A 72,089-nucleotide genomic window follows, 5' to 3' on the forward strand; every position below is an offset into this window, starting at 1 on the left:
CCCCCCAGTATGACACACTGCCTGCCAAGGCTTCCTCCTGGCCTGCTGGCACCAGCTCGCAAACCGGCAGTCACTGTTCTGGCAACAGGCCAGCCAGAGAGAGGCCCCACCTACAACAGCTAGAGACGCTGAGCACAGAGGCTTTCAACTGTGTGCTCAGCCCACTGGTTCTGACCCAGGAGAGAGGCAAGGCAAACAGGAAGCAGGAAACAGATATTTCCACACACAACCAGCACCAGATTGGCTCCCATATGACCCTAAACCTCACTCTAGGGGTTGAGTAGCTCCAGAGACTGGAGCTTCTGGGCAATAGCAGGCACCACAGAGAAATACAAAACATCAAAAGAACATGATTCAGACCAAAATCTCACAAACCCCAGAAAAAGGGCCAAATGAAATGAAACTCACCAATCTTCTTGAAAGAGAGTTCAAAATAAAAATCATAAACACGCTCATGGATATACAGAAAATTATTCAAGAACTCAGGAAGGAATTTAAGATGGAGATTCAATCATTAAGAAATTCCATATCTGAAATGAAATATACAAAGGAGGGATTTAAAAGCAGATTTGATGTAGTAGAAGAGACAGTAAATGGAATAGAAATTAGAGAAGAGGAGTACAAAGAAGCTGAGGCACAGAGATAAAAAAGAATCTATTAGAATGAAAGAATATTGAGAGAACTGTGTGACCAATCCAAAAGGAACAATATTCACATAATAGGGGTACCAGAAGAAGAAGAGAGAGAAAAAGAGATAGCAAGTGTCATTGAGGAGGTAATTTCTGAAAACTCCCCCATTCTGGAGAAGGAGATAGTCTCTCAAGCCATTGAGATGCACAGATCTCCCAACACAAGGGACCCAAGGAGGCAACATCAAGACATATAAATAAAATGACAAAGATCGAGGATAAAGACCGACACTTAAAAGCAGATAGAGAGAGAAAAAAAGATCACATACAAAGGAAAATCCATCAGGCTATCATCAGATTTCTCAACAGAAAACTTACAGGCCAGAAGGGTGTGGCAAGATATATTTAATGCGATGAAGCAGAAGGGCCTTGAACCAAGAATACTCTGCGCAGCAAGGATATCATTTAAATTTGAAGGAGGGATTAAACAATTTTCAGATAAGCAAAGTCTGAGAGAATTTACCTCCCACAAACCACCTCTACAGTGCATTTTGGAGGGACTCCTATAGATGGAACTATTCCTAAGACTAAATAGATGTCACCCAAGGGATAGACAAAGAGTACAGAATATGATACGTAACACAGAGAGAAGAAAAAGGAGGAGAAAAAGAATCTGTATCTAGTGTTTGTAATAGCATATGAGGTGAATTAAATTAGACTCTTAGATACTAAGTGAATTACCCTTGAACCTTTGGTAGCCACAAATCTAAAGCCTGCAATGACAAAAGTACATACCTGTCGATAATCATCCTAAATGTAAATGGTCTGAGTGCACCAATCAAAAGATGCAGTGTCGGGGGCGGACCCAAGATGGCAGCGTGAGTAGAGCAGCAGAAATCTCCTCCCAAAACCACAGATATCTATGAAAATATAACAAAGACAACTCTTCCTAGAATAAAGACCAGAGGACACAGGGCAACATCCAGACCACATCCACACCTGCGAGAACCCAGCGCCTTGCAAAGGGGGTAAGATACAAGCCAGAGAATAAAGAAAAATGAGCAGCCACTTATTTTTTTTTTTTGTGTGTGTGTGTGTGTGTGTGTGTGGTCGTTGTTTTGTTTTGGTGGGTGTCTTTTGGAAGTCTTAAAGGGGCAGGGAGGGACACTTAGTCCAGAGGTAGGAATCCGGGGATCTCTGGGAAATCTAAGCCCCTGGGCTGCAGGGAGCAGGGAGGCCCCTTAATGAGATAAATAACCTACTGGCCGCTCCCCCTCCAATGCAACTACACCACTTTGAAGCAGCAGCCTGAGCCAGGCCATGCCCACAGCAACAGCAGAGATAAACTGCATAGCAGCCAGGCAGGAAGCAGAAGCCCTGTCTGTGCACAGCTACCCAGCAAAAGCCACTAGAAGTCGCTATTCTCCCAGGACAGGAAGGCCACAAACCAACAAGAAGGGAAGTTCTTCCAGCCGTCACTTGTCCCAGTTCTGCAAACTATTCCTATCACCATGAAAAGACAAAATTACAGGCAAACAAAGATCACAGAGACGCCAGAGAAGGAGACAGACCTAACCAGTCTTCCTGACAAATAATTCAAAATAAAAATCATAGACATGCTGACAGAGATACAGAGAAATACACAAGAGAAATGGGATGAAGTCCGGAGACAGATCACAGATATCAGAAAAGAGGTTACAGAAATGAAACAAACTCTGGAAGGACTTATAAGCAGAATGGATAAGTTGCAAGAGGCCATTCATGGAATTGAAACCAGAGAACAGGAACGCATAGAAGCTGACATAGAGAGAGATAAATGATCTCCAGGAATGAAACAATACTAAGAGAACTGTGTGACAAATCCAAAAGGAACAATATCCGTATTATAGGGGTACCAGAAGAAGAAGAGAGAGGAAAAGCAATGGAAAGTATCTTGGAAGAAATAATTGCTGAATACTTCCCCAAACTGGGGGAGGAAATAATCGAACAGACCATGGAAATACACAGAACCCCCAACAGAAAGGATCCAAGGAGGACGACACCAAGACACATAATAATTAAAATGGCAAAGATCAAGGACAAGGAAGAGTTTTAAAGGCAGCTAGAGAGGGAAAGGTCACCTATAAAGGAAAACCCATCAGGCTAACATCAGACTTCTCAACAGAAACCCTACAGAAAAGAAGAGAATGGCATGATATATTTAATGCAATGAACCAGAAGGGCCTTGAACCAAGGATACTGTACCCAGCACGACTATCATTTAAATATGATGGCAGGATTAAACAATTCCCAGACAAGCAAAAACTTAGGGAATTTGTCTCCCACAAACCACTTTTACAGAACATCTCACAGGGACTGCTGTAGATGGGAGCAGTCCTACAAAGAGCACAGAACAAAACACCCAACATATGAAGAATCGAGGAGGAGGAATAAGAAGGGAGAGAAAAAAAGAATCTCAAGACAGTGGATATAACAGCTCAATAAGTGAGCTAATTTAGGTGGTAAGATACTAAAGAGGCTAACCTTGAACCTTTGGTAACCACGAATTTAAAGCCTGCAACGGCAATAATTACATAACTTTCAAAAGTAAACCTAAATGTAAATGGACTGAATGCACCAATCAAAAGACGCAGAGTAATAGAATGGATAAAAAAGCAAGACCCATCTATATGCTGCTCACAAGAAACTCACTTCAAACCCACAGACATGTACAGACTAAAAGTCAAGGGATGGAAAAACGTATTTCAGGCAAACAACAGCGAGAAGAATGCAGGGGTTGCAGTACTAATATCAGAAAAAAATAGACTTCAAAACAAAGAAAGTAACAAGAGATAAAGAAGGACACGACATAATGATAAAGGGCTCAGTCAAACAAGAGGATATAACCATTCTAAATATATATGCACCCAACACAGGAGCACCAGCATATGTGAAACAAATACTAACAGAACTAAAGGGGGAAATGGACCGCAATGTATTCATTTTAGGAGACTTCAACACGCCACTCACCCCAAAGGATAGATCCACCGGGCAGAAAATAAGTAAGGACATGGAAGCACTGAACAACACAGTAGAGCAGATGGACCTAATAGACATCTATAGAACTCTACATCCAAAAGCAACAGGATATACATTCTTCTCAAGTGCACATGGAACATTCTCCAGAATAGACAACATATTAGCCCACAAAAAGAGCCTCAGCAAAATCCAAAATATTGAAATTCTACCAACCAATTTTTCAGCACACAAAGGTATAAAAGTAGAAATAAATTCTACAAAGAAAACAAAAAGGATCACAAACACAAGGAGGCTAAACAACATGCTCCTAAATAATGAATGGATCAACGAAAAAATTAAAATGGAGATCAAGGAATATATAGAAACAAATGACAACAACAACACAAAGCCCCAACTTCTGTGGGACGCAGCGAAAGCAGTCTTAAGAGGAAAGTATATAGCGATCCAGGCACACTTGAAGAAGGAAGAACAATCCCAAATGAATAGTCTAACATCCCAATTATTGAAATTGGAAAAAGAAGAACAAATGAGGCCTAAAGTCAGCAGAAGGAGGGACATAATAAAGATCAGAGAAGAAATAAACAAAATTCAGAAGAATAAAACAATAGCAAAAATCAATAAAACCAAGAGCTGGTTCTTTGAGAAAATAAACAAAACAGATAAGCCTCTAGCTAAACTTATTAAGAGAAAAAGAGAATCAACACACATAAACAGAATCAGAAATGAGAATGGAAAAATCATGACAGAATCCACAGAAATAGAAAGAATTATTAAAGACTACTCTGAAAACCTATATGCCAACAAGCTGGAAAACCTAGAAGAAAAGGACAACTACCTAGAAAAATACAACCTTCCAAGACTGACCAAGGAAGAAACACAAAAGTAAAACAAACCAATTACGAGCAAGCAAATTGAAACAGTAATCAAAAAACTACCCAAGAACAAAACCCCCGGGATGGACGGATTTACCTCGGAATTTTATCAGACACACAGAGAAGACATAATACTCATTCTCCTTAAAGTTCTCCAACAAATAGAGGAGGAGGGATACTCCCAAACTCATTCTATGAAGCCAACATCACTCTAATACCCAAACCAGGCACAGACACCACCAAAAAAGAAAATTACAGACCAATATCCCTGATGAATGAAGATGCAAAAATAATTAATAAAATATTAGAAAACCGAATTCAAAAGTATATCAAAAGGATCATACACCATGACCAAGTGGGATTCATCCCAGGGATGCAAGGATGGTACAACATTCGAAAATCCATCAACACCATTCAACACATCAACAAAAAGAAAGACAAAAACCACATGATCATCTCCATAGATGCTGAAAAAGCAGTTGAAAATTCAACATCCATTCATGTTAAAATCTCTCAGCAAAATGGGAATAGAGGATAAGTACCTCAACATAATAAAGGCCATATATCATAAACCCACGGCCAACATTATATTGAACAGCGAGAAGCTGAAAGCTTTTCCTCTGAGATCGGGAACTAGACAGGGATGCCCACTCTCCCCACTGCTATTTAACATACTACTGGAGGTCCTAGCCATGACAATCAAACAAAACAAAGAAAAACAAGGAATCCAGATTGGTAAAGAAGAAGTTAAACTGTCACTATTTGCAGATGATATGACATTGTACATAAAAAACCCTAAAGACTCCACCCCAAAACTACTAGAACTGATATTGGAATACAGCAAAGTTGCAGGATACAAAACTAACACACAGAAATCTGTAGCTTTCCCATACACTAACAATGAACCAATAGAAAGAGAAATCAGGAAAACAATTCCATTCACAATTGCATCAAAAAGAATAAAATACCAAGGAATAAATCTAACCAAAGAAGTGAATGACCTATACTCTGAAAACTACAAGTCATTCTTAAAATAAATTAAAGGGCACACTAACAAATGGAAACTCATCCCATGCTCATGGCTAGGAAGAATCAATATCATCAAAATAGCCATCCTGCCCAAAGCAATATACAGATTTGATGCACTCCCTATCAAATTACCAGCAACATTCTTCAATGAACTGGAACAAATAATTCAAAAATTCATATAGAAACACCACCAAATACCCCTGAGAGCCAAAGCAATCCTGAGAAAGAAGAAAAAAGTAGGGGAGATCTCACTCCCCAACTTCAAGCTCTACTATATAGCCATAGTAATCAAGACAATTTTTACTGACACAGGAACAGAGCCACAGACCATTGAAACAGACTGGAGACTCCAGACACTAACCCAAACATATATGGTCAATTAATATTTGATGAAGGAGCCATGGACATACAATTGTGAAATGACAGTCTCTTCAACAGATGGTGCTGGCAAAACTGGACAGCTACATGTAGGAGAATGAAACTGGACCACTGTCTAACCCCATATACAAAAGAAAATTCAAAATGGATCAAAGACCTGACTGTAAGTCACGAAACCATTAAACTCTTGGAAGAAAACATAGGAAAAAACCTCTCAGACATAAACATGTGTGGCCTCTTCTTGAAAATATCTCCCCGGGCAAGGAAAACAACAGAAAAAATGAACAAGTGGGACTATATTAAGCTGAAAAGCTTATGTACAGCAAAAGACACCATCAATAGAACAAAAAGGAGCACTACAGTATGGGAGAATATATTTGTAAATGACAGATCCGATAAAGGCTTGACGTCCAGAATATATAAAGAGCTCACACTCCTCAACAAACAAAAATCAAATAATCCAATTAAAAAATGGGCAGAGGAACTGAACAGACAGTTCTCCAAAAAAGAAATACAGATGGCCAACAGACACATGAAAAGATGCTCCACATCGCTAATTATCAGAGAAATGCAAATTAAAACTACAATGAGGTATCACCTCACACCAGTAAGGATGGCTGCCATCCAAAAGACAAACAACAACAAATGTTGGCGAGGCTGTGGAGAAAGGGGAACCCTCCTACACTGCTGGTGGGAATGTAAACTAGTTCAACCATTGTGGAAAGCAGTATGGAGGTTCATCAAAATGCTCAAAACAGACACCATTTGACCCAGGAATTCCACTTCTAGGAATTTACCCTAAGAACGCAGCAATCAAGTTTGAGAAAGACAGATGCACCCCTATGTTTATCACAGCACTATTTACAATAGCCAAGAATTGGAAGCAACCTAAATGTCCATCAGTAGATGAATCGATAAAGAAGATGTGGTACATATACACAATCGAATACAACTCACCCATAAGAAGAGGGCAAATCCTATCATTTGCCGCAACATGGATGGACCTGGAGAATATTATGCTCACTGAAATAAGCCAAGCAGAGAAAGAGAAATACCAAATGATTTCACTCATCTATGGAGTATAAGAACAAAGGAAAAACTGAAGGAATGAAACAGAGGTGGAATCACAGAACCCAAGAATGGACTAACAGTTACCAAAGGGAAATGGACTGGAGAGGATGGGTGGGTAGGGAGGGATAAGTAGGGGGGAAGAAGAAGGGGGTATTAAGAATAGCATGCATAGGGGGGGTTGGAGAAAGGGAGGGCTGTACAACACACAGAAGACAAGTAGTGATTCTACAACATTTTGCTATGCTGATGGACAGTGACTGTAAAGGGGTTTATAGGGGGGACCTGATATAAGGGAGAGCCTACTAAACATAATATTCTTCATGTAATTGTAGATTAATGATAACAAAAAAAAAGAAAGAAGGAAAAGGGGGATTACTCCCTGATAGGATAAAAGTAACTGTAAATCAACAATTAATACATGCTTTAAGTATCCTTAGTTTTGATCACTTAAAGGGTGTCAGATGATTGACTGTATAGGTACACTTTTCTGATAATATTCCTTTCTCTTAAAAAGATAAATAAATAAACAGTTCCTGTGTAGTGACCTCCAATGAGTTCTACACAATGGTATAAAGGGCATATCAAAGTGTGGGCAAAGGGTCTGTTTGTGTTTATAAAGAGGATCAAAGCCTAATTTGGCTACCCAGAAAATGAACTAAGATATGATATGAAGAAGAACTTCCAACATCAGCACTCTCTGGAAGAGTCATACCAGAGGATGATCATCAAAAACCCTCAACAAAAATCCAGGTGATGCTGCAGTTGTAGCTGCAGTCATCCCACCCATTCCTGGACTTCCTATAGGAATGAGGAAAGAGATATCTAAGCTGGCCTGTGCATACAGTAAAAAAACAAGTTTGACTGGATCTATACTGTTGGAACTCAACCAAGAATTAGGAGAAGTGCAAGTTGCAGCGCTCCAAAATCTTACAACTACAGACAATCTACTGTTAAAAGAACATATGGGATGTGAACAGTTCCCAGGAATGTGTTTTTTTTATTTGTCTGATTTCTCTCAGACTGTTCAAGTACAGTTTGACAATATCCATTATATCATAGACAAATTTTCACAAATGCCTAGGGTGCCTAACTGGTTTTCTTGGTTTCACTGGAGATGGCTGGTAATTATAGATCTCCTTCAGTTATGTAACTGTACTTCTACTATGTTAATGTGTGTGTACAATTTAATTAGTAGCTTAAAACTTATACATGCTTAAGTTACTCTACAAGAAGATATGTCAAAGAAATAATCAATCTTCAAAAGGTTTCTTCCATCTGCTACCTCTATAGCTTTTCTACTTCTTTCCTAATTACAACCCTTAAATAGAATTCGTGCCTCATATCGAATTTACTGAGTATCATAATTCCTAAAAGTGGTAAAGATACCTGAAGACAAATGCTTTGCATAGAAGCCACAGGGCATAAATCTGCAAAGAAGTAAAAAGCTAACCTTTTCAAACAATATGGATTCTCTCTCACTTACCAACTTTACATTTCCCTGTATGGCCCCATAAGATGACTGGATAGCCATAGACGGGTAAGATTCCTCAAGGGAGGAACAACCTAAGACAGGCACAGTCGCAGGGGGGCCATCAGGTGAGAAATTGGGGATCAACAGAGGTGAGGCTTAGAACCTAACACCCCCCCCACCTTTTTGAGAGAAATCTTCTGCATCCATGGATGTTTTATTGCCCTTGTGTAGCTTGGATTAACACATAGTCTACAGGCACACACCTGATCATCTACATTTGCTCTCTTACAACACTAAACTATGTTTTCTACCTTTATCTTGCATCTACCTACCACTTCAGCATTTTATTTGAAATAATAATAATAATAAAGGGAGAATTGTGGGATCCACATATAAATCAAGTATAAAAATCAAAAAAATATTCATATTTGACCTGATTGTTTATAGTTCATAATGCGTTATCAAAACTGAAAGTTTTTGTGATGACTGCACTTGTACTGTTCACCATGTAAGAACTTTTTCACTATGTAAGAATTTGTTCACCTTGTAAGAACTTGTTCATTATGCTTCAGAAGATTGGAGACTGAAGAGTATTAGGCTTGAGGTGGATTAATGATTGTGCATTGAGCATTGACTCCCCTATACAGAATTTTATTGTTGTTAACAACCATTTGATCAATAAATATGAGAGATGCCCTCTCAAGAAAAAAAAAAAAAGATGTAGAGTCACTGAATGGATGAAAAAACAAGACCCACCTATATGCTGCCTACAAGAGACTGACTTCAAACCCAAAGACATACACAGACTGAAAGAAAGGGATGGAGAAAGATATTTCATGCAAGTAATATGGAGAAAAATGGAGAAATTGCAGTACTTGTATCAGACAAAGTAAACTTCAAAACAAAGAGAGTCACAAGAGTCAAAGACGGACATTACATAAAGACAAACGGGTCAGTCCAACAAGAGGACATAACCAATATAAATATCTATGCACCCAACACAGGAACACCTACATATGTGAAACAAATAATAACAGAATTCTAAGGGGATAGAGAATGCAATGTATTCATTTGAGAAGACTTCAACACACCACTGACTCCAAAGGACATATCAACCAGACAGAAAATAAGTAAGGAGACAGAGGCACTGAACTATGTATCAGAACAGAAGGACCTAACAAACTTCTTGAGAACACTCCATCCAAAATCAACAAGATACACATTCTTCTCACCTGCACATGGAACATTTTCAAGAATAGATCACACACTAACACAAAAAAAGAGCCTCACTAAATTCGAAAAGATTGAAATGGTATCAACCAGCATCTCAGATCACAAAGTTATGAAACTAGAAATAAATTACTCAAAGAAAATGAAAAGCTCACAAACACATGGAGGCTTAATAACATGCTCCTAAAGAATCAATGGATAAATGAACACTAAAAACAGAGATCAAGCAATATATGGAGACAAATGACAACAATAATTCAACACTGTAAAATCTGTGAGATGCGGCAAAGGCCATGCTAAGAGGGAAATATATTGCAATATAGACATACGCACGAAAGAACAATCCCAAATGAACAGTCTAAACTCACAATTAATGAAACTAGAAAAGGAAGAAAAAATGAGCCCCAAAGTCAGTAGAAGGAGGGACATAATAAACATTAAAGCAGAAATAAATAAAATTGAGAAGAATAAAACAATAGAATCAATGAAAGTAGTAGCTGGTTCTTCAAGAAAATTAACAAAATAGATAAACCCATAGCTAGACTTATCAAGAAAAAAAGACAGTCTACACACATAAACAGAATCAGAAATGAGAAAGGAAAAATCACTACGGACACCACAGAAATATTAGATAATACTATGAAAAATTATATGCAAACAAATTGGATAACCTAGAAGAAATAGACAACTTTCCAAAAAAATACAACATAACAAGCTTGACACAGAAAGAAAAAGAAAATCTTAATAGACCAATTATCAGCAAAGAAACTGATTTGGTAATCAAAAACTACCTAAGAACAAAACCCCCATACCAGATGGTTTCAATGCTGAATTTTATCAAACATTTAGCAAAGACCTAATACTCATCCACCTTAAAGTTTTCCAAAAGTAGAAGAGGAGGCAATACTCCCAAACTCATTCTATGAGGCCAACTCACTCTAATACCAAGAAAAGGAAAAGGCACCTCAAGAAAAGAAAATTACAGACCAATATCCCTGATGAACATAAATGAAAAATACACAACAAAATCTTAGGAAACCAAATTCGAAAATATATCAAAAAGATCATCCATCATGATCAAGTGGGATTCATCCCAGGGATGCAAGGATGGTACAACATTAGAAAATTCACCAACATCATTGACTACATCAACAAAAAGTAGGACAAAAACTACATGATCATCTTCATAATTGCTGAAAAAACATTCAACAAAATTCAACATCCATTCATGATAAAAACTCTCAACAAAATGAATATAGAGGGCAAGTACCTCAACTTAATAAAGGCCATATATGGGAAACCCACAGTCAACATTATACTTAACAACGAGAAGCTGAAAGCTTTTCCTTTAAGATCAGAACAAGACAAGGATGCCCTCTCTCCACACTTTTGTTCAACACAGTTCTAGAAGTCCTAGCCCTGGCAATCAGACAAGTCAAAGAAATAAAAGGCATCCAGATTAGTAAGGAAGAAGTCAAACCGTCCCTGTTTGCAGATGACATGATATTGCACATAAAATACCCTAAATAATCTACTCCAAAACTACTATATGTAATATTTGAATTCAGTAAAGTTGGAGGATACAAAATTAATACACAGAAATCTGTTGCATTCCCATACAATAACAATAAACAAGCAGAAAGAGAAATCAGGAAAACAATTCCATTCATAATTGCATCAAAAAGAATAAAATACCTAGGAATAAACCTAACCAAGGAAGTGAAAGACTTACACTCTGAAAACTACAAGACACTCATGATGGAAATTAAAAAGATATCAGTAAATGGAAACATCCTATGCTCATAGATAGGAAGAATTATTATTGTCAAAATAGCCATCCTGCCTAAAGCAATCTACAGATTCAATGCAATCCCTACCAAAATATTAATAGCATTCTTCAATGAACTAGAGCAAATAGTCCTAAAATTCATATGGAACTGCAAAAGACCCCAAATAGCCAAAGAAATCCTGAGAAGGAAGAATAAACAGGGGGGGGATTACACTCCCTGACTTCAAGCTCTGCTACAAAGCCCAGGGATCAAGACAATTTGGTACTGCCACATGAACAGGCCCATAGATCAATGGAACAGACTAGAGAGCCCAGATTTAAAAACAACCATATATGGTCAGTTAATATACAACAAAGGAGCCAGGAATATACAATGGGGAAATGACAGCTTCTTCAATAGATAGTGTTGGTAAAACTGCACAGCTACATGTAAAAGAATGAAAATGGATTATTGTCTAACCCCCTACACAAAAATAAACTCAAAATGGGTCAAATACCTGAATGTAAGTCATGAAACCACAAAACTCTTAGAAAAAAACATAGGCAAAATCATTGGAATTAAATATGAACAACTTGATGAACATGTGTGAATATATCAAACTAAAAAGCTTCTGTAGAGCAAAGGACAGCATCAATAGAACAAAAAGACATCCTACCGTATGGCAGAATATATTCATATATGTCAGGTCCGAAAAGGGGTTGACATCCAAATTATATAAAGAGCTCACGCACCTCAACAAACAAAAGGCAAATAAGAGAATTAAAAAATGGGAAGAGCTGCTGAACAGACACTTCTTCAAAGAAGAAATTCAGGTGGCCAATAGGCACATGAAAAGATGCTCCATGTTGCTAATCATCAGAGAAATGCAAATTAAAATCACAATGAGATATCACCTCACAACAGTTGGGATGGCCGCCATCTAAACGACAAACAACAACAAATTTAGTGAGGATGTGGAGAAAGGAGAACCTTCCTACACTGCTGGTGGGGTTGTAAATTAGTTCAACCATTGTGGAAAGCAGTATGGAGGTTCCTCAAAAAACTCATTATGGAAATACCATTTGACCCAGGAATTCCACTCCTAGGAATTTACCCTAAGAATGAAGCATCCCAGTTTGAAAAAGACAGATGCACCCCTATGTTTATCGCAGCACTATTTACAATAGCCAAGAAATGGAATCAACCTAAGTGTCCATCAGTAGATGAATGGATAAAGAAGATGTATTTAGTATACACAATGGAATATTATTCAGCCATAAGAAGAAAACAAATCCTACTATTTGTAACAACATGGATGGAACTAGAGGGCATTATGCTCACTGAAATGAGCCAGGTGGAAAAAGAGAAGTATCAAATGATTTCACGCCTCTGTGGAGTATATGAACAAAGAAAAACCTGAAGGAACAAAACAGCAGCAAACTCACAGAACTCAAGAATGGACTAACAGTTACCAAAGGGAAAGGAACTGGGGAAGATGTGTATGAAGGGAGGGATAAGGGGGAATAAGGGGTATTACGATTAGAATACATAATGTGTAATGGTGGGGGTGGGGGAATATGGGGCAGGCAATATTACACAGAGAAGACAAGTAATGATTCTATAGATCTTACTATGCTGATGTACAGTGACTGTAATGGCGTATGTGGTGGGGACTTGATAATAGAGGGAGTCTGGTAACTATCATATTGTCCATGTAATTGCACATTAACAATAGTAAAATTTTAAAAAAACATTTTTCTTTAAGGACTTCAGCTCTTTGTTTTGTTCTTCAGTTTGCTTTACACTTTATCTATTTCTATATGAGCTTTCTTAATCTCTATTTTTCCAGATATATTACTGGAAGTAAATTTTTGGCAAAATGGTGTGGTTATGTCATACTTTCCCATCTTAATACCATTCACTTCAAATCCATGACTAATAGATAAAAAAGGCAAAGATATAACCAAACTATATGTAAAAAGTTTCCATGAACAAGTAAAAGAAATATAAGAACAAGTAAAAGAAAAAAAAGAACAAGTAAAAGAGCCACGGAGCTCTACAGATTTACTTATATCTCTAGGAAGACACCCTTTCAGCTAATGAGAATGAAATACCCTTTAAAAAGACTATATGCCTGATGTCGAAGACAGAAGTGGAAGTTCCTTATTTGTGAGAAAAAGGATGAACACACAATTATGGGAATGAGTAGAACCATGACTATGGACCAATATCCAATATTAAAAAAAAACTTCAGATAAAACTGAACTAATCTAACAGCTGGATCTGTGGTATTCTCAATGTCACTGAGAAAACAAGTGTCAGTAAACTGAATTCAGGAGTAGAGAACTAGGAATTGGTGAGTGTAATTGTGAACTTGGAAGACTAGGAAGCATGAGAACATCAATAGAAAAAGGAAGAGAGGAGAAAACTTGTTCATTCATGTAAAATCTGTTAATCAAAAGGTTAACAGCTAGTAAGAGAAAGAATCCTGAAACAGAAAACCAACAAGGGAATAATCAGAACATAAGAGGACCAGCATGGGCTGAAACAGATAAGAGGGAAAAAAATGTTAAAGAGGATATCAAAGAACTAATGTCAGACAGATTATATCGGCAACATCCTACTGATGACAAAGCACATAAGGGTAGCCCAGGTGAGGTGGCTTTTGAACAATTCTGAATTTCTAGTGGCTTCAATCAAGGTGTGAATAGTGGAGATATAAGATTCAGCTGTATTTGGATATATTTTGACATATAAACAACAGGGTTATCTGGAAGATTTGGCTCAGTTTATAAGAGAAAGAAGGGATCAAGGTTGGTGCCAGTGAGAGGAAAGTACTCAGCAGAAGAAGAATTAGAGTTGCCATCAATGATGATGGGAAAAACTGTGAGCATATTCTATTTGTAGATTAATATCAGGATTTGGGTTCAAAATGCCTGTGAGGCATCTATGTGGGGATGTCAGTGGACAGATGAATATATACTTCTGGAAATCAAGGTAGAGGAGCTTTATGGAGACATAAGTTTGGGGGCCTTTAGTGGATTGATGACCTACATGACATGAGTCTGGATGCTATTGTAAAGAAGTGATGTTAGCTACAGAGAGGGACTGAATGCTGATCCAAATGTCCCTCCTGTGGTGCAGGCAGGGGAGATGAGGATGATGATTATAGGAGACAGAGAAATACTAGCCAGTGACAGAAGAATAAGTCCAAAATAATGTGATGTTTAAAGAAGATAAGGAAAAGTATCTTAGTAAGAAATGAACTGAATCAGACGTATTTCCAAAGCAGAAATATTAATGGCCCACAAGCATATGAATATGTGCTCCAAATCACTAATCATTAGAAAATGCAAATAAATACCCCAGTCAATATCCCTCACACCAGTCAGAATTGCCACTCTCCAAAAGATGACAAATAAAAACGTTTGGTGAGGATGTAGAATAATGTGAAACCTCCTGCACTATTGGTGGAAATGTAAACTGGTAGAGCCCCTGTGAAAAGCAGAGTGATCCTTCCTAAAAGAGTTAAAAACAGAAGTTCCATATGACCCAGTATTTCCACCTCTATAAAATTACCTGAAGAAAACAAAATCCATGATTTAAAGATATATGCAACCCCATGTTTACTGCCATATTATTTACAATAGTGAAGGTATGGAAGCAATCAAAGTGTCCATAAATAGATGAATGGATAAAGAGGATAGGGTACATATACAAAATGGAATATTAAGCAGCCATAAAGAAGAAAGAAATCCTGTAATTTGCAAAAATATGAGTGGATCTAGAAGGTATTATGATAAGTGTAATAAACGAGGTGGAGAAAGACAAATACCATATGAAATCACTTATTTTTGGAATCTAAAAATAAAATAAAATAAAAAGAACATAACAGCAGCAGATACAGGTGAAAGTAACAATGGTTACCATAGGGGAGACGGGATGAGTGGAGAGAGTGAAGGGGATAAAGGGGCACAAAAATTCTTAATCAAAATATAAGTTGGTCACAGGGATGGTAGCATAGCATGGGTAGTATAGCTAAACATTCTGAAACATCTTTCTATGTTGACAGCTGGTAAGTCTTCTAGTTGGTGTGAGTATTTAATAATATGCGTAACTGTTAAACCACTGTGTTTTCTATTTGAAACCAATATAAGAGTCTATATCAGCTATACTTCAATAAAAATAATAAACTGAATCCATTCTGCTGATAACTCTATTAGGGAAGGATTGAGAACTAAACAATGAGAACTTTGCAAGGTAGAGAAGCTTTTTGACTCTTTAAGAGTCCATGGTGGCCCAATTATTGTTACTATGGGGAGGTAAGAGAAAGGGCCTACTGTCCTACCACATTGATGAGTATCACTCTCTGAGCAGATTCTAATATATGCTCTTTAATCAGTATGGACTAATATGAACAGTTATTTCACTCCCTTTTAGAATTCCATTACTGATGTTTCTCAATTTCATACTACTAGCTTCAAACTATATATCAATATTTTAAATCTTATGGGTTATAAATAAAAATTACAGGGTTTGTAGTCAATAATGTTGCAATTATTATAAAAGTGGGCAACCTGTGGAGCAATGTGCCGTTGTGATTATGACCAAAAATAAAAACCGGACTTGTTAATGCAATAAATTTAGTTTTAGCTGACTGATGTGATACAATAATTAAGACATAGCATATTGGTGCAGAGAAGCTGGCCTATTGTTCTGGAACAGTATCTAGAAAATTATAAATGCATACAGGAGGGGTGTACTTATTACTAACTGGCATAATAGTGAATGGATGGGCGGTTCAATAAAAAGCTCTCAAATGTAAAAACAAATTTGGATTCCTATCTCACATCAAACATAAAAATTAATTTGACCTTCATGCCTCAAATGGAAAAGGCCAAGTACCAGTCCTTTAGACTGAAGTAAGTAGGGATTTCAACATCAAGACCTACTGAACACCAGTCATCATGGAAAATGTAGACATATAAAACTATTTCAAAATTCATCACAATAATGCATTGCAAACATTGTACATAAAGGACATGGAAAATGAGCCACTCACCTAAAGAATAGATTTGCACTGTATAAACTCATAAAGGATGGCTAAGCAATTGAATAAAGAACACATGAATTAATAAGAGAAAGATAAACAACTCCGTGGAAATATCATAGATATGGATTTCAATGGAAATATCATAGGCATGGCTTTCACAGAAGGGGGAAAATAAATGGCCCATAAGTTATGAAAATGCTTACTCTAATAATAACGGAAATATAAATTAATTAAATGATATTTTACAGCCCTTTAACAGAGTGAATAAAAATGTTCTGGTGATTATGTAGAATAGAAGGACCATATAATGTGAGGGTAACTTGGTCCAAATGCTTAGCAACTCTCTTTGAAACTACAAAAGGAGGAAAGATGCATCCCAATAGCCAATAATTCCATTCCAACTATAAAACCATCTCTGATTTATGCCAGGAAATATAGAAGAGACTATTCAAACAACTTTATTCATAAGAGGTAAAACTATTTGCCAAATATTCATCAACAGCATAAAACCTGTCTTTTTTATTGTAACTATATATAATGTTAATAGAGAGCATTGAAAATGAACAAGTATCTACTAAACCCAGCAACATGATTGAATTCTCAGAACTTCAATGAGGAGCATGACACCCAAGAAGAGATATTCATTCATTAAGTTGAAACTTTAATAAGATCAAAAAGAAGTAAACCTTTGTAACACATTGTGTATATATATACATATATATATATATATATATGTATATATACACATGCAAAAGCAATAAAATAAGTAAAAAGCTATAAAAATGACATTATTGTAGGGCAAAACTCTACAATACTAGCAATTAAATGTTGATTGCATCAACCCAGTTTCTCTGCATGGTTACATTGTTCCTGGCTTTTCTCTGTGTCTGGCTGCCTTTCTGTCTATTTTATAAGGATATGTGTGATTACATTTACTGTCTGTACCTCCTGAAAATCCAGCTGAATGTCTTCCACTGAAATGACTCATTTTTCTAAATAAGTACCATTCACCCTAGTGATACAAATTAATATTTATATAATATTAATATTAAATCATATTAAGGAGAATTAGGATGTGGCCTTATATTTTGAAGACCACCATCCAACCCATGACACATATGTCTTCTGTTGACTCTGTGGACAGGTCTAGTATCAACTGACCGAGGGAAGGACAATCAGGTTTCTGCCTCTGGGCATTATGTCCACGAATGACACCTGTATCTGCTTCCCACTGATGAATCTCAAATACCACACAATCATTTCAAACGACTAGGAAAATCTAATTAAATCAACTTTATAGTTAATGAAAATTAGTATAGTGGAAGCTAAAGTAGCCTTGGGAGGGTATGTTTTACAAACGACTACTCTGAGTACTAAATTGGGGTTAGAAAGGCTAGCTGCCTTGCCCCACTGCACGCCTAAATCTGGGATTCAAATGGCGTGGTTGTAACCACAGATCAGACAAAAGCTACTCTCCAGAAATGAACAGAGCCTTGCTTCAAAGCTTTCCCTATACTATCCACCTTCTACAGTGCTCCTTGTTTGGGGGATAATCTACAAAAAAGTCACTAAAATTAGAACCCCTGATTCAGCTTTGCTCCTATGGACCGTGAGCAAAGAAACTGAGTTTAGAAAACTCAAGTCATTCTCAAACATCCTGGAGCTGGACAAAAAGTATCATCACATTTCAAGCCCATGTTGGCACGCATGTGGCCATCATGTGATCTGATCATCTTAGAGCCTCATGGTGGTGGAAAAACAGGCATGTTGCTCACTAAAAATCCTGTCACGTTGAATCATTCAAGAAAAACAAGCCGAAAGCAGGTGACCCCATTAAAGACAGATGTATCCTAGTAATTATTTTCCTTAAGGCCCCTTTCATGTCCCTGTTCCTCAGGCTGTAGATGAAGGGGTTCATCATCTGGGGAACCATGACATACATCATTGAGGCCACTGCAGCCTTCCTGGAAGAGTCAGTAACTGCATAACTAATGTACACCCCAAAACCTGTCCCATAGAACAAGGAGACAACTGAGAGGTGAGACCCACAGGTGAAAAAAGCTTTACACTTACCCTCCACTTAGGGCATTCTCAAAATGGAAGAGAGAATTTGAGTATAAGAAAAAATGATCCCAGATACAGGAACACCCCCAAATAGGCTGCCTACAGAATATATCAGGAAATTATTGATGAGAGTGTCAGAGCAGGCCAGCTTGATGACCTGAACAAGTTCTCAGAAGAAGTGGGGAATTTCCCCATTTGTGCAGAAGGACAGCCTCATTGCCATCAGGTTGTGGAGCAGGGCATCCGCGATGCTGAGGAGCACAGAGAGCAGAATAAGCATAGCACAAAGTTGGGGAGTCATGATGACCGAGTACCTCAGTGGATGGCAAATGGCCACATAGCAGTCATAGGCCATTGCTGCAAGGAGACAGTTTTCAAAACCAAAAAAAAATAGGACAAAACCAATCTGGGCAATGCAGCCAATGCAGAGAATGTGCTGATTCTGTGCTTGGATGTTCACCAGCAACTTGGGGATGGTGGTTGTGCTTATGCAGATGTCATCCAGGGACAGGATGCGGAGGAAGGAGTACATGGGGGTGTGAAGGTTGGGGTCAGAGCCGATGGCCAGGATGATGAGTGGGTTCCCCAGGATGGTGACAAGGTACACAGACAGGAACAGCCCAAGGAGGAAGGGTTGTAGTTCTGGATCATCTGTCAATCCCAGGAGGAGGAATTCTGGAACATCTGTGTGATTCATGTTCTTGATGAATCTGATATAAAAGGGACAGCGAAAAAAAATAGTTCCTGTTCTAACAGCAACAACATCAACTGGGAACTTGTTAGAAATGAAAATTCTTTGTACGACTAAAGCCTTACTGTGGATAAACTCAGGGGTGAGGACCAGAAATGTATGTTTCAACAAGCACTCCAGATGAATTTGAAACATGCTAATATTTGAAAATCAGTGCTTAAATAAAAATAAACAGTACCCTCTATGTATATTGTGAACCAAGATGAATATTCAGATCTGTCCCTCTGCTAATTTCTCCCTACATCACCATCTCTCACACTATTTCTTTCCTGTCTTCCTATTACACACCCAAATATTTACTGATCACCAAAACCATTTTGCACAATGTGCCAAGTGCTGAGACTGACACCAAGAATAAGACATGGCATTTCCATTAGAAATATCCCATGCCTTCAAACAAACAGAAGGACAAGAATAATGTTATGAAATCTGCATCTAGAACAATGGACCCCAATATTTGGACTTTTTCAGAATCATCTGAAGGACTGGTCACATTACAGATGCATTTTACATACTGTGATCCCATTTACCCATGAAGACACTTGGGTCAGATGAGGCTAGGTCATGGACAGGAAGTTCCGTCGATGCACAGCAAAGACTGGGTCTCAGTTTAGACCACCTGTCTGCTGAGTTGACTCGCTTGAACAGTCTCTGTTAATGCCCCTGATGACACAGACTCAGCATTTATTATCACACAGGTTTCATAATTTCCTTTAACACTTTTAGCATTTTCATTCTGAACAATACCTGAAATTTTTCCATTTCTTGTAAAATATGTCTACCTCTACCCATGAAGTAGCACACAGCAGGTCATGGCATCCATTCAATTATACGCTCCGCTCCTGGCAACGAGAAGAAATGTCAATCAACTTGAAGCTCTTAAGATGGACCAGTTGAAATGGTCCTCATCTGCCATAGTGGTTCATTCTACAAGAAGCAGAGCACTATGTCAGTGAGATTCTCTGTCTCATCCTAAGTGGATGTCTTGCCCTAAGGTGACAGTGTCATATCGTTAATAAAGCAGTTAAATCTGAGAAAGAATGAACTGTATTGGGATACAGGAAAATAAGAACAATCTGTTGCTCCAAAGAAGACTGAGACAACATAATGCAGAAATACATGCCACTTACAAGCCAATCAAGTGTCCTACAGTGTGGTCTCTTTGAAGCTGTGGTCCTCGCTCTCCTGGGGAGCCTGCAGTGGCTGCAACAGCCTTTATCATTTGGAGGATTACTTGAACTCAAACAGTAATTTCAGTCCAGACCAGCACTTGCTTTTTGAACTAGGAACATTGTCTCTGCAGAGGCCTCGTGTCCTCACTTGTGTAACAGGAACCCTCATCAGACCTTATGGGGATGTTGCAATGGTGATGATGAATAGAAACACATCCAGCATGGCAGTCAACACAGGGCACCCCCACCCTGATATTTCCTGTCATGGTTCTCTTTTTTCTGCCATGAACAGCAGCCCCAGGAATGTTTCACTCATCAAAAGAAAGCAATGGGCTCGGCAAGTGGAAGAAAAACAATCAAAAAGAACATCCCAACTCTGACAACAGCAAATTTCACGGAAGGAATTAAAAGCTGAGACTCCAGTTGGGAACCTTTATCATGTAAGAAAGGAATGAAGGTGACATTGGTGATGTCGTTATTCATCTGGCAAGAACAGGGGATGAAATACACAGCAATTTAAATGAATTAAATAACAAAAATAATTAGGTATTGGAATGAACACAAATAACAAAAACCTACAGGAGAAAAAACACATATGACAGAAATCCTACAGCATGAGAAATTTTAAAATATTTCTTGATCCTAAACACATGGTTTTATTTTTATTATGAATCATTCAAGTGAAAGAAAATCACAAATACACCAGTGGAGATCTTGGTACCAACCAGTCAACGTTATCAAATTCACTTATATCAACATTACTAGGTGTTTTTATTGCAATATTTAATACAGATATATTTGAAGTCCCTATATCATGTATTTATACAATCTTGATTCTTTTACTTCCACAAGGAACCATGACACTAACTTGATATACAGGATTCCTCTGCATTTTTTACTATATTTAATATTATGAGACCACAAAAAATTGCACTGTTTTGAATTTTAAAACCTTTTTGTGAATATTACCACACCGGATATGTCATTTGCAGTTGGCTCTCTCATGTAATTTATTTCTTGATTAATTTGGTATTTAGTCCAGCTGCATTAATATAAAAACAAGACAATAATCAACTGTATTTAAATTTTAAAAAAGGAAAAAATTTGAAACAAAACCCCAGGAATGATCTTACAATACAGTTACATCACAATTTATTTCTCCATGTCCTAATAGAAATTATGCTTACTGCCTCTCTCTATATATATAATTATGCATGCAGATACAGTCCAAAGTCATGCATGAGGGAAACCATTGTGTTCAAAGTAGGATGGCTCTATAAGTGGGAGAGGAGAGAAGGTAATTCAATAGGGGCATCTTCTGTAGGCATATTATTGTGTTATTTTATATAAAAACTTGATGGCAATATAATACAATGTCAGCATTCACTCATTCTATACTGATGTGAGTGAGGGGTGGGCATATGCCTTATAAAAATCACAATATCTTTTCTTTGTGTTGCTGATGTAATAAGTTATAAAAAAGAAAAGAAAAGGAAACAAATAAGAAATAACACTGTTTTGGCTGCTTTTACTTAAAATATTTGGTAGTTTTTTAAAGAACAGGTGAGACTAGAAAGGGACTAGAAATCCCAGTTTCTTGGGCCACCCTCTTATTCCCCAGATTGGCTATGGGGACAATACAACAGGTGTTCTACACAATCATGTTATGAAGAACCAGGAAAGAGAATCAAAGGTAAATATCAGCAAAGCATTTCCGTGTCACCACCCCAAGAATTGAAGTAAATATGAGAAAATTTCACAGAAATCCTGCCTGAGACAGGACAGATTTTGGCTCTGGAGGAAATGCACCCTAGAGAATGGGGTTAGGACACCAGGAGAATGAAGGCGAGGGAGTACTGGTGCCACGTGGGATATGCAAATCCCATATATGGGATGTCCAGGTTGGTGATAGACAGTGAGGCCACAGCTCCATGGCCTACTGGGTTCTCATCATTTTAAGCATGAAACCTCCTTAGTGCCTCCATGGGAAGGAATTTTGGTAGAACAACGGCCCTTATTTCCAGTGCATTAACTCAGGGACTTGGGTTACCTAGTTGGCTTCACTGAGGAGTGATGTGTGGTGCATCCCCTGAAAGTGGATAATGGAGGTCTGTCCTCAGGAAGGGCAGACAGCATGACAGAGGCCCATGGCTCATGATGAAGAAGGAGCATCCCAGGGAGGAGCCTCAGGTGTGTTGTTTGCTGACTCAGTGGGGTGGTTGTGTGAGGTGGTCGGTCACAGGCTGACTCTCTGTCTCCCTGGGGGCTCAATATCCCAAGTCCTCATTAGCCAAGCCAATTTAGTGTCATTCTGATCCCAGATCAGTGCAAACCCTTACAGACCAAATCTATAGACAGTAGGAATTCAGTATGGATGCGTTAAAACTATTTTTTACCCACCTGTGTCTGTTTACCTGGCTTCACTTGCCTTGCATCTATACACACACACTATTCTCTAATTCTGTGTTCTTCTCATAGTTACAAACAAAGGCATCTTTGTTTCTGTAGGGACCAAGAGCAGGCTGCCCCCAAGAAGTGCCACTGGGACTTGCATATTGTCTCAGAGCTGAAAGCAATTAAGGCCCAAAAGACTCAGAATGAAACTTGACCTCTCCCCTCAGTTTAAGAAAAATATTTTTCTGGGTATTTTTTATTGAAGTATCATTGATATACAGTATTATACTGTACAATGTAGTGATTTGACAGTTATTTACATTATTAAATGCTCACCTGATTAGAGCATAAAAACAATTTAGATGGAGCACCTACCCTAGTAGGACAGCCATCCCCATAGGTAACTACATTCTAATGTTAATAAGGGGTGGTAGACAGGAAAGGGTGTGGCTAGGCGGTAACATCCCTCTCTGTGTGTCATGATTTCTGTGTTGCCCTGCAAACACTTGTTTGCCAAATATTTAATCTTTCATACCCCTGTGCCTGCCTCCTTTCTCCTTTGCAATCTCAGACCCCTCCCCTCTTCTCCTTCCTTCAGAATGACATATAGACCCATGGTCCTTACTGTCTTTAGCATTTGTAGCTATGAACTCCTCCTACATATGAAATTAAACTTTGTTTTTTCTCCTGTTATTCTGTCTCCTGTCAATTTGATTCTTAAATAAGAATAAGAACCTTGAGAAATAGAGGAAATTTCTTCCTCCCCACATTCCAGAAAAGGCTCCATGGGAAATCTGAACCGACCTCACTGTTGACTTGGAGGGTGCATAAAAAGAATCCCAAGTCCAATTTTAGGTGGGAAAACATACTTTTTTTGGTGGGTACAAATATTGATAAATACAGTTAAGGTGTTTTAAGCAATGTTTCTTAGTAAGAGTCACAAGGCACCATCAAAAATACATTGCCATCTAACATTAAGTTTTCATAAAGAAATAAAAGAACACATGTATATGGGAATTCCTCCCTCCCTCCCACTTTATTTTCCACATTCTTGATAATGTTTCCCTTCCCAGAGGGTACCACTACATTGACCTTGATATGCGATATTTCCCCCTGCATTTTCAGTATATTTCATGTGAAAGTTCGAGGGGGTTCAGTAAACACTACTCCAAATATGGTATCTTTGCATATCAAAAATTTTAACCAAAGGAGGTTCTTAAAATATCAGAACCAAGAAGTTCACTCGGACATTCTCCAGCATGTTTTCCCTGAAACAGGTCATGAAACCTTCATGTGAGCCCTCCCGGTCGGCAAAGGCAGCGAGTATCCTTGTGTCCAAAGGCAAAGGGCACAGAGAAGGGCTCTGAGAAAGGCGGCCTGCTTGGTGCCCCCCATTCCCTCTGACCTCTCGTACTTTCACAAGGCTTTCCACACTTCTTCAGACCTAGCACTCAGATAATCATGTCTAACTGTCTCTTCTGGTCTTCATTTCCTGTGAATTCCCCCACATCACATAAAACATATGTTAAATAAATGTGTATTCTTCTTTCCTAGTAATCTTTGTCACAAGATTAGACCCACCTATCAACAGGAAAGAAAGAGAGAACTCGGATATAAGTGCATGCATATATGGTCAATTATTATACGATAAAGGAGCCATGAATATAAAATGGTCAAAAGATTGCCTTTCAATTGTTGTTGGGAAAACAGCTACATGTAAGAGAAGGTAATTGGATTACTGCCTAACTCCATACACAAAGGTCAACTCAAAATGGATCAAGGACCTGAATGCAGGATATTTAACCACAAAGCTCTTAGAAGAAAGCCAAGGAAAACATGTCTTGATCAAAAGTATAGAGCAATATTTTTCCAGACACATTTCCTCAGGTAAGAGATGCATAACACAAAGTGAACAAGTAGGAATACATCAAACTAAAAAGGTTCTGCACAGCAAAGGACACCATCAACAGAAGAAAAGGTAAACTACAATATGAGAGAATACATTCATTAATGATTTCCATAAGGAAAACACGGTAAATATACACAATTGAATTTTATTCCACCATGAAGAAAGAAAGAAATCCTGCCATATGCAACAACATAGATGGTTCTGGAGGGTATTATGCTAAGTGAACAAGTCAGGTGGAGAAAGACAAATACCATATGATTTCACTTATTTCTGGAATCGAAAATCAAAACAAAAAAATTATAGTAGATTTATTGCAGTAGACACAGAGAAGAGACTGGTGGTTACCAATGGGGAGTGGCTGGGGTGAGTGGAAAGAGATAGTGAAGGGGATAAGCAGCACAGAAATTCTCAATCATAATATAAGTTGGTCACAGGGATTGTAGTATATCATTGATTCTGCAACATCTTTTTATGTTGACAGATAGTAACTCTACTAGTTGGGGTGAGGATTTAGTATTTTGGGTAACTGCTGATGCACTGTGTTTTCTACTTGAAACCAATATAAATTGTGCATCTACTATACTTCAATAAAAAATATATAATAAACTGAATCAATGATAATAAGTCAACAAGGGAAGAATTGAGAATTAAACAATGAGTTTTTAACAATGTAGAGAAACATGATGATTCTTTAAGAATACATGGGTGGAACAAATTATTCCTACTGCAGGTATATAAGTGAACGGCCTCCTCCCCTACCATCTTGTTGATATAATTCTCTAAGCACACACTAGTATGTACTGTGTAATCAGTATGGACTAAGCATGAACAGATATTTCACTATCATTGTAGAATTCCACAACCAATGTTTCCCAATTTCATAATAGTTGCATCCACATATAGCTTACAGGCTAAAGATAAAAATTATGGGTCTTGTAGTCAATAATGTTGCAGTAAATATCACATTGTCATAAAAGTGGTTATCCTGTGGTACAATATACTATTGGGATTCAAAATAAAATTGGAAATGGGACTCATTTGTTACCACAATAAATTCAGTTTAAGCTGACTGATGCGATACAATAATTGAGAAATACGATATTGGTGCAGGATAACTATACGGCCTCCTGTTCTGAAAACAACATCTAGAAAAATACCAATGCATAGAAGAGAAATATACTTATTACTGATTGACATTATGGTGAATGGATGGACATTGTAATAAAAATGTTTCAGACATAAAACAAATCTGGATTTCTAACTCACACCAAACATAAAAATTAATTTCACATAGCTTTATGACTCATGTAAAAGGCAAAAATATCTGTCCTTTAGAATTCACTAAGTAGGGATTTCAACATGAATGCCTATTGAGCAAAATCATCAGGGAAAATACTGACAAATTAACTATTTCAAAACTCAGCATAATTATGCATCATAAATATTGGACATAAAGTACATGAAAAATGAGCCACTCACATAAGGAATAGATTTCCTACGCATAAACTCAAAAAAGATGGCTATGTCAATTGAATAAAGACCTCTTTATGTATAAGAAAATGATAAACATCTCCATGTAAATATGACAGATAATATATATATGACAGACACTGTACATGACAGACTTGGATTTCAATGAAATTATGACAGGTCATGGATTTCACACAAGGGGAAAAATAAATGGCCCATATATGTGAAAATGTTTCCCGTCATAATAAGAGAAATATAGGTTTATTAAATATTTCTCAACACATCATCAGATGAATGAAAATGTTTTGGTGATGATGTAGAATAGCTGGAACATACAATGTGTGGGTAAATTGATCCAGCTGCTCAGGAAAACTCCTGGGAACTACAAAAAGGAGGGAAGATACTCCCAATAGTCAATAATCCCACCCCAGCTATAAAACATTCTCTGATTTATGCCAGGAGATATGGAAGAGAATATACAAACAGTTTATTCATAGTAGGAGAAAGTATTTCCCAAAAATGTAATCAGCATCAGAAACCCTATCTCTTTTTATCATAACCATATGTAATATAAAGAGGACTGAAAATAAACAAATAGTTGCTAAACACAATAACACGTATGAATCTCAGAGGGACAATGAGGAGAATAACAACCAAGAAGTGATATTCATTCATTGATTTGAAACATTAACAAGGTCATAAAGAAGCAATTCTCAATACATTCTACACATGTACATGCAAAAGCAATAAAAAGATGCATAAAGCTAAATACATGACTTTTTTGTAAAGCAAAACGTACAATATGAAAATTAAGTATTGGCTGCCCCAAATTGATTTCTCTGCATGGTTACACTGCTCGCATCTTCTCTCTGTGTCTTCTCCATATCAGTCTGTATTTTAGAGACACATGATTACATTCACTGTCCATCCCTCCAGATAATCCAGCTGAAGGTGCCTCACTGAAAATTTTCTTTTTCTAAATAAGTACCACGGATTCTAGTAGTATCATATAAATTCATATTTATATGATACCACAGTAAGGAGAATTAGGATGTGATGATATATCTTGAAGACCAGCATTCACTCATGACATATACATCTTCTGTTGATGTGATGCAAAGGTACAGAGTCAACTTAAAAAGGAGAGGACAGTCAGGTTTTTGTCTCTGGCCATTATGTCCAAGAAAGACACCTGTATCTGCTTCCCACTGATGAATCTCAAATATGGCACAATCATCTCAAACCACTCAGATAATCTAATTGCATCAATTTTATATTTAATGAAAATTAGTATAGTGGAGGCTAACGTAGACTTGGAGGGTATGTTTTAAAAATGACTAGTCTGAGTACTAAATTGGGGTTTGAAAGATTAGCACCCTTGCACAACTGCACACCTAATTCTGGGGTGCAACTGGCATGTTCGTAACCACAGATCAGACAAAAGCTAGTCTCTAGAAATGACTGCAGTCTGCCTTCAATCCCTTCCCTATCCTATCCACTTTCAACAATTTTCCTCATTTGGAGAGCAATCGACAAAAAAAATCACTAAACTAGAACCCCTGACTCAGCTTTGGTTGTATGGGTCCCGAGCAAAGAAACAGAGTTTAGAAAACTGAGGTCATTCTCAATCATCCCGGAGCTGGACAAAAGATATCATCACAACACAAGCCATTGCTGAGATGCACGTGGCCATGGAGTGATCTGGTAATGTTAGAGCCTCATGGTGATGGAAGAAACAGGTATCTGGCCCACCCAGGAATCCAGTGACTTTGACTCATACAAGATAGAAAATTCCATAGCAGGTGAACGCATTAGAGGCAGATGTATCCTACTGATTATTTTCATCAAGGCCCCCTTCATGTCCCTGTTCCTTAGGCTGTAGATGAAGGGGTTCATCATCTGGGGAACAACGACTTACATCATTGAGGCCACTGCAGCCTTCTTGGAAGAGTCAGTAACTGCAGAGCTAATGTACACCCCAAAACCTGTTCCATAGAACAAGGAGACAACTGAGAGGGGAGACTCACAAGTGGAAAAGGCTTTACGCTTACCCTCCACTGAGGGCATTCTCAAAATGAAAGAGAGAATTTGAATATAAGAGAACATGATCCCACATACAGGAACACCCACAAATAGGCTGCCTACAATATATATCAGGAAGTTATTGATGAGGGTGTCAGAGCAGGCCAGCTTGATGACCTGAGCAAGTTCACAGAAGAAGTGGGGGATTTCCCAGTTTGTGCAGAAGGACAGCCTCAGCGCCATCAGACTGTGGAGCAGGGCATCCCCAGTGCTAAAGAGCAGACCAGAAAAGTATGTTTCAACAAGCCCTCCAGATGAACTTCAAACATGCTAATGTTTGAGAATCATTGCTTAAATCAAAACAAACCTCTATGTATATTTTGAACCCAGATGAGTATTCAGATCAGTCCCTCTCTGCTAATTCCTCCCTCCATCACCATCTCTGACTCTATTTCTTCCTGTCTTCCCATAACTGACCCAAAATTTTAGAGATCACCAAATCCATATTCCACATTGTGCCAAGTGCTGACACTGACACCAAGAATGAGACATGGCATTTCCTTTAGAAATATCCCATGCCTTCAAACAAACAGAAGGAGAAAAATAATGTTATGACATCTGCATCTAGAACAATGGTCCCCAGTACTTGGAATTCCTCAAAATCATGTGTAGTACTGGTCACATTACAGATGCTTTAGTACATGCTATGTTCCCGTTTACCCATGAGGACACTTGGGTAAGTTGATGCTAGGTCATGGACAGGAAGTTTGGTCAGTGCACGCTAGGACTGGGTCTCAGTTTAGACCACATGTCTGCTGAGTCGACTCTCTTGAACAGTCTCTCCTAATGCCCCTGATGAAAAAGAACCAGCCTTTATTATCATACAGATTTCACAATTTCATTTAACACTTTTAACATTTTAATTCTGAGCAATGTCCAAACTCTTTTCCAGCTCCTGCAAGGTATGTCTACCTCTACCCATGAATTAGCATGTAGCAGGTCCAGGCATCCGTCCAAGTATATGCTCAGCTCCTGGCAAAGAGAAGAAGTGCTGCCTATCAACCTGAAACTCGTAAGACGCTCTGGTTGAAACTGTCCTCATCTGCCTTAGTGGTTCATTCTACAAGAAGCAGAGCAATATGTCTGTGAGATTCTCTGTCTCATACTAAGAGGATTTGTTTCTCCTAAGGTGACAGTGTCATATCATTAAGAAAAACAGTTAAATCTGAGAAAGAATGAATTGTATTGGCATATAGGAAAACCACAATCTGTAGGTCCTTGAAGGTCAGACAAGACAAAGCTGAAATATCTGCTATTTACAAGGCAATCGAGTGACCTACAGGATGGTCTCTGTGAAGTGGTGGTCCTCACTCTCTTGGGGAGCCTGCTGTGGCCACAACAGTGCTTATCATTTGGAGGATTACTTGAACTCAAACAGTGATTTCAGTCCAGACCAGCACTTGCTTTGTGAACTGAGAACATTGTCTCTGAAGAGGCCTCGTGTCGTCACTTGTGTAATGGGAAGTCTCAGCAGACCTTATGGGCATGTTGCAATGATGAGCGATGAATAGAAACACATCCAGCATGGCAGTCAGCACAGGGCACCCGCATCCTGACATTTCCTATCATGGTTCTCCTTTTCTGCCATGAACAGCAGCTCCTGGCATGTCTCACTCATCAGAAGAAGGCAATGGGCTTGGCAAGAGGAAGAAAACAATCAAAAAGAACATCCCAACTGTGACAACAGCAAATTTCAGGGAAGAGATTACGAGCAGAAAGTCCAGCTGGGAACCTTAATCATGCAAAAAGGGAATTAAGGAAACATTGGTGGTATCATTATTCATCTGGCAGGGACAGAAGATGTACTTCACAGCACTTTAGATGAGTCAAGTAATAAAAATAAATAGATACAGGGTTGAACACAAATAATGAAAACCTATTGGAGGAAAACATGTATGATGAAAGTCTATACATGAGATATTTTAGACATTTTCTAATCCTGCATAGATGTGCTTATTTTTGTTATGAATTATTCAAGAGAAACGAAAGTACAAAGACACCAATAAAGAGCTTGGTACCCACAAGTCAACATTATCAAAGTCAGACACATCATAAAAATTTAATTTTATTACTACATTTAATAGTTATACTTGAAGAGCCTGTATCATGTATTTACACAATCCTAATTATTTTACTCCCCTGAGGAACCACAACTCTAACTGGATATACAGGTCTCAACTGTAATTTTTACTACATTTAATATTATGATGCCACAAAAATTGCACAATTTTGAATTTTAAGAGCTATTTGTGAACATGACCCCACTGAATGTGTCACATACAGTTGGCTCCTTGTGTAAATTTTTTTTATTACTCTCGATATTCAGTTCAGCTCCATTAATTTTAAAACCAGACAGAAGTTTACAATTTTAATTGTAAACAAAAGAAAAGTTACAAAATTTAGAAAACCAGGAAGTGACTTACTATATAGATACATCACAATTTGTTTGTCCATTCCCTACTTGACAAGAATTACAGTAACTGCCTTTTATTCTTATGTATATTTATGACATAGGTACAGTCAAAAGCCATGCAAGATGGAAGCCATATGTTTAAAATAATATGCCTCCAGGAAAGGAAGTGGGGAAAGAGACGGGAATCCAGTAGGGGCGCCTTCTGCAGTCATATTGTTTTGTTATTTTATATAAAAACCTGAAGGCGATACAACAGAATATCAGCATTAATGCACTAGGATGATGTTAGGGGTGGGCATATGGGTTTTTAAAAATCACCCTCTCTCTTTTGATGCTGCTGTCCTAATGTATGAGGAATAAAATAAAATTAAAATTAAATAAACAACACTTTCTCTGCTGCTCTTATTTAAAGTACATGGCAGGTTTACAGAGACCAGATGGACCAGCAGACAGCCTGCCCATTCTCGATGGGAATAAGACAGCAGCTATTCTACACACTCAAATTATTAAGAACCAGGAAAGGGCATCAACGGTAAATATCAGCAAAGATTCTCCATTCCCCCACCACAAGGACTGAAGTAAATATCAGAAAAAATAAACGTCATCCTGTCTGAGAAGGGGCAGCTTTTGCCTCTGGAGGCGGTGCACGCTAGAGGTGGGGATAGGAGGTCCGGAGAATGAAAGCCAGGGAGCACTGGTGCCATGTGGGCTATGAAATCCCATATATGGCGTGTCCGGTGTGCTGATAGGCAGTGAGGACAGAGCTCCACGGCCTACTGAGTTCTGATCATTTTAAGCATGAACTCACCTCGCTGCTTCCACAGGAAATAATTTTGCTAAAACACCACCTCTTATTTGCAGTGCATTAACTCAGGGACTTGGATTACCTGGTTCGCTTCACAGAAGAGTGATGCTCGATGCAGCCCCTGGATGTGGAAGATGGAGGTCTGTCCTCAGGAAAGGCAGACAGCCTGACCGAGGCCCCTGGATCTTGATCAAGGAGGACACCCATGGGAGGGGCCTCAGGTGTATGGTTCCTGACTCGGCGGAGCTGTCAGGTGAGGTGGCCACAGACAGAGTGTGCAGTCTATATCCTCGGGGGCTCAATACCCTGGGGGCTCAGTATCCCAAGATCCTCATTAGCCAGGCCTATAGTGTCATTCTGATCCCAGAGCAGTGCAAACCCTTACAGACCAAGTCTATAGACAGTAGGAATTCTGGATGGCTGTGCCCCTACTATCCACTTCTCCCCACCTGTGTGTGTTTACCTGACTCCACTTGCCTTGCATCTATACACACACACTATTCTCTAACGAATTTAGTTACAAACAAAGGTATCTTTGTTTCTCTAGGCGCCAAGAGCAGGCTACCCACAGGAGGTGCCATTGTGACATGCAGATTGTCTCGGACTTGCAGGCAGCCAAGGCACAAAAGATTCAGAAAGAAACTTGGCACCCCCTCAATTCAATAAAAAGATTTTTCTGGATATTATTTATTATAATTGATACACAATCTTATATTGTACAACATAGTGATTCAATAGTTATGTACATTTTTAATGCTCACCCCAACTAGTGCATAACAATTTATATGGAGTATCTGACCCAGGAGGAGGGCCATTCCCACGGTGAACTGCGGGATAATGTGATCAAGGGGTGGGGGAGAGGGAGGGGTGTGGCTAGCCTGTCACAGTTCCTCTCTGGGTCCCAGGGTTTCTGTGTGGCCAAGCAAACATTTGTTTATCTGACATGTACTCTTTCTTATGCCTGTGAATTGCCTCCCTTTTCCTCTGACGTCTCAGACCCTTACCCCAACTTCCTTATTTTAGGTTGACATTCAGACCTCATGGACCCTGCCTGTCTTCAGAATTTATATGTATGGATTCCTCATATATATGTAATTAATTTTGGTTTTTTCTCCTATATTCTGCCTCACATCAATGATTCTTCAACCAGCTAGAAGAAACTCAAGGTGTGTAGGAAATTTCTTCTTCCTCCACAATATTTCAGAAAAGACTCCGTGATGAACTAAATCAACTTCACTGTTGGCTTGCAGGCTGGATTTCAAGAATCCCAATTCCAATTTTAGGTGTGAAAACATAGATAATGTATGTGGGTAGAAAGCATATAATTATAAATACAGTTAAGACATTTAAAAAAAATTTTTCCTTGTTAGAGCCACTCAGCAAAATAAAAAATATGTTATTTTAAAGTAAGTGTTTTCTTTTTTAAAATGATTTTTATTAAGGTATTATCGATATACACTCTTATGAAGGTTTCACATGAAAAAACAATGTGGTTACTACATTTTCCCATACTATCAACTCCCCACCCATACCCCAATGCAGTCCCTACCCATCAGTGTAGTAAGATGCCACAGAGCCACTATTTGCCTACTTTGTGCTACACTGTTTCCCCATGATCCCCCACACCATGTGTACTAAACAAAACACCCCTCAATCCCCTTCTCCCTTGCTCCCCACTGGCCCTCCCATGCACCTCATCTTTCATAACCACAACTCCTTCTTTGATTCTCTGAGTCTGCTGCTATTTTGTTCCTTCTGTTTTGCTTCATTGTTATAGTCCACAAATGAGGGAAATCATTTGGCACTTGTCTTTCTCCACCTGACTTATTTCACTGAGCATAATGTCCTCCAGATCCATCCATGTTGTTGCAAATTGTAGGATTTGTTTCTTTATTATGACTGAATAGTATTCCATTGCATATACGTACCACTTCTTCTTTATCCATTCATCTACCGATGGACACTTAGGTTGCTTCCATATCTTGGCTATTGTAAAAAGTGCTGCAATAAACATATTAGTGTATATGTCTTTTTGAAAGTGAGAAGTTGTATTCTTCACAACTACCATGATCATGAACAACAAGGAAAGACTGAGAAACTTTCCCAGAGCAGAGGAGACTTAATGACACAGTGTGGTGTCCTAAGTTGATTCTGGAACAGAATAATGTGAAACGTGGTGAAATCCAAATGAAGTCTATAGCTTACTGAACAGTCATGTACCAATAACTTAATTAGTTTTGACATATGTACCATTGTTATTTAAGATGTTACCTTAGGAGAAACTGGATCCCATCTCTACTATCTTTGCAACTTTATTTATAATCCAAAATAAAAACCTTAAAAAATCTCTTCTAATGCAAGACTGCTACTGGTTCATTACAAAATATCAAAATGAAAAAGACCACTATCAGTGTTGGTGAGGCTGAGGGGTAATTAGAACTCTCGTACACTTTGAACATGTGGTTAAGTTGACTTATCACTTTTGGAAAATTGTTTAGCAATATCCACTAAAGTTGAATTGGACCTCCATATCTCCTATGACCCTGCTATTTCAGACCTAGTTAAACTAGATCTTTTTCAGCAGAAAAGGATATATTTACATATGTAATTAATTTTTCCCCTATTATTCTGTCTTATGTCAATATGATTCTTAAACCAGGTAGAAGAAACTGAAGGGGAGGGGGAAATTGCTTCCTAAACAGTATTTCAGAAAAAGCCTCCATGGGGATCTAAACCAACTTCTCTGTGACACTGGATCTCTGGAAGCCCAATTTCAATTTTAGGTGAGAAAACATAGATTATATATGTGGGTAGAAATCATATAATTATAAATACAGTTCAGACACTTTAAACAATGTTTCCTGGAAAGAGTCACTCAACAAAATAAAAAAGGTACTGTTATCTTACATTACGTTTTTATAAAGAAATAAAATAACATGTATATTTGAATTCTCTCCATGCTTCCACTTTATTCTCTACATTTTTGCTAATTTTTTCCTCTCCAGAGAGAACCACTACATTGATGTTAATATGCACTACTCTGTTGTCACAGAAGTGGGATTACAGTGATGGGATGGACTATTAATTAAAAGGTACAGGGTCATAAATATGAATTTTATTCTTTCCTCTCATCAAAAGCAAAACCAAATTGTGGATGGGTTCATGCATCAAATATAAAAGCCAATACTACAAATTTTTCATATTCAAGGAATTAGGGATTTCGTAAAAAAGACATCTTGAGCACAAGGCATAATGGAAAATATTGACAAAGACAACTATATCAAAACTAAGCACTTGTGTTCATTCATAAAACTCTATAAAGGATATGCAAAAGCAAGCCACACATCTAAAGAATCAGCAATGCATATGGATAGGAAGAATCAATATTGTTAAAATGACCATCCTGCCAGAAGCAATTTACAGATTCAAAACAATCTCTATCAAAATTCCAAGAGCACTTTCAATGAACTAGACCAAATAGTTCTAAAATTCATATGGAATCGAAAGAGACTCCAAATAGCCAAAGAAATTCACAGAAAGAAGAACAAAGCTGGGGGGATTACTCTCGTATCTCTAAGCTATACAACAAAGCAATGGTAATTAAAACAATGTGGTACTGGCACAAGAACAGGCCAGTAGATCAATGGACAGAATAGAGAGCCCAGATATAAACCCACAATACATGGCCAATTAATAAATGATAAAGAAATCATGAATATAAAATGGTTAAGACAGTTTCTTCAATAACTGGTATTGGAAAAACTGTATCATTGCCTAACTCCATACACAAAAGTAATCTGAAATGGATCAAAGACCTGTATGTAAACCCTCTAACCATAAAACTCTTAGAAGAAAACATAGGCAGAAATTTTTTGAACGTATGTATGAGCAATATTTTCTTGGACTCAACCCTTTGGGCAAAGGAATTAAAATGGAAAATGAGCAAGTTTGGCTACATCAAATTAAAAAGCTTTTGCATGGCAAAGGACACTATTAGCAGAACAAAAAAGCAACCTGCAATATGAGAGAATATATTCTTTAACAATTTATCTGATAAGGGTTAACATCCAAAATATATAAATAACTCATACAACTCAACAACAAAAAATACCAAATAAAACAATTACTAAATGGGAGGTAGTCCTGAACAGACATTTCTCCAAAGAAGAAACACAAATGACACATGAAAAGATGCTCCTCATCACTAATCATTAGGGAAACGCAAATCAAAGCTACCATGATGTATCACCTCACACAAGTCATAATGGTCGCTATCCAAAAACAAGAAATAACAAGTGTTGGTGATGATTGGAGAAATAGGAACACCAATTACATGTCTTTATGAAGCACAATTTGTTTCCCCAGTGTGATTTTGAAGGATGCCTCTAACAAGATCGTCAGGTAGATACGTGTGAGGAATTCGGAAATCTGACAAGGATGTGAAACCACATTATGGAAAAATCTATAACGTTTTACTGAAAGACACTAAAGAAGATCTAAATTAAGGGACAGAATATTCTAATTCAGGGGCTGATATGCCCAATATGATAGGGATGTCTATCTTCCTCAAATAGCTTTGTAAATTTAAGGCAAATCGGGGATATTATTGCATTTGAGAGCTGACATTGAAATTTATATGAAAGGGCAATGGAGACAGAATATTGGACTTGATGAGAACAAAGTGGAGTTCTTGCCTTACAAGGTATACTATGGAACATCTTACACAGTTAATTACACAGGTAAAAAATAGTAACTGAAATGGTATTGTTCTGAAACGAAAGAAAAATAGTACGAATTAAAAAGATTTTACTGAGGACAGTGAAGGCAAAGCAGGGAAAAGATGATCCCATTCAGAAAATGTCGCTGAAATTATTCTTACATTTAAAAGAAAAAATGAAATTATAGTCTATATTACATCATACTCAAAAACTATTTCAAACTACCAAAACTTAAAAGTCAAGACAAAATGATAAATGCCTAGAAAACAGTGCAAGAAACTATCGACAAGAGGTAATAATTTCTTAAATAGGATAAAAGTATCATTGTAAAAAGTGAGAAGACTGATAAATTTAACTACTTTAGAGCTAAAATGATAATGGATTAATACTCCCCCAAACATAATGACCTCCTACAACTCAACCACAAACAAAAGCCATGACTAATGCACCACGGCTCGGATACACTTTCTCCAGTGATGATAAAGGAAAGGCCACAAGTACATGAAGAGATGCTCAGCATTACTAATCATTAAGCAAGTGCAAATCAAATCTACAAGTGATGCACCCTGATATGCAGTAGGGTGATTGTAGTGTTTTTTTTAAGTAACAACAGAAAAAGTGTCAGCAATGATGGGGAGATGCTGAAACCCTTTGGCAGTCTTCTTGGAATGTAAAATAGTGCAGTTGCTATTGAAAATAGTATATCATTTCCTGAAAAAAAATTACATGTAGAATTATCATATGATCTACTAATTCTACTTCTAGATATATTCCCAAAAATAATGAAAGCGGGGACTTGAACAGATGTTTGTACACCCATGCACATGGCAGCATTATTCACAGTGGCTTCAAAGTAAATACATTCAGAACTTTGTGAATGTCCTGAGTAACTTCCTGGTGCGCTTATATATTACTCAAAAAGCATGAAACAAAAGGAAAATCAGATACATTGGTGTTCATCAAAATTTTAAACTTTTTTGGAAGAATTGGGGACCCTGATCCATTGCTGGTGTGAATGAAAAAATGGTACAGCCACTATGGAAAACAATTTGTGGTTTTCTCAGAAAGCTAAAACAAAGTTATCAGATGACTCAGTAATTTTATTCATGGGTACTTATTCTGAAGAACTGAGATAGGGACTCAAACAGATATTTGTGGATCAATACTCAATGCAGCATTAGTCAGAACTGTCAATACGTGGGAATATCTCATGTTCATACGTTTGGACCATAAAGAAAATGCATTCCACGTATACAAAGGAATATTATTCAGCAATGAAAAGGAATGGAGTTCTGATCTATGTCTCAGTATGTAAGAACCTTGAAAACTGAAATAAGCTAGACATCAAAAGATATATATTGTATGATATGTCAAAAAGAATAATAGAGAACCTAAGTTTGAGTCAGGAGGCTAGGAGGGGGAGCACTACCACTTCACCTCAATTACAGACCCCAACAGAGAAATGATGTGCATTGTATCCCCTACAAGGGATCCACTTGCCCTACACTTCAGCCAGTGGTCAACTGTCATTACCTTGAACCCCTGCTTTTCTTCCAAACAACCCCTCCCAAATTGTCATCCTTCTCCATAAAATAAGGCTCTGCAACTTTCCTAGTTGTATTTGCCTGTAGTTTTGCTCCACCTTCGATGGCCCACATCACAATGCTCTGCTCTACACAAGTAAACACATTTTTTTACAGGTTAAAAGAAAAACACCTGGCTGTTTTATTTTTAAATTTAAATGATTCCTAGACACAGAAATTTGGTTAGAAATGATCAGGGTTTGGAGGGAGGGAAACTGGGAAGTCCAGGCTTCTAAGTTATAGAGTTTCTATTTACGAGGGTACAAAAGATTTGGAAACAGTGTCAGAGTTACAAAATAGAGGGAATGTAACTAATACCATTGAATAAAAACACTTTAACATGGTTAGTGTTTAATTTTAGGTGAGGGAAAGTTCACACACACGCATCCCGCCACATGAAGAATGCATTGGGTATGAACACTTCTGACTCTGGGAATGTGGCATGACTCATCACCTAATCATCTGCTCTTGAGAGTTACATGATGCAGCCTCTGGGAAGGACTAGTTATCGTGTTTGGTGTTAGTCACTGAAGCAAAATGGGACTGAAACTCTGCTGGGTGTGACCCTGGGGACATCAGCTGGCAGATTCTGCTACAGTAAGTATATGGAAAGGATTTGAATGGCAGAAGTGCATTTCCAAAAGGAAAGACAAGCTTACTGATCAGTCAAATGCTTCCTGTCAAATAGCAATAGCTGTAGGACCTGAGGACATCCTTGCAACTACAGATGCAGTGACATTCCCAGTTTCTCACAGAACCTGCTTGGCTGATTGGCAAATGTACCCGTAAGAATAAGGGTCCTCAACAGTCAACATGCTCTTGAGAAAAAAAGGGTACAGAAAATTTTATTTACACATTAATCATCTCTCCTAGAAAACAATATTTTCAATAGTTTGACTACATGTACCTGGAGAAGAATTCTACCTCTTAGGCTGCTTTTTTTTTAATAACTGAAGAATGCTTCAGATTTCAGTTCATATTTCTCAGTAACACAAACCATTGACATAATCTAATCATACCAAGACTACAACTGATGAAACCGAGAATAGTGGATAATGACATCACTCTGGAGAACCAGTTTAATAGAAGGATCAGTCAATAACGACCAAGTTGGGTTAGAAAGACCATCCCCCTTCTCTCCCAGCAGGCCTACGTATGGGGCAAAATCCACACGGTCATAACAACTGGATAAGGCAAAAACTAGTGCCCACCTGGGACCACGGCCCAGCTTACACATCTCTCCGCCCTAACCACCATGTCCCATTTTACTTTGAGAATGTTCTCCCCCAGACACTATACCAACATCCCAGGGCCCAGAATCTCTTTATCAAGCATGGCCCAGAAAACAGAATTTAGAGAGCTGAAATCATCTGTCAATAGTCACAAATTTAGACAGAGAAAAATTGGGTTTCAATCCCAATTTTTCAGGCTCTCAGCATTAGGTTTTCCTAGTCATTTTGACAGAATCTTAGTAGTTGAAAAGTTAAGTGCTTTGAAACCCCAGAATGTCTCTCATTCGAGACCTGACTCAAGTAAGATGACAAATTCACTAAAGAAGAGGCATCCTCCTGATGAGTTTCCTAAAGGCCCCCTTCAGGTCACTGTTCCTCAGGCTGTAGATGAAGGGGTTCAGCATTTGTGGGACCACAGTGTACATCACTGAAGCCACTGCAGTCTTCCTGGAAGAGTCAGTAATGGCAGAACTAATGTACACCCCAATACCTGTCTCATAGAACAAGGAGAAAACTGAGAGGTGAGACCCACAGGTGGAAAAGGCTTTATACTTTCCCCCTGTTTTTGACATTCGCAAAATAGAAGAGACAATTTGAGCATAAGAAAAAATGATCCCAAAGATAGTTACACCCCAATTAGGCCAACCACAAAAAATATCAGGAAGTTATTGATGAAGGTATCAGAGCAGCTCAGCTTGATGACCTGAGCAAGTTCACAGAAGAAGTGGGGGATTTCCCGGTCCCTGCAGAAGGACAGCCGCAGCACCATCAGACTGTGGAGCAGGGCATCCCCAGCACTAAAGAGCAGAGAGAGCAGAATGAGCAGAACACAGAGCTGGGGGGTCATGACGACCATGTACATCAGGGGGTTACAGATGGCCACGTAGTGGTCATAGGCCATTGCTGCAAGGAGACAGTTTTCAAAACCAATAAAGAACAGGACAAAGCAGACCTGGGCGATGCAGCCAGTGTAATTTATGTGCTGATTCTGCGCTTGGATGTTCACCAGCACCTTGGGGACGGTGGTGGTGGTTAAACCGATGTCAGCCAGGGACAGGCTGGAGAGCAGGAAGTACATGGGGGTGTGGAGGTGGGCGTCAGAACTGATGGCCAGGATGATGAGCAGGTTCCCCAGGACGGTGACGAGGTACACGGACAGGAGCAGCCCAAAGAGGAGGGGCTGTAGCTCTGGATCCTCTGTCAATGCCAGGAGGAGGAATTCCGAACCATCTGTGTGATTTCTGGGTTCCATGTTGATGAAGAATCTACAGAAATATTGGTAATCAATGAAATAAAATGAATGGTTTATGGACAGGCAGTCGCTCCACGTGGGAACTTTTTAGAGATGCCAGTACTTGGGTCCCGCTCCATCTTACTGATGATGCTTCCCAGGGCTGGTGCCCAGCAACCTATTTAAACAAGCCCCCCAGGTGATGCTGATATGCACTGATGGCTGGGAACTGCTGTTCTAGAAACATGCTCATCCATACCATGGACCCCAGGGACTCCTGGAACCATTTCGTCCTCTTGTATCTCCCTCCATTCTTCTTCTCTCCCTTCTCTCTCTCTTCCCCTCTACCCTCCTCTCACTTAAGCAGCACAAAATTGTATTGACACTGACTGTCTGACACACTGTGGCCAGTCCTGGGTGTGGAATAAAGATTACATGGCTTTATTCCCTCAGAATATTCCACACCTTCAATCAGAAATATAAGAGTGAAATTACAAAATCGGTCTCATCTTGAGGAACTTGATAACTTAATGTAAGAGATGACATATAATTGAAAAAACCAGCTGATAGGGAAGGATGAAATGCATAGGATTCTGAAAGACTGATACAGATAGTGATAATTTGTCCTGGGAAGAAGAAGCACCAGAGCCTGGCATCTAACAGGCATGTCCTGGTCACTCAAGATCTACCAACTCCTGAGGATACAAGTTGCCATCAGAGGACCACTTTATCTGGTTTAATTTATAGACTCAGGGACTGAATTTAATCCAGGCCCCTGCGCTTGCTGTGTGGATGGGGAAAACTCTTTAGCTGTTGAGAAAGAAGCCCGGTGTTCTTCTTTGGATTTTGAGAACTCCTAATGATAAGGAGTCTTGGTCAAGGAAGGAAATATCATTCACGTGTCACTTACAAAAGTCAATGAAAATGAGTTTTATGCTAAATAAACTGGATACATGATCAATACAGGCAATGAAAACCTACAATAGATTCAATTGTTTGCTAAAATGTCTACAGCATGCAAACATTTTAAATATGTTTTACATTGGCATGTTTCTTCTTGTGACAGATAATTCAAGCAGTAAAAATTACAGAGATTAGCAGTGAAGTACTGTACACCCTCAGCCAACATTAGCCAATTCACACTGTTTCCCATTCTTCTTAGAGGTATTTTCATTGCATTAAATAGGAGGTACAGGAAATCCCCATGTCAGGTTTGTACAATTTGTGTTCCTTTCCTTCCCAGCGTGAAACACTGTCCTTACTTGATATCGATCATCTTCTGCACTTTTTCTTATATTAGGTAGTATTCTTGCAACCTAATGCATTGGTCCTGGTTTTCTAAGAGGCACACACACACAGAGTCATGCCCTGTACACGTTTAAAATTGGTTTTCCTAATTGACAGATGTTTGGCTCTCCTACTTGATGCTGGCATGCTCAATTTGCCTCATTCATTTTAGCTACCATGGAGCATTCTACACAATACCTCACAATTCAGCTCTGCATTTCCCAGCTGCGAGGTGTTATAATTCTTAACTTTGACGTATACATAAATTAGTGCTCACCAGTCAATATTATCAAATTCACGTACATTATCATCCACTTCTAGGTATTGCCATTGGAATAAATAATAGGAACAGTTCAATTTTATATATTTCTGTAGAGAGCATTTAGTTATGTATATAATTATTGCACCACTATGTTGTACATCTGAAACAGTATTATACATCAACTATCTTTGAATTAAACAAATATTTATATAAACACAATCTGAAAGCCTGCCTGGGGAACAGCATCACATTGTTGCTGCCCCTGTGGAGGGAGTCAGGGAATGAAGGGGAAGTTGAAAGTGTCTTTTCTGTATTTCTATTATTTTGTTGATTAAAATAGGCATGAAGTTGATATAACAGAACGGCAGTGTTTGTTAGCTCTAGAAAGGGGTCGATGGTAGCATTTCTAATTGATTATGCTCCTCAAAACATTTGCTCCTTTTATATAGAGGGGCAAGTAGGCAAAGGAAGCAGCCTGCTCTGTGGTCTGGGTCTGCTCTCCTCCTGTGCAGTCCTCACAACTAGGCAGCCAGTGTGACTCCCAAGCTTTTCTGTAGGTGGACGTTTGTGGCTTCAGGTGAAACTGACTTAACACCTCTGTCCTCCACCAGCACCAAGTTGCAGGTAAAGGCCAGAGAATTTGTAGCTGGCATCATGTTTGTGAATGGGAGGATTTATTCCCAACAGAAAAGTGGTTCCTCCCACTGCATAGACAGAGGGGAAGCCAAGCAGTGTGGGAGCTGGGCATTGTTGCAAAGCTGCAAGCAGACATTTCAAGGTCATGACATTGAGACAGGGGTCCTGTGCAGACTCACAGTTGGCCACCTAAGGCAGGGGCATGCCTTGCAACTCGCGGGAATGTGTGTGTCCTAAATGCCTCCCTCAGATCACAGCATTGTCTAGGGAATGTTGGGTTACCTGGCTGGCATCACTGCAGGATGGTCGATGCTCACCGTGTTCCCTGGATACTGAATGATAGAGACACAAGTTCTGCTCTGAGAAGGAGAGAGGGACCCTGTGAAGCCCTGGGTTTCTGTGCAAAAGGGACCATGGCAGGGAGGTGGGTCAGCTGTTGCTCCTGACTGGGTAGGGCTGTTGAGTGAGGTGGTCACAGAACCACTATTTGTAGTCTCTGCATCCCCAGAGGCTCAATATCCTAAGCTCCTCATTAGACAAATTTTATTATTTGGGTTGCAGGGCAGTGCAAACCCTTAAAGACCAAGACCCTAGAAGGCAGACAATTAGGATGGCTGCCTCCCTACCCCACAAGGCCAGGGGTTCACCATCCTTTTCTCTCTCCCCAATGCCCACACCTTGCATGTGTGGAGACACTGTCCTCTAATTGGATCCCATCTTCATATTTTCAGTATAAGCAATGTCATCTCATCTAATTAGTGACATCAGGAAATCTGTTTTTATCTGTGTGAAATCAGAGTTTATATTTTCTATAAAAAATACTTTTGTAAATTCAGCTAAGTAATGGTAAAGTGCAAACACTCTGAGATGTTTCTTTCAAGATCCCATGAATGTTTCCAGAATCTTAATCTTCATCCTGTCTCTTTCATACTGCAGGATATGATCTATACATTTTTTGACATTTCTAACTATGGTCAATGTAGAAAGACTGAAGAATTTTAAAATTCCTCTTCCAGTTTCAATGGCAATCTGTTCAGTGTATATTTTCCTTTCACATAGGGTATCATGAGTTGAAGTCAGGGCACTTCATTTTTAATAAGGTTATGAGAAATTACAGTATCACAGCCAAAGTGCTAATATGCTCCTTCATCCATAAAATCAGTGGAATTATGAGATTTCAACCATATCCTATAAGATGGTACCACATGTTCAATCCTTACAAATTTTTCATCATTGCTGAATATTGTTAATTTATAATATTATAATTATTTCTAGTTATATACTATAAACAACATAATTATAACTTATGATTCATATTGAAAACATTCATTCATTGACTAATTTATTTTTACCACATGTTAACTTTCTATATGAGCTTAGTGCTTTCAACCACCAGACTTCTTGCTATAGTGTTTGAAACCAACATGAGATAAGATGGCATTTGATTGGCACCCTTTCATTTCAACACATTAAATCAATGGAAAATATCAAAAGACACAGCCAGTCGCATTCAGAAAAGAGACAAATACTTCCATGTACTACCAAGTATGTCACACAGAGTGAGTGGGCTAAATCTAAAGGTCCTGTAGATTTACCTCCAGATGGAAGAGGTTAACTTCTTTTTTGGGATGAGCATCCCAGAAGTTTTGTCTTACAACAGAAAGGTGCTGAAGTGAAAGCAAAGATGGAGCCTCAATATTTGAGGAATATGGGTGAACACACATGTTGTGGACACTGCATGTGCTCCCGAATGTAGACTTGGAACAGTTAAAGGTTCAGAAAAGGCCCAGGGAAGAGCCGGAACAAGTTACCTGCTATCTAGGTAACTGGATTCGTGATATTCCCAGAACCTCCAAGCAGCAGGAGACAGTCAACTGAATTTGGGACCCAAGAACTGATTGGAGATTGGCAGCCAGTGAGGGCACCTGTGAATCTGTGAGATGAGAAAGAGGGAGTCCATAGATGGTAGGAGAGGGCAGGAAAATCTTTCCCATCCAGAGTCTACCACTCAGAATTTAAATTGGTAGAGAAGGAACACTGAAACACAGTAGCACTGAAATGTAGATATAGCACAACAGGAGGTCACCAGGGTTGACACAGAATGAGTGGTGGGGACAAGAGCATAGAGGCATTGTTAGGCCACTGATTCAAAAGCCGACCAAGGGCAGGGCAGCCCAGGGATGATGGGACCTGAGAAATCCCATCACAAGGATGTCTATCTGTCTGTGTATGACTGCATTGTCAGCAAGCATGATGGAGCCTGGCAACAGTGTGCTCTCAATATGTGTCAGATGAATGAAGATATAAATTGTTAAGTAAATACATGTAACAGAACTGGGGAATCACTATGTTATGTACTTGAAGCCAATATAATAGTGTATATCAACTATACTTCAAGAAAGAATATATCAGCAACAGAAAATCACAATGATGAAGGTGGGGAAGTTGGGCCAGAATCCTCACTGAACTTAAACCACCTGATGCTGTAACTGGCCTGTTGCTGGGCTGAAGCTTCCACACCTTTAGTCAATAAGCTATCATTGCACTACATGGAGAGCTCGGCCCAGTGCTGCGGGCAGAGGCAGAGATGCTGGGGCTCGACCTACCGTTGGGAGAACAAGCCGGGTAATAAACATTTTCACTCCAAAGAATTTTTTGCAGTTAATTTCTTTGGTCACACTGAATTCATAGCGAGCTGGCCTGGGGATGAAACCCACTGGCAAGACAATGAGTAAGAAAATAAAAGACCTCTCTGTGTAGGTCACAATCATTACTGATCACAGCGAAGGGCTCAGACACTGCTGAGTAAAATAGAACAGATATTAAGGCACAAGAAATATTTGATTAAGGTAGAAGAAACATTTGAGGACTTTCAAATGAAATACCCCTAGTTGTTCTAATTTTACTCTATCTTAGCTGAGTTTATAAATATATTATTTATTCCCAACCCATAAAGTCTGTCTTCACACTTAATATTGCCTTCAGCCTTCCGTATGTCAGTGAGATCGAGATGCCTTTGCTGGTACTTAAAAACAGGTTCCAGGATTCACTAGCAAAGGAGTGTGTATACCTACATGCAGTTTATGTTATATGGAGGTGGGTCCTGGCCAGGTGAGAGGGTGAATGGTGGACACCTGGCCTCAAAGGTTTGGGGATCAGCCATAAGGAGTTCCTGTCTCGGGTTGTCTTTGTCAGGATTTGCAGAGCCCAGGGATCAGAATGACACAAAAAATATTTGTCTAATGAGCAGCTTTGGATATAGGACCCCCAGGGATGTAGACACTGTGAGGAGTCAGCCCGTGACAACCTCCAGGAGCAGCGCTTACCTAGTCAGGGGGTGCACACCTGTGCTCCGTGCTTGGCTGACCTTTCCTGCCCGGGAGCCTCCTGCCTCACTTGGTGTCTCTGCCCTTCCTGAGGACAGATTTTCGGTCTCCAATATCCAGGTGACATATCAGAGATCGTTCCACACTGATGCCAGCAGGTAACTTAGATGCTCTGGTGAGGAGGCCAGGTGTTTTCCTGCACCTGCATCTAAGGGAAGCAGTGAGGAGGGGACAGGCAGGACATCATCAGAACCAAGCACCCCATGGTCCCCAGCCCGTCTTCTCCTCCACAGGTTCGCATGTGCATTTGCATAATAAATAGACAGCTAGTTCTGTTTGTTGGTCTCCGATTTTCTCTAAAAAAAAGGAAGAACCTGTTTTCCTCCTGAGCAGAGGACTTTCTGACACTTCTGAAACATTCTGATTGTTATAAAATTTTCTGACATTCAGTTGGATTCTGGTGTGGTCATGGGAAGGGGTTCACTCAGGTTTTCGTTTCCTGGTTCTTGTTATACCACTTCCCAGAAGAGTTCTTTTATTACTCCTATTGTTGGGCTTGAGGATACAGGGGAGAGAGCAGAGACACAAAGACTCAGCCGGCTGCCTTCCTAGTATACCTGCTTCTCTTTATTAATAATCACCAATAATTTTATATTGGAACACCAGAGATAGTATAATACATTGTTTAGAATATGACCACCACCCATTCAATCCAGAATAGGTGAATGCACACGTTCTGCTGAATCATCTTCAGATCTTTTCATAAAGTAACAAAATTTTGTGCTTTAGGGAGGTCCATCTACCATATCCCCATATACTTTGTCTCCCTTCCCAGAGACCATCTCAACTAGAATCTGCAGGTTCCCCCATGCATGGCTTTATACTGCACATGTCTTAATAAACATCTTTAGGAAAGAAGGCACTTATGGTAATACCTGTCACTTAGGGAATGGAGCAATAAAACATGGTGTAACAATGGACAGGGGTCCTCTCTGGTAGATAAAATTAATAAAGTGGATAAAACATATCAACTGTAAAGAAAAGATAGATTGCATGTGAATGCCTAGTGTACTATATGGTACTATTTACATAAAGTTTTCAAATGCACACCACTGCAATTTTTTCAAGCAGTAATACCAAGTATAGTAAAAATTAAGGGAAATGACATAGATGAAGCTCATTTAGTGCATCCTTGAGGTAGGAAAGTTATCAAGTTATGTCAAATAGAGAATGTAGGGGCTCACATGTATCTTCATTATTTATTGCAATAAAAACAACTAGAATGAAGACAGTGTAATGTATAAATTTAATTTGTTTCACTGCTGTGTACTTTGCCCTTCATTGTTATCTCTGTTTTATTTTTACTGAAGAATCCACAATGAAAACAACCTGCAAACCAATCACATGTTCATTTCAAATGAATAATGATATGCCTGATGCTCCTTCATACACTTTCTACATGACGGGATTTCCAAGCTGGAGTTTCTGCTCTAAATTTCTTCCCTGAAATCTGTAGTTAGCATGGTGGGGATTTTCTCTCTTTCCACCATTTTCCTCATCTTGCCCCGCCCCACTGCTTCCTTGTGAGGAACGAAACAGGCAGAGAGCCCAAAGTCATGCAGGAAAAATAACTCGCAGTACGAATTGTCATAATGAGGGTCGCATGAGCTTGCACACCATGCTAAATATATTCCTTTCTAATCCTGGTTGATATCCACCTGAAGTTTTATGAATACTCCCATTGTAGATATGTGGACATGAGAATTCCTAGGCAAGTGAGGATTTTGCACATTCACAAAGAAAGTGCTGGTCAGGATGGAATTCAGTGTTTGAGTCTCAGCAATCCACCCAATGAGAAAGGCTGTCACAGACATTTGCCTCTCTCCCCCGCAAGGAGAAGCACTTTTACGGGAAATATCCTGATGAGATTCCCAATTATTTGTAGATATTTTATATGTCTCTTATTTTGTAATTTTCTGTCTTTAAAAGAACAGGAATTGCTACTATTTCCATCTAGTTTGTAGAAGACCACACATTTCTTTCTCTCATTTAGCTCTTGCTTCTTTTTAACGTCACACTACCTAACACCTTGGGGAAGAAGTCCCCGTAGGATGACCCAGAAATTCTCATTTACACGTTCCCAGCTTCTATTAGAATTAATAACTAGTGCAGATAAATGTATCTCATGGAGGATCTAATGAGCTTCGAGTTGATGGCCACTGTTTTCTAATCTTTGACAGTGCAGATCATATACATGGATGGATGCTGCATCCTGTTGCACACCCTACTTCGTGGGTGCATGTGGACATAGCTTACTGAAGAGGGGAAAGTTTTGGGACATGGTTGAGGATGAAAAACTACAATTTTAAAGGGAACCTATGAAATATGAAGTGTTGGTTTAGAAATGCTGGTTCTGTATGATGCAGAGACATTCACAATGATCGACCAGGGTCAGGTCAGCAGTCAGACCATCTAAGATCGGCCTTAGTCTTTGATAAGCACTGAGCACCTCCCGTCCTTGATGTAAGCTCACTTTTCCTGCTTCCCCATGGATGAATGGAGTAGCAGTGTGGGCAGTCACATTTGGAATTTAACACGTCTTTCAGCTGATCCTGAGACACGCCAAAGTTTGGGCACCATGCTCTACAAGAGGTCTTGGAGAACATCACTCTCATCTCTGTTTCTTTGAAACAAGAATTGTTTCTGGAGGAAACGCCATGTCATCACTTACATTTTCTTCAGATTCAGCACTTGGCACAGGGTTTCAGACAAGGTTGGTGTTAAATGAAAACAAGGGACACTAAAGAAAATGGAGGGACAAGGAAGTGTGAGAGATGGGGATCAAAGGAGAAATTAGCAGAAGGAAGGATATGAATATTCACCTGGCTTCGCAGTAGACAGGGGATTTTTTTCTCTTTATTTAATATGGTTCTCCAACTTTAGCACGTATAAAACCATCGGGAGTGTTTGTTCAAGCTTAGATTCCCGGTCTTCACCCCAGAGTTTCTCACCATTAAGTCTCCAGTGGCACCAAGAACTGGCATTTATAACAACTTCCCTTCTGATGTTTCTCATGCGCATCTGGGAACCACTTAATTTCTTTCCTTTCTATCCCATTTTCCCCATCAGATTCAATTACATGGAACCCAGAAATCACACAGATGTTTCAGAATTCCTCCTCCTGGGATGGACTGAGGATCCAGAACTGCAGGCCCACATCTTCAGGCTGTTCCTGTCCATGTACCTGGTCACCATCCTGGGGAACCTGCTCATCATCCTGGCTGTCAGCTCTGACCCCCACCTCCACACCCCCATGTACTTCTTCCTCTCTAACTTATCCCTGGCTGACATCAGTTTAAGCACAACCATGATCCCCAAGATGCTGGTGAACATCCAAGCACAGAATCAGCACCTCAGTTACTCAGGCTGTATCACTCAGATTGGCATTGTGTTGTTTTTTGATGGATGTGAAAGTTGTCGCCTTGCAGCAATGGCCTATGACTGCTACATGGCCATCTGTCACCCCCTGAGGTACATGGTCATCATGAAGCACCGGCTCTGTGATCTGCTCATTCTGCTTTCCCTCCTCCTTAGCACTGGGGTGGCCCTGATCCTTAGTCTGATGGTGTCACGGCTGTCTTTCTGCAGGGACCTGGAAATTCCCCACTTTTTCTGTGAACTTCCTCAGGTCATCAAATTTGCCTGCTCTGATACCCTCGTTAATTATATCCTGATATATTTTGCAGCTGGCCTCTGTGCAGGTGTTCCTGTATCTGGAATAATTTTTTCTTATGCTCAAATTATCTCTTCTATTTTGAGATTTCCATCAGCAGAAGGGAAGCTTAAAGCTTTCTCCACCTGTGGGTCTCATCTGTGCATTGTTTCCTTCTTCTACGGGACAGTGTTTGGGGTGTATATTAGTTCTGTAGTTACTGACTCCTCCAGGAAGACAACAGTGGCTTCAGTGACGTAAATCGCGGTTCCTCAAATGATGAACCCCTTCATCTACAGCCTGAGGAGCAGGGACATGAAGGGGGCCTTGAGGAAACTCATCGGATGGATACCTACTCTCTGTGATTATGCCACTTACTCTGAAATCAGGTTTCTAGAAATCTAATTCTAGAAATAGGGAAACCGATAGAACCACGAGTGTGCCATCGTGCATGATTTATTCCATCACAAAATTTGTCTATAATAGTGAATGGCAAAGTACATTTTACTTGTGGTTGAAACCTGATTTTGCATTATATCTATCTCTATGATGCTTAGAGTTGATTTCTATTTTCTAAATTAAAGATCTTTGCTCAGGGTCTATGGAAGAAGAGCCTAAGGCAAAGATTTTGGTGTTTTTTTTTTCTTTGGCTCTCTCGTACAAGAAGGCACGTTGCTAAAAATATGTAGGACAGGGAAGGAACTGAAACAAGGTTGTAGTCAGAGTCAGACACTAGCGTCACCCTGAACCACGATGAGTCATCCAATTACACCTACAGGATTATAGTGGAGTAAGTGAGCTGACCTCTCACACACCTATTCAAAAATGATTAGACTGGTCGCTGGTAAACCTCCTCCTTATGAGGAATTAGTATCTACTGTACTCAGTTTCATTATCTATGAAATTTGATTCATTAGATTATCTTAGTGGTTTGAGATGATTGTGAGATATTTTAACTACATCAATAGAAGACCTTGAATTGTAATAAGCAAAAGGATGTGTACCTGTAATATGACCACACGAGAAAAGAGTTCTCTCTCCTTAGAAGGACGTCAGAGGTGGAGAGTGTCTAGAAACAGGGGAGAAGGGGGCCCTGTAGTCCTCCATGTGTTGTTTTTGTCTTTGGACTGGTTGAGCTCAACGGCACCAGGTGGTGGCGCCAAATGGAGAATTCATCCCAAAACATGATTCTGAAAACCAAACCAACTGTCATGCTTTGATTCAAATGTTTAGATAATTTTTGATAGAGTCAACTAGAAGATTTCTCTACAATGGGATTAAGTTGCGGTCCTCATCATATCCTGCTTGTCCACATCCTATTTCCAATAATTTATGAATTTTGTATGATAAATATTATTTACTTGGCAATATAGGCTTTGTAGAGGATGAGGTTCTCCCAGATTATCTGGGTGAGACTCTAAAAACAATCACTTATATCCTCATAAGGCAACAGGGGTGGAAATGAGCCAGAGAAAAGGAAGTGGTAATGTGACCATGGTGACATAAATTGGATTAATGAAGACTGTATTTGATTTCCAGGAATGATCATTTCCTTCTCATTTTACTGTGATAGAATTGACATGTAAAACTGTGTAAGATTAAGGTGTGCAATGTGTTGATTTGATACATTTATGTATTGCAAAATAATTCCCACCCCAAGCATTAGCAAAAACCTCTAAGTTGGGACATCACTGACATTTCTTGTTGAGGTGAGAACATTTCAGTTCTACTCCTTTAGCAATACTCAATAATCCAAAATACCAAAACCACAGCATGAGTCATTATAACCACCAGCTGCACGTGGGATCCTCATGAGCTAATCCTATAGGTGGAAGTGCGAGCTTTCTGATGAGCATTTCCTCCTGCTCTCTGATCCGTATTTCCTCCAGCTCCTTGGGAACAACCGTTCTACTGTTTCTTCGTGTTTGATTATTTACTTATGTTTACTTATTTAGTATTTATTGAAATATCGATGATATGCAATATTATCCTGGTTGCAGGTGTACAAATCAGCGATTCAGTTATTTGAGTTTGACTCTTGCTTGTCTATGAGTTAATGTTGTTTTGCTGCTCATGAAATGGTGTCATATCCAATCTTTGCCACAAATAACATCAACGAAACTTCCCTGCATGTTGTTCTTAGAATTTTAAGGATTCAAGTTGTCTTTAATCCATCTGAATATAATTTTTGTGAGGGATGTAAAGTGATCCAATTATTTCATTGCCTAAACTATTTATTGACAAGACTATTTTTCCCTCAACTATTTATTGACAAGACTTTTTCTCCACTGAGCAATCTCAGTGACCTTTACAAATATTAGTTGACCATGTATGTGTGGGTTTATTTGTGGGCTCTTGGTTCTGTTCCATCAGTGTTTGTGTCTGCTTTATGCTAGTACCCGCATGCTTTGATTACTCTAGCTTACCAATAGAGTTTGAGGTGAGGAAGAATAATGCTTCCTGCTTTGTCCTTTCTCAAGGTTGCTTTGACTGTTCAGAGTGTTTAACACTGTAATCATTTTTAAGTGCCCAGGTTAGTGGCATTAAGTACACTCACAATACTGTGTTTACCTCACCACCATCCATATATAGAATTCTTCATCTCCCAAAACTTAAATCAGTAGCTAATAAAAGTCCACCCTGGTGCTCTTGCCTCAAGATCTCGACAATCTCATTCTAATTTATGTGACTGAATTTGACTACCCTAGAACCTTATGCAAGTAGAATCAGACATTATATATCCCTTTGTGACATATTTTACTGAGCATACTGTCTATAAGGTTCATCCATGCTGTAGACTGTGTCAGAATTTCCCTCCTTTTGAGGTTGAATAAAGCCCCATTTTGTGCGTAGTGTATTTTACTTATCCATTCATTAGTTGATAAGCAATTGAGCTGCTTCTACCTTGTGGCCATTGCAGTTAATGCAGCCATGAAGATAGGTGTACAAATACCTCCTCAAGTCCCTCATTTCATTTAATTTGGGAATACATCTAGAAATGGAATTACTAAATCATGTGTAAATTCTACATTTAGTTTTCTGAGGAAATGCCATATTGTTTTCAACACAAGGTCATATAAAAATTAACATAGAATAATTAATTGATCAACATATGAATGTATTAAATCCATAAATGAAGAAAAGTTTGTAATAGTGAATAAAATGGAGTAACATGTACACTTAGAAATAAACGTTGAAATCTCATTCGTTCCACTGATACTATGCGTCAACCAGCAGACTAGCACTTTGTCCTTGACACTGCAATTTCTCATAGCTCTAATTTAAATGAAGTGTCATAATTTCAACACATGATCCCATAAAGTGGACAAAAAGTATCCTGAACCTATAGAGATGAAATACGGAAGGTGTTTAAAAAATTATAGATCAGAATCTGCAGTATGAAATAGAATGAAGATTTAGAATCAGGAAACATTCAGGGGATCTGAATGAAATATTGAGTGTTTGCATTTTACCATTACTTAGCTATACTTGGGAATGTACTTTTTTACACAAAATATAAACTATGTTTTCTCACTTAAATTTAGAATCAGTTCCCTGATCCCACTAATTGAATTAGATGTCATAGCTTCTACTGAAAACATGCAGACCGCGACCCAGTTAGAGAAGGACAGTGTGTACACACATAGAAGGTATTTGGAATGGGGAGAGAAAAATGGGTGGGAAGGACCCGGTCTTGCAGCATAGGGGAGCAGAATTCTGAATGCCTCCTTTCTAGAGTCTTAGTTTTTAAGGATTTGTACTGCCCGGAGACCCAAACAATAATAAAAGTTTGTCTAAAGAGGAGCTTTGGATATTGCATCCCTAGCGATGCAGAGACTGTAAATATTGTGTCTGTGACCACCTCACCTAACATCCCAGCCCAGTCAGGAAAAAAAAACTGAGCCAGTTCCTTGCCATAGTACCTATGCACAGAAACCTGGCCTTCACTGTGTCCCTCAGCCCTTCTCAGTGGCAGGCCTTCTGTCTCCATCATTCAGTACCCAGGGAACGTGTTGAGCACCATCCTGCTGTGATGTCACCCAGGTAAACCAACATCCCTAGACAGTGCCCTGCCTCAGGTGATCAACAGTCCCACAGGAGCCCTGCCACAATAGCGGAACCTTGATGTGTCCCCTTGCAGCTTTGCAACAATATGCCCCATGTTTCCACACTGCTGGCCTTGCCCCATGCAGTGTTAGGAACCATTCTTTCTGTTGGGATTAAATTCTCCTCTTCACGACCATGATGCCTATTACAAAATTCTCTGACATTTACTTACTTTTAAAATTTTTTTGGTATTATTAATATATGGTTACATTAGCAACATTGTGGTTGCTAGATTCCGTCCATTATCAAGTCCCCACCACATACCCCATTACAGTCACTGTCCATCAGTGTAGTGAGATGCTATGGAGTCACTACTTCTCTTCTCTGTCCTATACTGCCTTCCCTCTGCCCCCACCATTACATTACATGTGCTAATCATAATGCCCCTTATTCCCCTTTTCCCACCCTTTCCAACCACAACACACACACCATTCCCTTTGGCAAATGTTAATCCATTCTTGGGTACTGTGAGTCTGCTGCTATTTTGTTCCTTCAGTTTTTGCTTTGTTCTTATGCTCCACAGATGAGTGAAATCATTTGGTACTTGTCTTTCTCTGGCTTATTTCACTGAGCGTAATACCCTCTAGCTTCAACCACGTTGTTGCAAATTGTTGGATTTGTCTTCTTCTTATGGCTGAATAATATTCCATTGTGTATATGTACCACATCTTCTTTATCCATTCATCTACTGATGGACACTTAAGTTGCTTCCATTTCTTGGCTATTGTAAATAGTGCAGCGATAAATATAGGGGTGCATCTGTCTTTTTGAAACTGGACTGCTGCATTCTTAGGGTAAATTCCTAGGAGTGGAATTCCTGGGTCAATTGGTATTTCTATTTTGAGTTTTATAAGGAACCTCCATACTGCTTTCCACAATGGTTGAACTAATTTACATTCCCACCAGCAGTGTAGGAGGGTTCCCCTTTCTCCACATCCTTGCCAACATTTGTTGTTGTTTGTCTTCTGGATGTTGGCCATCCTAACTGGTGTGAGGTAATATCTCATTGTGCTTTCAATTTGCATTTCCCTTATAATTAGTGATGTGGAGCATCTTTTCATGCCTGTTGGCCATCTGAATTTCTTCTTTGGAGAAGTGTCTGTTCATATCCTCCGCCCATTTCTTAATAGGGTTATTTGCTTTTTGGGTGTTGAGGCATGTGAGTTCTTTCTGTATTTTGGATGTTAACCCCTTGCCGGACATGTCATTTGCAAATATATCCTCCCATACTGTAGGATGCCTTTTTGTTCTGCTGATAGTGTCCTTTGCTGTACAGAAGCTTTTTAGCATGATGTAGTTCCATTTGTTCATTTTTATTTTGTTTCCCTTGCCCGAGGAGATGTGTTCAGGAAAAAGTTGCTCATGTTTATATTCAAGAGATTTTTGCCTATGTTTCCTTCTAAGAGTTTTATGATTTCATGACTTACATTAAATACTATAATCTATTTTGAGTTTACTTTTGTGTATGTGTTAGACAGTAATTCCATTTCATATTCTTGCATGTATCTGTCCAGATTTGCCAACACCAGTTGTTGAAGGGGCTGTCATTTCCCCATTGTATATCCAAGGCTCCTGTATTGTATAGTAATTGACCATATATGCTTGGGTTTATATCTGGGCGTTCTAGTCTGTTCCACTCCTCTATTGGTCTGTTCTTGGGCCAGCACCAAATTCTTTTGATTACTGTGGCTTTGTAGTAGAGCTTGAAGTTGGAAAGCGAGATTCCTCCAGCTTTATTCTTCCTTCTCAGGATTGCTTTGGCTATTCAGGGTCATACAAATTTTAGAATGATTTTCTCTAGTCTTAAAGAATGCTACTGGTATATTGATAGGGATTGCATTGAATCTGTAGATTGCTTTGGGAAGGATGTCCATTTTGACAATATTCATTCTTCCTGTCCATGAGCATGGGATGTGTTTCCATGTACTGGTATATTCTTTAATTCCTCTAGTGAGAGTCTTGTCATTTTCAGAGTATAGTAGGTCTTTCACTTCCTTGGTTAGATTTATTCCTAGGTATTTTAATCGTTTTGATGTAATTGTGAATGGAATTGTTTTCCTGATTTCTCTTTCTGCTGGTTCATCATTAGTGTACAGGAAAGCAACAGATTTCTGTGTATTAATTTTGTATCCTGTAACTTTGCTGAATTCAGATATTAGATATAGCAGTTTTGGAGTGGGTTCTTTGGGGTTTTTTTGTACAATATCATGTCATCTGCAAACAGGGAGAGTTTAACTTCTTTCTTGCCTATCTGCATGCATTTTATTTCTTTGTGTTGTCCGATTGCCGTGGCTAGGACCTCCAGAATTATGTTGAATAAAAGCAGGAAGAGTGGACATCCTCGTCTTGGTCCCGATCTTAAAGGAAAAGCTTTCAGCTTCTCGCTGTTATGTATAATGTTGGCTGTGGGCTTGTCATATATGGCCTTTTTTATGTGGAGGTACTCTCTGGCATTTACTTTCATCCTGGTACTGGTGGAGGGCAGAGGTGTCACTCAGCTACACCTGAAGCAACATACATCCACCTACAGAAGAGCTGGTGTCATGTTTAGTGCTTGGCTGTGAGGCCTGTGGAGGAGGAAGTGCAGACCCAGACCCATAGAGCAAGCTGCCTCCTTTTTCTACTTCACCCTTGTCTCTCTTTATAAAATGAGCAAATATTTTGTATTATAAGAGCAGCATAATCAATTGGAAATGTCACCATTGGGCCCTATTCAGAATTAACAAGTGTAGGCATTCAGCTATATCAGATTCATGCATATTTTTATGTCAACAAAATAGTAGAAATACAGAAATCACTCCTTTCAACTTCCCCTTTATTCCCTGACTCCCTTCATAGAGGCAGCACCAATATGATGCTTTTCCCCAGGCATGCTTCATATTGTGTGTTTACATACTAGTGATGTCTATGATATATTTGATTTCCAGTTCTCCCACTTAAAGTCTGTAAGACACTGCGGAAATGACTTATTCCATTTTTGCTTCAGTTTTCTCCTTGTTAAATGATGATGATAACAGCATCTACTCGGTAAGGTTGTATACTAATACAGAGTCAATGAGTTAAGTAAAAATGCTTTAGGAACTGTGTATTTTGTGTATAGAACAAAATAAGTGCTACCCATATGTTTATTGTCAGTCATTATATTATTCCTTCAGTTATTGGATTCTAGCCTTTGTTTCAAAGGTATATTTGAATTAAACTATGTTCTAGTAACAGTATTTGGGATACTGTTACTCATTTAGTTTCAAAATATAGTTTCCTTATATGGGTAGATATATATTATCTGGGTAAATGCATGTGATAATATAGGAAATATAGCTTAAAAATGCAAATCCTAAGAGATCATTTTAGGTATGTCTCATGGACTATTGGATCGGCTCGTCTATATACTATTTAGCAATTGTTGCTATATTCTGTGTGTTTGGATGTAACAGGCATTTATTTTCTTCATTGAATTTCACTGCCACGTTTCCCAATTCATTGTTAATGGCTTCAATATGCTTTTCTTTTTTGCATAACGGACAATGGGTTGGAATTATGATTCTTGGTTGTAAATATTGTTGCAGTAAATTACAAATTATCAAAGATCAGTCAACCTGTGGTACAACATGACTTTGAGGACATAACCATAAGATTTCGGACTTGTTTGTTATAACAACAGCTTTTTGTAGCTGATTGTTGTGATACAATGATTAAGACAGGGAGAGGTATGACAGACTTATTGACTGGAAGGGAGAGCCCAGAGGAAAATCAAGATATAAATGAATAGGTTATCTATTGTTGAAGTGGGATTATAGTAAACGGATGCACTAATTAAAAGGTACAGGAACATTAAGTAAGTTTAGTATCCTATCTCACATCAAAGTCAAAATTAAACTCTAAGTGGGTTCATGCCTCAAACATATAAGCCCCTAGGAGAAATCTTGTATTTTGAGGTAACTATGGTTTATAGGAACAAGATCTACCGAGAATAAAATACCAAAGAAAATATTGGCAACTGAGCTCTATTACCCCTGGGTATTTAGTTTCACCTAAAGTATATTACAAATGATTTACATTCACATTTGTAAGACAAACCACAACCTAGTGAAGAGGTTTTCAATGCATAAAGCTAACAAAAATGTACTCTTGATTAAATAAAGAGCTGTTACAAATGAATAAGAAAAAATAGGTAGGGCACTAGAAACCCTGTAAACAGATATTTCACAGAAGAGGAAAATAAATGGCCTATAGCATATGACACATTCTTAATCTCATAATAAGAAAAATATAAATTATTTAGATAATATATTATAATCACTTGATTGTTGGAATAAATGAAAACATGTTAGAGATGGCGTAGATCTCAGGAAAAGTCTTCTGGTATGAAAATTGGTTCAACCTCTTAGGAAGAGTCTTTGGAATTATCCAAAGGAGAAGTACTCCCATGTGCCATATAACTCCACATTTAATACAATATTTTCCCTCATTTTCAGCAGGAGATACGTATGCGATTATTCAAACAGAAATATTCATAATAGCAGAAAATGACATAGAGCTCTACCCACATCAAGAAGTATACTATTTCTTCGTAGAAACTTACAGTATGTGAAATTATAGGGTATAAATAGTGCACAAATTAGTGCTACATTCAACAACAGGTTTGAAACCCAGTGGCAAAATGATGCAAAAGAAAAAAAACAAGACAAAGATTTCAAAACATAAAACTTTTAGTAAGTTCAAAAGGAAGGAAGTTTATTTTTAAAATACAGTTAATAAAGGGCATAGGGATATATACAGGGGTGTACAGGGATAAATATGAAATGTGGTTGAGTCCTATAAATATGCCAGTGCTTGGAGCAAACAACATCAAATACTGCCAGTATCATAGACTTTAAGCTGGTACAATATCAAGAAAATGTGGTCACCAACTGATCGGGAAAGGTGGTGAGACCTGGAAACTCTACAGTCATGGGCCATGCTTTAATTGTTAACCTCATAATGGGTATATTTGCTTTCATCGTGCTGCAGCTCTTTTAGAAGTAGAGATCCATTTTAAATATCACTTCATAGTGATATTTTAACAAGTAAAATTGAGGTAAGTCTCTTCATCTTCCAAAATACAAAAATAGCAAACATCAAGGCTAAGGAGAGTCTATTGAAAGCAGCCAGAGAGAGAAAATTTACTTATAAAGGAAATCCCATCAGGCTCTCAGCAGACTTCTCAGCAGAAACTTTACAGGCCAGAAGGGAGTGGCATGATAGATTTAATGTACTGAAACAGAAGGGCCTCCAACGAAGAATCATCTACCTGGCAAGATTATCATTTAATTTGGAAACATGTATTCAGCAATTTACAGGTAAACAAAAGTTAAGGAATTCACCACCACAAAGCCAGCCTTACAGGATTTCTTAAAGGAAATGCAGCAAATGGAAATGTCCCAAAGACTAAATAGATTTTTCCACTGAAAATAAACCACAGTAAAGATAGTAGAGTAATTCCCAAGAAAGACTGAAATTAAAAGAAACAAAATCAACTATACAGAAAATCAGTCAAAGGATACACAAAAGTGCAGATTATGCCATCAAATATGAAATACGTGGAAATGGAAGAGAAAATGCAATTACATTGTGTTTGAAATAGTGACCAGCAATTTAAGATAAACTATTAATAGTAAGGAAGCTGTCCTTGAACCTTTGGTAACCACAAAACTAAAGCCTACAATAGATACACACAAAAAAATAATAAAAATAAAAATGAGAAATCCAATTATAACACTAAAGAAAAACATCAGTAACAAGAGAAGAGTATAAGAGGGGAAGAAAGGAATAGAGAGGAGCTATAAAACAACAGCCAGAAAACAATTAATAAAATGGCAATAAATACATATCTATCAATAACATCCTAAATGTGAATGGATTGAATGCACCTGTCAAAAGACATAGAGTGGCAGAGTGGATAAGGAAAAAAAACTTGTCTATATGCTGCATACAGGAGAACCATTTCACACCCAAAGGCATAACAAACTAAGAATAAAGGGATGGAAAAAGATACTCCATGTAAATCATAGGGAGAAAAAAGCAGGATTAGCAGTACTTATACTCCAAAAAATTGATTTCAAAACAAAGTAACAAGAGATAAAGGAGGATATTACATAATGATAAAGGGGTCAGTTCAACAAGAGGGTATAACTATTGTAAATATCTATTCACCCAACATAGGAGCACCAAAATATGTAAAACAAATGCTAACAGAATTAAATGGGTATATGGACTGTAGCACATCCATTTTCGGAGACTGTAAAACACTACTCACATGAACAGACAGATTAACCAGAAAAAATAAAGAAAGAATGAGGAGGACTGAACATTAGATCAAATGGATTTAATAGACATCTACAGAACACTCTATCCAAAAGCAGCAGGATACACATTTTTCTGAAGGGTACATAGCACATTCTCCAGAATAGATCACATACTAGTCCACAGGAAGGGCCTCAAAAATTCAAAAAGTTTGAGGTTGTGTCAAGCAGTTTCTAAGACCACAATGGTATGGAAATAGAAATAAATTACACAAAGAAAACAAAAAAGTCTACAAATACATGAGGCTAAACAAAATGCTTCTAAATAATCAATGCATCATTGAACAAATTAAAACAAAAATCAAGCAATACGTGGAGACAAATGAAAACAAAAATACAATGGCCCCAAATCTGTGCGAGGTAGCAAAGGCAGTTCTAAGATGAAAGTATATAGCAATACAGTCTTACCTCAAGAAACAAGAACAATCTCAAATAAACATCTAAAATCACAATGAAAGGAACCAGAAAAAGAAGAACAAATTAAGTCCCAGGTTAGTAGAAGGAGGGACGTAATTAAGATCAGATAAGAAATAGAGAAGGATAAAATAATAGAAAATATCAAGAAAACTAGGAGCTGGTTCCTTGAGAACATAAACAAAATAGACAAACCACTAGCTGGACTTCTTGAGATAAAAGACAAGGTACACACATAAACAAAATCAGAAATAAAGTAATAATCAAAGTCAATACCACAGAAATACAAAGAATTATTAGAGAATATATGAAAAATTAAATGCCAATAAAATGGACAACCTAGAAGAAATGGACAACTTCCTAGAAAAATACAACCTTCCAAGACTGACCTGGAAAGAAGCAGAAATCTGAAAAGACCAATTACCAGCAATGAAACAGAACTGGTAATAAAAAAAAAAACCACCCAAAAAAACAAAAATCCGGGTCCCAATGGCTCCACAGCTGAATTCTGCCAAACACTTAAAGAAGAGCTAATACCCATCCTTCTTAAAGTATTTCAACAGTAGAAGAGGATCAAATACTTCCAAGCTCGTTCTGTGAGGCCAGCATTACTCTAATACCAAAACCAGACAAAAACACTGCAAAAAAGAACATTACAGACCCACATGCCTGATGAACACAGATGAAAAAATCCTCAACAAAATGTTAGCAAATTGAAATTTAAAAATACACCAAAAAGTTCATCCATCATGAGCTAGTGAGATTTATCCCAGGAACGCAATGATGGTACAATATTCATAAATCAATCAATGTCATATACCAATTTAACAAAAAGAAGGATTAAAACCATATGATCATCTCAATACATGCTGAGAAAGCATTTGACAAAATTCAATATCCATTCATGACAAAAACTCTCAGCAAAATTTGTATAGAGAGTACATACTTCAACATAATAAAGGCCATATATGACAAACTCACATCGAATATTGTACTTAATAGCATACAGATTAAATCTTTTCTCAAAGATCAGGAAGAAGACAAGGATGCCGACTCTCACCACTTCTATTAAACAGAGTACTGGAGGTCCTTGGCCACAGCAATCAGACAATACAAAGAGATAAAAGCATTCAAATGGGTAAGGAACAAGTTAAACTGTCCCTATTTGCAGATGATATACTATACATGCAGATGATATGATATACAAAGAAAACCGTAAAAATCCAGCAAAAGACTAACTGAAATCAGCAAAGTTTCAGGATGCAAAATTAATACACAGAAATCTGTTGCATGCCTATATACTAACAATGAACTAGCAGAAAGAGAAATCAGCAAAACCCATTTACAACTGCATCAAAAACAATAAACTGATTTTTAAAATTATGGAGAAGGGATTAAAGATGGCGGTATGAGAGGTTAGACAGAGACTTCCTCCAAAAACTGGATACAATTAGAAAATTTAATTGGTTCAACTAATCGTGAGAGAGCAACAGGAAGGAGGACGGCGTCAGACTGCACACACCTGGAGAAAAGAGCAGACCTCACTGAAAGGGGTAACGTACCAGAGCTGTGGCTCCGCTGGACCCGAGCCCCTCCGCCACCCCAGCTCACCGGCGGGAGGAAGAGAAACGTAGCAGAGAGGGAGTGGAAGGCCTGGGACTGCTGAATACCTGGCTCCAGAGATCTGCTCTGGGAGTACAAACCTACATTTCATGGTGCTTTCATGAGACTCACATGACTACTGGGTTGGAAAGTTAATACAGGCAGAGTTCCTGGGGAGACTGGGATTCCAGATGCTTGTGGAAAGCAAGGATCCATTTCTGGCTGCTCTGGGACAAAAACTTATACCTGTGTGACCGGCCCACTGGCTCAGGCAGTGGAGACAGGCACAACAGAAAGGAGGCGGGAAACAACTCTTTCCTCCCCCCAGGCACCAGTATCGCTCCCCTGCAACCCTCGACATTGCTTCAGGGGCTGAGCAGATCCAGAATAGAGCTTCTGGACACTAGAGGGTGACATATACAAACATGAAACGCCTAAGGAACCTTGTCCAGAGTAAAATTGTTAATACAAATCCTGAGAAAGATTTAAGTCATATGGACCTCATGACTCTTCCTGAAAAGGAGTTCGGAATAAAAATCATCAACATTCTAATGGAGGTATAGAAAGACATCCAAGAACTCAGGAATGAATTCAGTTTGGAGATCCAATCGTTGAAGAGCACGATGGTGGGTATTAAAAGAAGGTTGGATATGGTGGAGGACTCAATAAATGAAACAGAAACTAGAGAAGAGTAATACAAAGAAGCTGAGGCACAGAAAGAAAAAAGGGTCTCTAAAAATGAAAGACTATTGAGAGAACTGTGTGACCAATCGAAGCTGAAGAATATTCGCATCATAGGGATACCAGAAGAAGAAGAAGAGAGAGAAAGGAATAGAAAGTGTCTTTGAGGAGGTAGTTGCTGAAAACTTCCCCAATCTGGGGAAGGAGATAGCCTCTTAGGCCATGGAGATCCACAGATCTCCCAACACAAGGGACCCAAGGAGGACAACATCAAAACACATAGTGATTAAAATGGGAAAGATCAAGGATAAGGACAGACTGTTAAAAGCAGCCAGAGGCAGAAATAAGATCACATACAAAGGAAAGCCCATCAGACTAACATCAGACTTCTCAGCAAAAACCTTACAGGCAAGAAGTGAGTGGCATGATGTATTTAATGCCATGAAGCAGAAGGGCCTGGAACCAAGATTACTTTATCCAGCAAGATTATCATTTAAATTTGAAGGAGGGATTAAACAATTTCCAGATAAGCAAAAGCTGAGAGAGTTTACCTCCCACAAACCATCTCTTCAGTATACTGCTATAGATGGAAGTGTTCCTAGGGTTGGATAGCTGTCACCAGAGGTAGTAAAACCACAGTAGGGAGGGTGAAGCAGCTGATTGAGAGACAAATGCAAAATTAAATTGACTATCCCCAAAGTCAATGAAGGGATAGACAAAAAGTACAGAATTTGATATCTAATATATAAAGAATGAAGGAGGAAAAAAAAGGAGGAGAAATAGAAAAGAACCTTTAGATTCTGTTTGTAACAGCATAATAAGTGAGTTAAGTTAGACTCTTAGATAGTAAGGAAAGTAACCTGGATCCTTTGGTAACCATGAATCTAAAGCCTGAAAAGGCAATAGGTACATACCTATCAATAATCACCCTAAATGTAAATGTACAGAATGCACCCATCAAAAGACACAGAGTCACTGAATGGATAAAAAACAAGACCCATCTATATTCTGCTTACAAGAGACTCACCACAAACGCAAAGACACGCACAGACTAAAAGTCAAGGGATGGAAAAAGATATTTCATGGAAACAATAGGGAGAAAAAAGCAGATGTTGCAGTACTAGTATCAGAAAAAATAGACTTCAAAACAAAGAAAGTAACAAGAGATAAAGAAGGACATTACATAATGATAAAGGGCTCAGTCCAACAAGAAGATATAACCATTATAAATATATATGAACCCAATACAGGAGCCCCAGCATATGTGAAACAAATAATAACAGAACTAAACGAGGTAATAGAATGCAATTCATTCATTTTGGGAGACTTCAACACACCACTCACTCCAAAGGACAGATCCATCAGACAGAAAATAAGTAAGGACACAGAAGCACTGAACAACACACTAGAACAGATGGACCTAATAGACATCCATAGAACTCTACACACAAAAGCAACAGGATACACATTCTTCTCAAGTGCACATGGAACATTCTCCAGAATATACTACATACCAGCTCACAAAAAGAGCCTCAGTAAATTCAAAAAGATTGAAATACTACCAACCAACTTTTCAGACCAGAAAGGAATAAAACTAGAAATAAATTGTACAAAGAAAGCAAAAAGGCTCACAAACACATGGAGGCTTAACAACATGCTCCTAAATAGTCAGTGGATCAATGACCAAATTAAATGGAGATCCAGCAATATATGGAAATAAATGACAACAACAACACAAAGCCCCAACTTCTGTGGGATGCAGCAAAAGCAGTCTTAAGAGGAAAGTATATAGCAATCCAGGCATATTTGAAGAAGGAAGAACAAACTCAAATGAATAGTCTAACGTCGCAATAATCAAAAGTGGAAAAAGAAGAACAAATGACGCCTAAAGTCAGCAGAAGGAGGGACATAATGAAGATCAGAGAAGAAATAAACAAAATTGAGAAGAATAAAACAATAGAAAAAATCGATGAAACCAAGAGCTGTTACTTTGAGAAAATAAACAAAATAGATAAGGCTCTACGCAGACTTATTAAGAGAAAAGGAGAATCAACACACATCAACAGAATCAGAAATGACAAAAGAAACATCATGACAGACCCAACAGAAACACAAAGAATTATTAGAGACTACTATGAAAACCTATATGCTAAGAAGCTGCAAAACCTAGAAGAAATGGACAACTTCCTAGAAAAATACAAAATTCCAGACTGACCAAGGAAGAAACAGAAAGTCTAAACAAACCAATTACCAGCAAAGAAATTGAAGCGGTAATCAAAAAACTACCCAAGAAAAAAAATGCCAGGTCAGATGGATTTACCTTGGAATTTTATGAGACATACAGAGAAGACATAATACCCATTCTCCTTAAAGATTTCCAAAAAATAGAAGAGGAGGGAATACAACCAAACTCATTCTAAGAAGCCAACATCACCCTAATACCAAAACAAGGCAAAGACCCCACCAAAAGAGAAAATTACACACCAGTATCCCTGATGAACATAGATGCAAAAATATTCAACACAATCTTAGCAAACCGAATTCAAAAATACATCAAAAGGATCATACACCATGACCAAGTGGGATTCATCCCTGGGATGCAAGGATGGTACAACATTCGAAAATCCATCAACATCATTGACCACACAAACAAAAAGAAGACAAAAACCACATGATCATCTCCATAGATACTGAAAAAGGATTCGACAAAATTCAACATCCATTCATGATAAAAACTCTCAGCAAAATGGGTATAGAGGGCAAGTACCTCAATATAATAAAGGCCATATATGATAAACCCACAGCCAACATTATACTTAACAGCAAGAATCTGAAAGCTTTTCCCCTAAGGTTGGGAACAAGCCAAGGATGCCCGCTCTCCCCGCTTTTATTCAACATACTACTGGAGGTCCTAGCCATGGCAATTAGACAAAACAAAGAAATACAAGGAATCCAGATTGGTAAAGAAGAAGAAGTTAAATTGTCACTATTTGCAGATGACATGATATTGTACATAAAAAACCCTAAAGACTCCACTCCAAAACGACTAGAACTGATATCAGAATACAGCAATGTTGCAGGTTACAAAATGAACACACAGAAATCTGTGGCTATCCTATACACTAACAGTGAACCAATAGAAAGAGAAATCAGGAAACAATTTCATTGACAATTAAATCAAAAAGAATAAAATTTCTAGGAATAAACCTAACCAAAGAAGTAAAAGACCTATAGTCTGAAAACTATAAGACACTCTTAAGATAAATAAAAGAGGGCGCTAACAAATGGAAACTCATCCCATGCTCTTGGCTAGGAAGAATTAATATCATCAAAATGGCCATCCTGCCCAAAACAATATACAGATTCGATGCAATCCCTATCAAATTAACAAAAACATTCTTCATCAAAATGGAACAAATAGTTCAAAAATTCATATGAAAACACCAAAGACCCCAAATAGCCAAAGCAATCCTGAGAAAGAAGAATAAAGTGGGGGGGGATCTCACTCCCCAACTTTAAGCTCTACTACAAAGCCATCGTAATCAAGACAATTTGGTACTGGCACAAGAACAGAACCACAGACCAGTGGAACAGATTAGAGACTCCAGACATTAACCCAAACATATATGGTCAATTAATATTTGATAAAGGAGCCATGGACATACAATGTGGAAATGACAGTCTCTTCAACAGATGGTGCTGGCAAAGCTGGACAGCTACATGTTAGAGAATGAAACTGGATCACTGTCTAACCCCATACACAAAAGTAAATTCAAAATGGATCAACGATGCAAATGTAAGTCATGAAACCATAAAACTCTTAGAAAAAAACATAGGCAAAAATCTCTTGGACATAAACCTTAGCGACTTCTTCATGAACATATCTCCCCGGGCAAGGAAAACAAAAGCAAAAATGAACAACTGGGACTATATCAACCTGAAAAGCTTCTGTACAGAGAAGGAAACCATCAATAGTACAACAACACACCCTTCAGTATGGGAGAATATATTCGTAAATAACAGATCCGATAAAGTCTTGACATCCAAAATACATAAAGAGCTCACGCACCTCAAAAAACAAAAAGCAAATAATCCAATATCAAAATGGGCAGAGGAGCTGAAGAGACAGTTCTCCAAAGAAGAAATTAAGATATCCAACATACACATGAGAAGATACTCCACATCGCTAATCATCAGAGAAATGCAAATTAAAACCACAATGAGATATCACCTCACACCAGTAATGATGGCTACCATCCAAAAGACAAACAACAACAAATGTTGCCGAGGTTGTGGAGAAAGGGGAACCCTCCTACACTGCTGGTAGGAATGTAAATTAGTTCAACCCTCCTACACTGCTGGTAGGAAACCAGTATGGAGGTTCCTCAAAATGCTCAAAATAGACTTACCATTTGACCCAGGAATTCCACTTCTAGGAATTTATCCTAAGAATGCAGCACTCCACTTTGAAAAAGACAGAAGCACCCCTATGTTTTTCGCAGCACTATTTACAATAGCCAAGAAATGGAAGCAACCTAAGTGTCCATCAGTAGATGAATGGATAAAGAAGATGTGGTACATATACAGAATGGCAAATTATTCAGCCATAAGAAGAAAACAAATCCTACCATTTGCAACAACATGGATGGTGCAAGAGGGTATTATGCTCAGTGAAATAAGCCAAGTGGAGAAAGACAAATACCAATGATTTCACTCATCTGTGGAGTATAAGAACAAAGGAAAAACTGAAGGAACAAAACAGCAACAGAATCACAGAACCCAAGAATGGACTAACAGTTACCAAAGTGAAAGAGACTGGGGAGAATGGGAGGGTAGGGAAGGATATGGGCGGGGAAGAAGAAAGGGGTATTATCATTGCATGTATAATGTGGGGGGTTGGGGGAAAGGGGAGGGCTGTGCAACACAGAGAAGACACGTAGTAATTCGACAACATCTTACTATGCTGATGGACAGTGACTGTAATGGGGTTTTTGGGGGGGACTTGGGTTAGGGGAGAGCCTATTAAACATAATGCTCTTCATGTAATTGTAGATTAATGATAATAAAATTTTAAAAAAAACAAAAATAAAAACAAAAGACAATAATCTATCTAGGAATAAACCTAACCAAGGCAGTGAAAGACCTTTACTCTGAATACCCAGAAATTCTACACCTAGGAATTTACCCAAACAAAACAAAATCCCGGATTCAAAATATATATGCACCCCTATGTTTATTGCTGCACTATTTGCAATAGCCAAGATATGGAAACAACTTAAATATCTATCAATATATGAATGGATAAAGAAGATGTGGTATTTATACACAATGGAATAATATTCAGCCATAAAAACAAAGAAATCCTGCCATTTGCAACAACATGGATGGATCTACAGGGTATTATGCTCAGTGAAATAAGCCAGGCGGAGAAAGACAAGTACTTTATGATTTCACTTATGTGTGGAATATAAAAAACAAAGAAAAACAGAAAGAAATATCATCAGTAGAGTCAGAGACCCTGAGTCATCCCCAGACATGAGGCCCAGAGACAGAAAACTGATGGTCCTTTTTGAAGTCAGGTGACTAGAGATTTTTCCATTGAGTAACCTAGAAGGTACCTCTGCAGTGGATTGCATCGTGTCCCTCCTCGTATCCATTCATTGCACTGACAGTATGGATCAACCAGCATACAAGTGCTTTGCCCACGATATTGTAATTTCTCATAACGTAACTATAAAGATAAAGTATAATAAAATCAACACATGATCCCATAAATGAAAAAAGTACCCTGAACCTATTGAGATTAAATAGGAAATGTGTTTAAAAGTCTTAAATTTGTCTGCATTGATGACAGTCAAAAATGTTTAGAAATTTTTATCACAACCAGCAGTATGAAATAGAGGAAAGATTAAGAATCCAGAAACATACAGGTGACCTTGCAAGAATCATCTGAGTGTTTGCACATTACCATTAATTAGCTGTAATAAAAAATGTTTTTTTACATGAACTCTAAACTATGATTTTATACTTAAAGCTAGAATTGTTGTCCTTGCACTGCTATTTGGATTAGATGCCATAGCTTTTACTGAGACCTAGCTGACTGAGGTCAATTAGAGGAAGCAGGTGTGTCCACACATGCAAGATGTGTGCAATGGGGAGACAGAAATGGATGCTAAACACCTGGCCTCGCAGCCTAGGGAAGCAGTCATCCTGAATACCTCCCTTCTAGAGTCCTGGTCTTTACGGGTTTGCACTGTCCTGGGACCCGAATCATAATGAAAGTTAATCTAATGAGGAACTTTGGATATTGAGCCCCCAGGGATGTAGAGACTGCAAGTAGTGTGTCTGTGACCACCTCACTTAACAGGCCTGCCCAATCAGGAGACAACAGCTGAGCCACCTCCCTGCCACAGTGCCTCTTGCCCAGAAACCCGGGGCTTCACTGCATTTCTCTGCCATTCACAGATGCAGACCTTCTGTCTCCCTCTTCAGCTTCCAGGCAACATATCAAGCATCACGCCGCAGTGATGCCAGCCAGGTAACCCAGTGTCCCATAGACAATGCTCTGACGTGAGGTCAGCGTTTAGGAGACACGCACCTCTACCAGCTGCTAGGAGTGCCCCTGCCTAAGGGGATCAGCTTCACCTTATGCCACACGCATCCACCTACAGAAGAGCTTTGGTGTCTTGTTGGCTACCTGGCCATAGGAATGAGGAGGAGGAAGCACAGACCCAGACCCACAGAGCACGCTGCGTCCCTGGTGTCTTTGACCCTCTTTTTACAATGAGCAAATATTCTGAATTATAAGCAGAGCCTGATCAATTAGAAAGTCCACCATTAACCCCTTCCCAGAACCAACAAACATTGGCATTCTGCTACACCAGCTTCATGTGTATTATTTTTAATCAACAATATGGTAGACATACAGAAAACACCCCTTTCGACTTCCCATTCAACCTGACTCCCTCCACGCAGGCAGCGCCATATGATGGTGATCCCCAGGCAGGCTCCCACATTGTGCATTTATATGTATAGTTTTTTCTTGAATATAGTTGATACACAATATTATATTGGTTTCACATTATAAAATAGTGATGCACTAATTATATAGATTACTAAATGCTCATCAAAGTAATATATACATATATATTTGAAACATACCTATTATTTATTCTAATGACATCACCTGAAGCAGATAATGTTTGTGAATTTCATAATGTTTACTGGGGGTTACATGTTTAAGTATATAGTAAAAGTTAAGAATCATGATATCCATCAGCTGGGAAATGGAGACTTGAGTCATGGTGTACAATACAGAACACTGCATGGTATTTAAAATGAATGAGGCAAACAGAGCATCAGTAAACATAACTTTAGGAGGAAAACCAGTTGTAAATGCATGCAGAGCATGAGTCTGTGTGTGCGCCTCTTTAACAAGCAAGAATGATGCAGTTGGTTTTATACAAGAACAGTACCTAATATAAGAGAAAGTGCTGGGGGATGATGGATATCAACCTACTACAATGTTTCCTGCTGGGAAGGAAAGGAACTCAAATTCTACATACCTGAGGCGAGGGCCTCAAATGTGCCTCTTATGATGAAAATATTTCTAGGAAGGATGGGAAAGAGTGACAATTGGCAAATATTAGCTAGAAGGTACTCAGTCCTTCAAGATGATTCTCTATACTTTGTAATGTTTGAATAAACCATCATAAATAGACCTGCACAGGTATGACATGTTCCTTTTGAAGAATAATGACATACCTGATGCTCCTTTAGACTCTTTCTACATTATAAGGATTCCCAGGAGGAATTTCAGCTCATCATCTCTTCCCTGAAATCTGTATTTAGCACAGTGGAAATATTGTTTCTTTCCACCCTCATCCCCCGACGTGCTCCACCCACTGCTCCCTTGTGAGGAGTGACACACGCAGAATACTCATGTTCATGACAGGAAAAAACCCCAGTAGAAAGGTCAGAATGTGGGCCCCACGTGCTTGAACACCGTGCCGGACGTGTGTCTTCTCTTCATGGCTCATCACTGCAGCGTCCTCCGGAGGTGTGATGAGCATTCCCATGGTACAGATGGGGACACAAGGCATCTTACACCAGTAAGCAGTTTTCCCCACTCACAAATCAAGTGCTGGCCCGGATCGGAGTCAGTGTTGGAGTCTCAGTCATCCACCGAATAACAAAGGCGTTCGTGACCATCCTTCTCCTCCAGGAAAAGGAACCCATGCTTTACAGAAAATATCCCGATAGGGTGCCTAAATATGTTGTAGGTATTGCATAAGTCTCTTATGTGGTCATTTCCTGTCTTTCAAAATCTAAAATTGTTGCTGTTTTCATCTAGAGTTTGGAAGATCATGCATTTCTTTCTTTCTCTCATTTACCTGTTGTTTCTTTTTAATGACATGCCACCTTTCACCTTCGGGAGGAAGTCCCCTTGGGGATGACACAGATTCTTATTCACACTCGTCGTGCTTCTCTTAGAATTAATAACTAGTGCAGACAAAATGTTTCCATAGGGGATCTTATGAGCTTTGGGGTCATGGGCACCACTTAACTAATCTTTGTCATGATCAGAGCGTGTACTAGGACTGATCCCAGGACCTCCTGCACCCTCCGTTGCAGTACATGTGGACGTACCTGAGAGAAAAGGGGGAGGATTTCGGACATTGTTCAGAATGAACACATTACCATTTTAAAGAGGAATTCTGAAATCTGGGGTGTTGGTTTAGGAATGCCGCTTCTGTATGAGGCCGAGCATTAACAATGATGGTTCAACAGAGTCAGCTAAGCAGTCAGATATAAGGTCAGACTGAGTCTCTGACGTGCAGGGCACTCATTGTGTCCTTGTTGTAGCCACACCAACCTGTTTCCCCGTGGACGAATGGAGTGGCAATGTGTGCGTGGTCTGACACGTTTGGAATTCATCAGCCATCTCAGGGAACTTGGATGCATGCCAAAGTCTGGGCACTACAACTCTGCAAGACAGCTCGGAGAACTTCCTTCTTGTCTTTGTGTTTCTTGAGGGAAGAAATATTTCTGAAGGAAACACCATGTGTCACCCATTTTTTTTTTAGTTTCACCACATGCACAGGGTATGAAACATTGGTGATTAATAAAAATAAGGCACACTAAGGGGAGCAGAGGGAGGATGGTGTGTGTGAGATAGGAAGGGGGAGAAATTAGCAGAGGGACAGTTGTGAATATTCACCTGACTTCAAAATATAAAGAGTTTTATTTCTTTTTATTTATTTTGGTTTATTGGACTTAAGCATGCAACAAAATGTCTGGGCCTTCTATTCAGCTCCTGGTTCCCAGTCATCATTCCAGAGTCTCTCACGAGTAAGTCTGCAGTGGCACCAAGAACT

General features: G+C 38.7%; 1 protein-coding gene and 2 pseudogenes across 1 annotated transcript; 1 reads left to right on the plus strand and 2 right to left on the minus strand.

Annotated features, from left to right (window-relative positions):
* Positions 1 to 18,306: 18,306 nt before the first annotated feature.
* LOC118929196 (olfactory receptor 7G2-like) lies at positions 18,307 to 31,787 on the minus strand (annotated as a pseudogene).
* Positions 31,788 to 39,430: 7,643 nt separating this feature from the next.
* LOC118920879 (olfactory receptor 7G2-like) lies at positions 39,431 to 40,365 on the minus strand (annotated as a pseudogene).
* Positions 40,366 to 48,994: 8,629 nt separating this feature from the next.
* LOC118921314 (olfactory receptor 7G2-like) lies at positions 48,995 to 49,828 on the plus strand. Its single transcript, XM_057490109.1, has one exon. The coding sequence runs from the start codon at positions 48,995 to 48,997 to the stop codon at positions 49,826 to 49,828; it is 834 nt and encodes a 277-aa protein (XP_057346092.1).
* The last annotated feature ends 22,261 nt before the right edge of the window (positions 49,829 to 72,089 follow it).

This window comes from Manis pentadactyla, chromosome 12 (assembly GCF_030020395.1).
Source record: "Manis pentadactyla isolate mManPen7 chromosome 12, mManPen7.hap1, whole genome shotgun sequence".
In the NCBI taxonomy this organism is placed as follows: Eukaryota; Metazoa; Chordata; class Mammalia; order Pholidota; family Manidae; genus Manis; species Manis pentadactyla.

What these genes read in the sequence shown, in the direction of transcription:
- LOC118921314 (XM_057490109.1), top strand. Translation starts at nt 48,995, where the DNA reads ATGGAACCCAGAAATCACACAGATGTTTCAGAATTCCTCCTCCTGGGA.